This window comes from Schistocerca americana, chromosome 6 (assembly GCF_021461395.2).
Source record: "Schistocerca americana isolate TAMUIC-IGC-003095 chromosome 6, iqSchAmer2.1, whole genome shotgun sequence".
Taxonomy (NCBI): Eukaryota; Metazoa; Arthropoda; class Insecta; order Orthoptera; family Acrididae; genus Schistocerca; species Schistocerca americana.
Genome location: NC_060124.1, coordinates 8,592,394 through 8,664,482, shown reverse-complemented (window position 1 = coordinate 8,664,482; position 72,089 = coordinate 8,592,394).

Below are 72,089 nucleotides of genomic sequence, written 5' to 3'. Positions count from 1 at the left end.
TGCGAAAATCTTCCATTTTGCCTGCCATCATTGCCGACATCCACTCATTTGTTGTTTAATCCTCACCCCAGCGCTCTAACATTTGGTTGTGTCAAAATGGTTCAAATGGCTCTGAGCACTATGGGACTTAACTTCTGAGGTCATCAGTCCCCTAGAACTTAGAACTACTTAAACCTAACTAACCTAAGGACATCACACACATCGAGGCCCGAGGCAGGATTCGAACCTGCGACCGTAGCGGTTGCGAGGTTTCAGACTGTAGCGCCTAGAACCGCTCGGCCACTTCGGCCGGCGATTTGTCAATAAAGCAAGATCACAACATATGCCGCCTTCTTTAAATGTTGAGTTTTTAGGCAAGATTAATTTTAAGTCAGGTACTTTCTGCAGAATGAGATTTTCACTCGTCTCCTACCTTCCAAACTTCACAGAAGCTCTTCTGCGAACCTTGCAGAAGTAGCAGTCCTGGAAGAAAGGATATTGCGGAGACATGGCTTAGCCACAGCCTAGGGGATGTTTCCAGAATGAGATTTTCAGTCTGCAGCAGAGTGTGCGTCGATATGAAACTTCCTGACAGATTAAAACTGTGTGCCGGACCGAGACTCGGGACACAGTTTTAGTCTGTCAGGAAATTTCAGGTACTTTCTGGTCAACTATTTCAACGAGATAGCCTCCAACTCCAATCCAGCCAAACGGTCCAAAGATGCAAGCTGTTAAGAAGAGGCAATCAGCCGTTGCTAAAACAGAAATAATTAAGAAGTATACGTTCAAAAATTACCTTTTGTGACATAAATTCAAAACATATATCAATATACTATCTGAAGTGTAGTTTCTCCCAACAATAACGCGATACATTTATGAGTACCTGCATTAATTGTCGATCAATACAAAGCCGTAAGAATCAAAACAACTAAAGCAAAATAAGCTGGTGACGAAAAATGTTCAGATGTGTGTGAAATCTTATGGGACTTAACTGCTAAGGTAATCAGTCCCTAAGCTTACACACTACATAACCTAAATTATCCTAAGGACAAACACACACACCCATGCCCGAGGGAGGACTCGAACCTCCGCCGGGACCAGCCGCACAGTCCATGACTGCATCGCCTGAGACCGCTCGGCTAATCCCGCGTGGCGCTGGTGTCCAAAATTGAAACAACAAAGCGCTATTTCCCCGTTCTGTGTCAAATTCACGATACAATCATACAAACTGTCGTCAGGTGTCGTTAAGATCGTGTTCTGCACGGAACATGGCATACCGGTCAACGAACATCGACGCCAACGATGACGTCAGGGCACCTATCGAAAGGGGTAGTGTTTTCAGGCTAGTCCCACATCCACAATCGCTGTGTACACAGTCACATACGGTGCAGTATGACACAGGGAAGACAGTTAGCAGACACTCTGCGATGGAGGGCCATAGTGGAAGCAGGACAGTTGCAAACTGATGTGGCCCGATGGCTTAATGTGAATCGTTCTGTTGTTTCTCGGATGTGGCGGCACTTCATAGAGACAAACTGTATCACGAGGACCAGGCCAGAGTGACATTAGAAAGAGAGCACTTTTATTTGGCTGTAAGGGCACGGAGGTACCGCCTTAGTACTGCACGGCAACTGACATCTGTCCTCGCATCATCCATTGGACGTCTTGTTTCGAGGCAAACGGTTTGCAGAGGTTTTCAGCGGAGTGACCTTCATTGTCGCAGAGCTGCTGATGCAGCTTCACAGAAGGTGGCGTCTGGAGTGGGGTCGTTAACATGCCACCTGGACGGTCAAATTGTGGGCCAATATTCTTTTCATAGATGAGTCCCGATTTGGCCTGGAGAGTAATTCTCAACTTTATTTAGGGATCCTAAAATTGTGAAAATGGACCGATATCGAGGAGGATCGCTAATGTTGTGGGCAGGGACTTCGTTGACCACTCGAAAACCTCTTCATAGAATTATACGTGTGAATTGACAAGGTGTAACTACTGTCAGACGTCGTGAAGAGATCTTGGGACTCATACGCGAGGCTGTTTCGAGGTGCTGAGGGCCCAGACTTTGTATTGATGGACGATAATGCTCTACCTCATAGAGCACTAGTGGTTGATGTTTTCTTGGAAATGAAGATACTGCACGCAGGGCGTGGCTGGCCTGCTCGCTCTCTCAATTTGAATTCCATAGAACATGTCTGGGACGCACTAGGGAGACGGATTGCATCACGTCAGCATCCACCAACCACTCTCAAAGACTTCCGAGCAGCTCTGCGTGAAGAATGGACGTCTTTGCCTCAGCATGAAATTTATGGCATCATTCAGCACGCCCCCTCGTTGTCAGGCCTGTACTCATGCCAGGGGTGGTCACACCCCATACTGAGCACGTTAAACACTTGTTGAAGTGTGTGTTTGCAAATTCCTTATGCATGTTGCAGTTGTTTATGTTCTTTATTCTTTACATTGTTTCTACTTTCTGTCACCTGTTTATATTGTTTTGTGACAAAGTAAACGAAACCTTGCAAAATTTCCGTTTGTTGCTTTAATTTTGGACACCAGTGTATATTCTTGACAGTCCCGTCATATTGTCTTTCTTGGCATAACGAAAGTAACTGAAAACAAGAAGCAAGTGTCTCTACACCAGAGTGAAGTACAGGTTTTGGACAAAAATACGGGAACACCGTGAGAAATGCACGCTTGAGTATAAATACAGATGTTAGTCAAGTCTCTTGTGTTAGACCACGAACGGCACCTGTCATTGTCCTCAATACGTTTCAAGCGAAAGTCGATGTCAGAACAGTGTTCTGTGTAGTTGTGGGTGTATTATGTGGGAGCGAAGTGAATTACATCGTGAGCAAATCGTTGGTGTTCTTATGGTGGGTACATTACAAATCAAGATAACCGAAGTGTTTGGTATTTCAACTAACACTGGATCGCACATTTATACCACATACCGGGAAAGGGGAAAACGTCATCCGCTAAATCACAACGCGGACGAGAGCGTGTGTTGTGTGATGGTGACAGACGGTCATTGAAGAGGATTCTGACGAAAAATAACGAAACAACGACTGCGAAAGTCACTGCAGATATGAACGTCGCATTCGTGAATCCCGTCAGCACGAAAACAATACGAAGGAAGCGCCATAAGCAGGAAAATGCAGGGTGAACTGGAACCCAGATCCACTCGTCAGTGAAGCAAATGCCCGTAATGGGAAACGTGGTGCCGAAGAAGTAAAACCTCGACCTTGGAACAATGGAAGAACGTCATTTGGTCGGATGAGTCTTCTTTCACATTGTTTCCTACTGCTGGCCGAGCTCACATGGCAAGAGTGCATGGCTCAAATGGCTCTAAGCACTATGGGACTTGACATCTGTGGTCATCAGTCCCCAGGCAAGAGTGGAATGTGGCGGGCGTCCGGTGATGGTCTGGGCAGTCATATCGTGGTAGTCCACAGCCCCATAGTTACCATGCAAGGTCACACATTTGCCAAGGATTATGTGACCATTTAGTCCAACCAGGCCCGTCTCGTAGTATGATTTTTGTTCCTCTATGGTGACACTGTGTTCCAAGACGACAGGACTCCTGTTCACACAGCTCGCATTGTACAGGACTGGTTTTGTCAACACGGGGATGAATTATTGCATCTTTCCTGGTCAAGATTGACATCAATTTTCAATCTTATTGAGCCTTTGTGGTCTGCTTTGGAGGGAAGCGCATGTGATCGATATCAACCCCCACCGTGGTTCCTTGAACCCGCCTTACTTGTATTTATCCATTCCGAGAGGACAACTCTGCTTCCCCCCCCCCCCCCCCCTCCACCCTCCACCACCAAGTTTAACACCATCCTGTCCCTCTACTGCCCTCCTCCTGCTCCTTCTTATCCTTCCGTCTTTTCATCCGCTCTCTTTTTTTCATGCATTATGTAACTGCCCCCCCCCCCCCCCACACACACACAGAAACGATGCTCGGGGTACTCTGAGCAGCTGCCGTACAATAGTTACACTACTGCCGCTACCTTCCCAATTAAACGGAATGGAAATGGGAAAACTATAATGCCAACATAAACAACTTAATGATTCAAGTCGTTTGTGTTTTCCAATAGAAGGACCCAATGAGGATGGATACCCTATCCAAAGGTTAAATACAGAAAATTTCTAATATTAAAGGAGGAAGCTACAGTGAAGAAAGCTTTTCATGCTTTCATCTCCTCCGTTTCGCTTCAGCGTTAGTGAGGGATTGTCGAAGACCTTTGACGTGCAAACTGTGTAAACAGCAATACATAAACTGAAACATAATCCACAGAATGAAAGAAAATCCTTTTGATACTCTCACACCATAAAAACTGTGTACCAGGTGCACCTCAGCGTTAGCTGCACGCGACACGACTGTCTGAAACACTTTGACTAAACTGGCTGGCACTGTGCCGGACACAGAACGTGGGCGCAACAGCTCACTCACCTTTAGAATATCTTAGGGAGGTCCGATGGGCTGAGCTAGAAAGCTAGCCATCCGTATTTATTTTTCCGTGGTTTCCAAAAATCGCTTAAGCCGAATCTCCGGATCATTCAAAGAGCACGGCCGATTCTCTTCCCTATTCTTCTTCAAACCGAGCTTTTGTTCCGTCTCTGATAACTTCATTGTGAAAGGGACGTTAAACCCTGATGTTGCTTCTTCCAAATGGATGTGTACAATATAATATATGCTAGTAAGCGATGGAGAGCTGAAATGTCAGAAGATACTTGGAAACCGGGGGACAAACGAGAAACTGAATTAAAACAGGGGCACCACAAATACTACCAGACGGAGGTTGTGAGGCAGTAGCTTAAACTGCAAAGCTGGTAATCGATGGAGAAAAACATGAAGTAAAAGTAAAACTCTTAAATTACTCAGGGGGAATGCTTATTGGATGACACCCTCAAAAATGTCACTGCTGTCTCCTTCACCTGTCCTTGCAGGGAGCCTTCAATCCATTCTCAAGAACTATGCTGTAGCCTGAACTGTCATATATATAACCAAAACAAAGTAAAAAGACTATGTCTTACACTTGCGTTAACGCACGAGGGGACTTCGAAATGTGAGTTACATGTAATTACGGGAGGCCAGGTAAATTTTATTAAATGTTGCGCTACACTTCAAAACATACGAAAATATCTTTTCTTTGAAAAGTCCGCAGACAGAATCGCGGTATGGGTGGTCCTTGATGCTCGGTTCCTATATTTAGGAACAAGGAGTAAAATATTTTGGTTCAGCGCGAACCAGTGGCCAGCTGTATAGTCATTGGAACATCTGACCTGCTGTAGTTATGTTACCGTGTATCAAGCGAGGTCTGAAGGACGAACCGGAGCTGGCACCCAGACAATCTGTGCGAACCTGATTAATACATTTTGCAAAAGATTTTAACTGACCTAAAATTAATTCTAAGATAATGACACAATTTGTAGGTGCTCCGTTCGACTTTAAAGCGTAAAAACGTGCAAAAACAAAAAAGCGAATTTTTCAGGAAGGTTTTTAAAGCACACCACTTCTGTATTTCATACTTGTACGAATAGGTTCAAACTTTGCACTAAGGTAGATAAATGGATAAACTCAAAACGAAATTTTTCACGCAATAATATTTATCCGTTGCTGCGATACGTTTGTTTAAAGTCGAGCTAAATGTAGCACGTGGAATATTTTCTTACGTGAATCGAACGCCTGAAAACGGTTTAAAGTGATTCAAATGAGTAAAAAATGCAGTTGTCACGATAAAATTGAAAACTTGATTTCAGAAATGTTGCTTCATTCGGGTGTCGCATGCAAAAAACATGTTTTCTGTCAGTTTTCAAATGGTTCAAATGGCTCTGAGCACTATGGGACTTAACGTCTGAGGTCATTAGTCCTCTAGAACGCAGAATTACTTAAACCTAACTAACCTAAGGACGTCAGACATATCCATGCCCCAAGCAGGATTCGAACCTCCGACCGTAGCGGTCGCGCGATTCCAGACTGAAGCGCCTAGAAACGCTCGGCCACTTCGGCCGGCTTTGTGGGTTTTGTTTCAAACTTGTGCTAATTAGTTCAAATTTTGTAAGAAGGTAGACAAATACATGTAATTAATGGTCGTCCTGTTATTTTGCGAAAGCTTTACCCGTTGCCACGATGTAAGCAACATGGGTCGATAAGCAATACAAAAAATATTTACCACATCAGCTGTCACCCGAGTCGACAAAAATCTACATTGGCTGTCTAGCTATGGTGATTTAATGTCAAAATTATCGTAGAGAAAAAGTTGAGAATCAGGATGAAAAATGCACAAAAAAAACGCGAATATGTTGTGGACAGAGCTAGGGATGTAAAAGAAAGGGAACGAGCCTTTCCAAGTATGTGGCAGCTTCAAAGACATCTAAATCACACTGCTTCTGCTATTACACGAGCATTTTCCTTTCTGTTTCCAATATAGTCACAAAACCTCTTGTAAACAATTGTCGGAGGGTTCTAACAATCATTCTTTTCACCGACGATAGGAATAAGCTGATCGGCCACGGGAGCATCCGGGGACCGCTGTTGAAAGTCGTCATCGATGGAAAATCTCCTCCCCTCTGCTTGCTGAGAAGGTGGAAGTAGTCTGTACAAGACTTGCCCTCCCCGATCAGCGTGGCCCACGTTTGTGCGCCCTTGATGACGTCGTCGGTACCACATCACTACGGCTGGATGTGGCATTGCATTTGTTCACACACCGCCAGAATTTCACGGTGAAGTCGTGTGTAATTTACACGCTTCGCCCACCCCGCCGTACACAAACTTCGGAGTACGTTTCCAGATGTCGTGCCATTTCACTCCTACACTATGATGAACCTACAGGGCGTCCAGCAAATGAGTTCCCGATTTCAGAATTAAATATCTCGAAAACTAAGATCGATAGACGAGCGGCAACAAACGATATGTTTATTGCAGAAGCCGTAAGAACTTTATACGGAAGTTATCCGTAAGTTTAGAAGTATTTCGGAAAGCTGCTAAAAGATGGCACTGTAATCGCAGTTCGTAGCGTTTATAAATAGTGCGCCGCAACTCAGAGCGATCGAAATGTGAAAAGGGGTTAGCGAGACGAAGGAAGAGGTTGAAATCGCGCATTCAAGTGAACAACGTGTTCTCCTGGTGGTGGAATACCACAGGTTAGAACGCAGCCCTACGGCAACAGAGCGCAGTTTTCAAACACAATCTAGCCGCGCGGAGTGGCCCCGCGGTTTGAGGCGCCTCTGCCAGCGGAGGTTCGAGTCCTCCCTCGGGCATGGGTGTGTCCGTTATTCTTAAAAGGGAACCTTCCCATCGCACCTCCCTCAGATTTAGTTATAAGTTGGCACAGTGGATAGGCCTTGAAAAACTGAACACAGATCAATCGAGAAAACAGGAAGAACTTGTGTGGAACTATGAAAAAAATAAGCAAAATATACAAACTGAGTAGTCCATGTGCAAGATAGGCAATATCAAGGAGAACGCGAGCGTAGGAGCGTCGTGGTCCCGTGGTTAGCGTGAGCAGCTGCAGAACAACAGGTCCTTGGTTCAAGTCTTCCCTGGTGTGAAAATTTTTCTTCCTTTATTTTCGCAAAGTTATGATCTGTCCGTTCGTTCATTGACGTCTCTGTTCACTGTAATAAGTTTAGTGTCTATGTTTTGCGACCGCACCGCAAACTTACAGTTCGGAAAATATTCATTGACCTTGTTATTGAAGTCGCGAGCTATATTTGCTGGATTCATATTGCCCACGGAATACATCTCACGTATTTAATGCACTCCCGTCCAAAGTAGCGAACAGTCAACTGCCAGCCAGGGAGCCTCGTTAGCAGGAATACTCTCTCTTCCGTGCGCTGTGGTCGACTGACGTCGTGTGTTTGGATGTTTGTTTAGGTGTAGCGTCCCCATACTACGGCGCAGTTCAAAAAATGGTTCAAATGGCTCTGAGCACTATGGGACTTAACATCTATGGTCATCAGTCCCCTAGAACTTAGAACTACTTAAACCTAACTAACCTAAGGACATCACACAACACCCAGCCATCACGAGGCAGAGAAAATCCCTGACCCCGCCGGGAATCGAACCCGGGAACCCGGGCGTGGGAAGCGAGAACGCTACCGCACGACCACGAGATGCGGGCACGGCGCAGTTACCTCGCATCGGACGGACAGATAATAATTGTCTGAAAGTAAAAAAAAATAAGCTCTTCACTCGAGGGAAGACTTGAACCAATGAACTCTTGTTTCGGAGCTGCTCACGCTAACCACGGGACCACGACGCTCCTGAGCTCACGTTATCCTTGATGTTGCCTATCTTGCACATGGACTGTTCACTTTGTATATTTTGCTATTTTTTTCATAGTGCCACACAACTTCTTCCTGTTTTTTCGAATGATCTGTGTTCAGTTTTTCAAGGCCTATCCACTGTGCCAACTTATAACTAGATCTGAGGGGGGTGCGATGGGGAGGTTCCCTTGTTAGCATTAGTCGGTTTAAGTTAGTTTAAGTAGTGTGTAGGCTTAGGGACCGATGACCTCAGCAGTTTGGTCCCTTAGGAATTCACACACATTTGAACCTTTTTTTTTTCCTTTTCAAACACAATGTAATGTTCCAAAAGGACCCGATGCAAGAACCATTCGCACGCTCTTCGCCAAATTCCAACGGACAGGCAGCGTAGCTGATGATCTGGCGGGGAATGTTGGCACCAGGCAAACTGTAATTACTCCTGAATATGCCGCCACATTTTCTGGAATTATTTAGCAAAATCCAAGAAAATCAGTCCGAAGAACTACAGCACAGACTGGTTTGAAGCGTACCAGCACTCATAAAATATTGAGACGGAACCTACACATGTTTACCATTCAAAATCCAAAGGCCCAGCCCATACCTGTACAAGCTGTGCGACAGAGGGCTGACTTTGCGAATCAGATTCTCACAACGATTGATAATAAAAGATTTCACGTTTGCTGCATCTGGTTCTCAGACGAAGCACCTTGCAACCTGAATAGAGTCATCAATAAACAAAACGCGATTTTTATGCTCCGAAGTTCCCCATTTGTGTGAAGTGAAACCAATATATTTTCCCAAAGTTACTGTTTTGGCTGTGATATACAGCAGAATCATTACTGGTTGCAATTTTTTAACAATTTCTCTCCACACAGCTAGCGGTGGAGGATCGACCAGGTACCGAGTGGTTCATGCAAGATGGGATTGAAATCCCTAAACAAAGCATGGGGTAGGACAAAGAAAGCATGGATGGCTCAACATCACATTATAGCAGGAATAAACTGATACAATAAACACCAATAATTATGAGTGACAGGTTGAAGCTAATCAGATGCTTACAACAATAATCTGCTTTAACAAATGATTTTACTTTAACAAGCCAGAATAAATATAAAACAGTAAAAAAAACTTAAAAAACTTCTTTCCTTATAAAACAGAAAATGCTCAAAGTGCAACAGCAACACTCTCTTAAGATAATTTAAGAAAAGGTGACAAAGCCTTCAAAGGATTTTCGGAAAATCGACAATTTTTTAAATCAAAAATGCCCTTAACAAACAGGAGCGCAAATACGCTGCCAAAAATCAGCATGAAATCTACTAAAAAAACAGCAAAATGGATTGACTTTATCCACACGTGAGACAAGTACACTGTCAAGTTAGGCTCAAACAGTAACTACGGTTAAACGATTTGGAAACATTCCCGTAACATATTAAAGACAGAGCTTTGTTTAAGAAAAACTTAGCTAACCGGAATGCACAAAATGTGCAATGCAAGCATATTCCAAAGCAAATGTAAAACTTTTATGCAAGTTTCCATAAATCAGAACAGTAAGTAATATGGCCACTACCTAAGATCGCGGACCAGCGGGCTAACGCGATCGCGGACACGCCCCAGAATTGTAAATGCCTTGTGACTGGGGCCTCCCGCCGGGCAGACCGCTCGCCGGGTGCTGGCTGGTATTTCGATGTGACGCCACTTCGGCGACTTGCGCGTCGATGGGGATGAAATGGTGATGATTGAAACAACAGTCCGTGAGCCGGAAATCGAACCCGGGCCCTGAGGATTGACAGTCTGTCGCGCTGACCACTCATCTACCGGGGGCAGACACGCCTCAAAGGCAACCGATAAACACAACAGCGGTGCGTGCGGCAAAGAGCCCACGCGGCCACCAGCCGCTGAAGACCCGGCCGCGGGGCTCAGAAAACTACGTGGGGCTGTTAACAGGCTCCACTTAGGAGAAACATAGGCCAATCAGGCAGATCAGGCAAATATTAATGGCTACCATCTCCAGAAATGATCAGCATAAGGACTCTTAATCCGCCACGAAATTTTAAAAATTTATCCTTGACTAAATTTTCATAATATCAGAAAGCGTAGTAGTGGCGACGGTATTGTCTCTTAGACCACTTACGAGGTGCATTCAAGTTCTAAGGCCTCCGATTATTTTTCTTCGGACTGGAAAGAGATAGAAACATGCGCATTGTTTTAAAATAAGGTCGCGTTCATTGTCAATACGTCCCAGAGATGGCAGCACCGTACGGCAGATGGAATTTTATCGCCAGCGGCGAGAATGAGAACTGTTTTCAATACTTAAAATGGCGACGTTTTCCTTACTTGAACAGCGTGCAATCATTCGTTTTCTGAACTTGCGTGGTGTGAAACCAATTGAAATTCGTCGACAGTTGAAGGAGACATGTGGTGATGGAGTTATGGATGTGTCAAAAGTGCGTTCATGGGTGCGACAGTTTAATGAAGGTAGAACATCGTGTGACAACAAACCGAAACAACCTCGGGCTTGCATAAGCCGGTCTGACGACATGATCGAGAAGGTGGAGAGAATTGTTTTGGGGGATCGCCGAATGACTGTTGAACAGATCGCCTCCAGAGTTGGCATTTCTGTGGGTTCTGTGCACACAATCCTGCATGACGACCTGAAAATGCGAAAAGTGTCATCCAGGTGGGTGCCACGAATGCTGACGGACGACCACACGGCTGCCCGTGTGGCATGTTGCCAAGCAATGTTGACACACAATGACAGCATGAATGGGACTTTCTTTTCGTCGGTTGTGACAATGGATGAGACGTGGATGCCATTTTTCAATCCAGAAACAAAGCGACAGTCAGGTTAATGGAAGCACACAGATTCACTGCCACCAAAAAAATTTCGGGTAACTCTCCAGTGCTGAGAAAATGATGGTGTCGATGTTCTGGGACAGCGAGGGCGTAATCCTTACCCATTGTGTTCCAAAGGGCACTACGGTAACAGGTGCATCCTACGAAAATGTTTTGAAGCACAAATTCCTTCCTGCACTGCAACAAAAACGTCCGGGAAGGGCTGCGCGTGTGCTGTTTCATCAAGACAATGCAACCGCACATCGAGCTAACGTTACGCAACAGTTTCTTCGTGATAACAACTTTGAAGTGATTCCTCATGCTCCCTACTCACCTGACCTGGCTCCTAGTGACTTTTGGCTTTTTCCAACAATGAGAGACACTCTCTGTGGTCGCACATTCACCAGCCGTGCTGCTATTGCCTCAGCGATTTTCCAGTGGTCAAAACAGACTCCTAAAGAAGCCTTCGCCGCTGCCATGGAATCATGGCGTCAGCGTTGTGAAAAATGTGTACGTCTGCAGGGCGATTACGTCGAGAAGTAACAGTAGTTTCGTCGATTTCGGGTGAGTAGTCAAGTAGAAAAAAAATCGGAGGCCTTAGAACTTGAATGCACCTCGTAGCAGAATAAAAATTTGATCCAGGAAAACTTAACAAACTCTTAGAATAAAATACGAGAGTAATTTAGCCAAACCACACGGCAGGGAACAATGGCGTGAAGCAAACAGTTATGCAAGAAAAATGACAAGCTTACTCCTGCTAGGCGGTGCCTTTAGATCTTACAAGCAACGCCTCCTTCCGTGATATTTAGTCATGTAAATCTACAACAATTTTAATACATTTATTAAATAGAGGCAAATTTATGTTAATGCAAACAAAAATAAACAAAAGATTAAATGTAAAGTTAAAAACACTGGAAATACAGTTATATACAGGCTGGTCCATTGATAGTGGCCGGGCCAAGTATCTCACGAAACTCGTCTAGCTTGAAGAGGGAAACCAGATGGCGCTGCCATAGGTCAAACGGATATCAACTGCGTTTTTTTAAATAGGAACCACCATTTTTATTACATATTCGTGTAGTACGTAAAGAAATATGAACGTTTTAGTTGGACCACTTCTTTCGCTTTGTGATAGATGGCGCTGTAATAGTCACAAACATATGGCTCACAATTTTAGACGAACAGTTGGTAACAGGTAGGATTTTTAAACTAAAATACAGAACGTAGGTACGTTTGAACATTTTATTTCTGTTGTTCCAATGTGATACATGTACCTTTGTTAACTTATCATTTCTGAGAACGCATGCTGTTACAGCGTGATCACCTGTAAATACCACATTAATGCAATAAATGCTCAAAATGATGTCCGTCAGCCTCAATGCATTTGGCAATACGTGTAACGACATTCCTCTCAACAGCGAGTAGTTCGCCTTCCGTAATGTTCGCACATGCATTGACAATGCGCTGACGCATGTTGTCAGGCGTTGTTGGTGGATCACGATATAAAATATCCTTCAACTTTTCCCACAGAAAGAAATCCTGGGACGTCAGAAACGGTGAACGTGCGGGCCATGGTATGGTGCTTCGACGACCAATCCACCTGTCAAGAAATATGCTATTCTATACCGGTTCAACCGCACGCGAGCTATGTGCCGGACATCCATCATGTTGGAAGGATATTACCATTCTGTCATGCAGTGAAACTTCTTGTAGTAACATCGGTAGAACATTACGAAGGAAATCAGCATACATGCACCATTTAGATTGCCATCGATAATATGGGGGCCAATTATCCTTCCTCCCATAACGCCGCACCGTACATTAACCCACCAAGGTCGCTGATGTTCCACTTGCCGCAGCCATCGTGGATTTTCCGTTGTCCAGTAGTGCATATTATGCCGGTTTACGTTACCGCTGTTGGTGAATGGCGCTTCGTCGCTAAATAGAACGCGTGCAAAAAATCTGTCATCGTCCCGTAATTTCTCTTGTGCCCAGTGGCAGAACTGTAAACGACGTTCAAAGTCGTTGCCATGCAATTCCTGGTGCATAGAAATATGGTACGAGTGCAATCGATGTTGATGTAGCATTCTCAACACCGACGGTTTTGAAATTCCCGATTCTCGCCCAGTTTGTCTGCTACTGACGTGCGGATTAGCCGCGACAGCAGCTGAAACACCTACTTGGGCATCATCATTTGTTGCAGGTCGTGGTTGACGTTTCACATGTGGCTGAACACTTCCTGTTTCCTTAAATAACGTAACTATCTGGCGAACGGTCCGGACACTTGGATGATGTCGTCCAGGATTCCGAGCAGCATGCATAGCACACGCCCGTTGGGCATTTTGGTCGCAATAGCCATGTGGAATACTCTCTTTCGAATTCTGAACGTGGCAGTGGTAAACTACAGGGAGCGAAAAGCTGTTTACAATTTGTACAGAAATCAGATGGCAGTTATAAGAGTCAAGGGGCACGAAAGGGTTGGTTCAAATGGTTCAAACGGCTCTGTGCACTATGGGACTTAACATCTATGGTCATCAGTCCCCTAGAACTTAGAACTACTTAAACCTAACTAACCTAAGGACAGCACACAACACCCAGTCATCACGAGGCAGAGAAAATCCCAGACCCCGCCGGGAATCGAACCCGGGAACCCGGGCGTGGGAAGCGAGAACGCTACTGCACGACCACGAGCTGCGGACGCACGAAATGGAAGCAGAGATAGAGAAGGGAGTGAGAGAGGGTTGTAGCCTACTCCGATGTTATTCAATCTCTATGTTGAGCAAGCAGTAAAGGAAAAACAAAAGAAAAATTTGGAGTATGAAGTAAAACCCATGGAGAAGAAATAAAAACTTTGAGGTTTGCCGACGATTTGTAATTCTGTCAGAGACAGCAAAGGACGTGGAAGAGCACCTGAATGGAACAGACAGTGTCTTGAGGATATAAGATGAAAATGAACAAAGGCAAAAGGAGGATAATGGAATGTAATCGAATTAAATCATGTGAGGCGGAAGGAATTAGATTAGGAAATGAGAAACTTAAAGCAGTAGAAGAGTTTCGCTGTTTGGGAAGCAAAATAACTGATGATGGTCGATATAGAGAGGATACAAAGTGTAGACTGGCTATGGCAAGGAAAGCGTTTCTGAACACGAGAAGTTTGTAAACATCGAGTATAGATTTAACTGTCAGGAACTCCTTTCTGAAAGTATTTGTGTGTTCAAAGTTTAAACTGTGTGAATTCCTAAGGGTCCAAACTGCTGAGGTCATCGATCCCTAAACTTACTACTTAAGCTAACTTAACTTGTTGTGAATTGGCAAGACAGCCAACCCACTATGAGAGGAAGCCGAAAGGCACGCGTTTTAGCTCACGCAGGCTGGCGTGAGGTCTGGAACAGGTCAAGGAAATTAGACTAATAAAAAACGTACGTAGCTGCTGGAATACTTAACTTTAATCCATAATTGGTGAACATCGCTCTTGACGGTACATGTTTTACAGCATCAATAGTAACTGGTAATGGCGCCTTGGTAGGTCGTAGCAAATGACGTAGCTGAAGGCTATGCTAAGTATGGTCTCGGCAAATGAGAGCGTATTTTGTCAGTGAACCATCGCTAGCAAAGTCGGCTGTACAACTGGGGCGAGTGCTAGGTCTCTAGACCTGCCGTGTGGCGGCGCTCGGTCTGCAATCACTGAAAAATAAATGGAAATGTCGTGTGGCTAGGGCCTCCCGTCGGGTAGTGGCGACACGCGGGTCCGACGTATACTAACGGACCGCGGCCGATTTAAAGGCTACCACCTAGCAAGTGTGGTGTCTGGCGGTGACACCACATAACTTATACTAAGAACAACATGCAGAGGCATGCACGAGGGAGGATTCGAACCTCCGGCGGGAGGGTATTTGTGTGAAGTGTAGCCCTGTATGGAAGTGAAACATGGACGATAAGTAGTTTGGACTAGAAGAGAATAGAAGATTTCGAAATGTGGTGCTACAGAAGAATGCTGAAGATTAGATGGGTTGATCACGTACTTAAGGAGGTGGTACTGTATAGAATTGGGGAGAAGAGAAGTTTGTGGCACAACTTGACTAGAAGAAGGGACCGGTTGGTAGGACATGTTCTGAGGCAGCAGGGGATCACCAATTTAGTATTGGAGGGCAGCGTGGAGGGTAAAAATCGTTGAGGGAGACCAAGAGATGAACACACTAAGAAGATTCAGAAGGATGTAGGGTGCAATAGGAGACGAAGCTCGCACAGGATGGAGTAGCATGGAGAGCTGCATCAAACCAGTCTCTGGACGAAAAACCACAACAACAACAAACTCAGATATTTATATTTGTGGCAGGTATTTGAAAATCCTGGAAATATCCAGTGCGGCTCCCAGCACCCAGTCCCGCACAGCATGGAATATCAAAGCAGGACAAATCCGCGGCCGCGTACCGAAGGACGCCGTACTCAGCTCGTTGTCGTAACGCCGACACCAGTTAATACACTGCTGGCCACCGTAAATGCAACACCCTGAAGGAAGCATCCGAATCAAGTGAAATTTACACCATGGGTTTGCAGCGATGAGATATGCAACTGATTAGAATTTCAGCGCAGACGCACATCACGCGCGCCTGTGGCGCCACCTCATAGCGTCATTTAAGGCTTGGCGATTTCGACGAGTGTACGTTCGGCACGTGTGTTTACCTTGTGGTTGTTTCACAAGACGATCAGTTATGCCTCGTAGACAACAGCGAACATCTTTTGATCAAGTATCCGAGTTCGACAGAGGAAGGATAGTGGCTTACCGAGATTGTGGATTATCATACAGAGAAATCGCTAGTCGTGTTGGACGAAACCAAACAACTGTAATGCGGATATGTGACCGTTGGATGCGGGAGGGTACGACGGACCGACGTGGTCGATCGCATTCACCTCGGTGCACCACTGCACGTGCTGATAGGCAAATTGTGCGCATGGCAGTGACGAATCGCTCAGTGACATCCCGAACCAAAGCACAGCACATTGCGTCTGTAACGCATCATCCAGTGTCTGCGCGTACCATTCGACGCCGTTTACAGCAGAGTGGTCTGTCCGCAAGACGTCCATTGCTTCGTCTACCATTGACGCAGAACCACAGACGTCTCCGTCGCCAATGGTGTGATGACAGACGGATGTGGACGGCAGAATGGAATGACGTTGTCTTTACTGACGAGGCACGCTTCTGTCTGCAGCACCACGATGGTCGGATTCGAGTGTGGAGACACCGGGGAGAGAGGATGCTGGACAGCTGCATTATGCACCGCCACACTGGTCTTGCACCGGGTATTATGGTATGGGGCGGTATTGGATGTTACTCTCGCACGCCTCTAGTACGCATTGCCGGTACTTTAAATAGCCGGCGCTACATAACCGAGGTGCTGGAGCCAGTTGTCCTTCCTTACCTTCAGGGCTCGGCCACAGCCATATTTCAACAGGATAATGCGCGACCACACGTGGCACGCATTGTCTAAAGGTTCTTCGTCAATAACCAGATTGAGTTGCTTCCCTGGCCGGCTCGCTCTCCGGATCTTTCGCCGATAGAAAACATGTGGTCCATGGTTGCTCAACGAGTGACCCAGATTACATCCCCAGCTGCCACACCAGATGATCTTTGGCAACGTGTGGAAGCTGCTTGGGCTGCTGTACCCCAGGGACACATCCAACGTCTCTTTGACTCAATGCCGAGACGTGTGGCAGCGGCGATCTCCAACAATGGCGGCTACTCTGGCTACTGATTCTGGCAGGAACCACATGTCACAGACGTCTGTAAACGTAATCATTTGATACTTGGTCAACATGTCATCTACAAAATAAATCTTGTTGTGCTACCTCTTGTCTTTCTTGGTGTTGCATTTACGGTGGCCAGCAGTGTACAATGTTTGAACATGAACAGAGTAACGACTGACTGACCCACTGTGCCCGGAACTCGGCCAGTAATGCCCTCTAGTCCGCTGTGACTGGCTGCCTCCACAAGACTGCGTACTTTAGGACTCGTTCTGACAGAAATAATCAGCGAAAAGCGACAATCGATTCGCGGTGCCAGTAGTGGCGCCAGTGAATAATGCTCGATATCCAGCCACACGAAATCGACTGGAAGCCCGCAACAGCCCGGGAACCTGAGCACACCGCACCGAACAGGTGTTTCGCTTTGTTGGTGAGTACTTCGAGAATGGAGTCATTGCCTTGCATTATTGCATATTTACTGTTCCACGGATGGATTGGATTGGCCTCCACATTCTCCCGATCTAACTCCTTGCGTCTACTTTTTCAGGGCACATCGAAGAACAGTGTCTACCGGAACCATCCCAGCACACTGGGAGATGTGGTGGCATATTTCACTGTTTGTTTGCGCCACCTCCGAGTGGTGGCCATATTGAAAAGATTGCGATGTGGTTATAAAGACTGCTTGCAGTGAACGCATTTAATTACAGACGCTGATACTGCACGAGCGACACAGCGTACAGCACCATCTGTTAGTGGCTTTTCGAACTATTTCGGAACTTCTGTATAATTTCTGTATAAAATCCTCACAGCTTTTATAATAAACATACTGTTTGTTGCACATGTCTATTGGTCTTAGTTTTCGAGATATTTAATTCTGGAATCATGGACTCCTTCGCTCGACATCCCGTACTGTTATCCGTAGCGCGGCAGAACTGTCTCTGCAGGATACCCGGAACATGTACTCTCCTCTGAGAACGTGCCACTCTTGTTGCACAACGGTCTTAGCGGGGGACAACACGTTTAACCACTTTGCGAAGTCCCTACGTAGAGTACTGGGAATCAGATGAGCATTCTCAACACCGGGCACAAGAACTAAATTACACGACCTGGCCATTACCATGAAATGCTCTATATCTCTCGCACCGTCTCCTTTCCTCGAAGTCACAGTGCGAGGACCATCGCAACTTCTTTACTTACATAGCACGTGAAAAGCAGCTGTTTCATTTGGCCACAGGCAATGAGGCAAAAATATTTCTTATTTGTTTTTATTCTTCTCTTTCATTGATTACTGCCTTGACATCTCTTGCAGATTTCTCTTAATGACTAACATCATTCTATTATCAAACATGTCAAAGTAATAAACAGATTGCGAGTAAAATTAATGCAGTACGAACTGAAAAAAATCACTATCTCTAAACGATTTCCCCAATTTCAAGTTAGAAAGCACACTTTTTTCCTTCGATTGTTGTGTATTTACCCGGCACTGTAAACAGCTGAGCGAGGACTAAAATTATCTTCGTCTTCAGTATGTTCCCTTGTGCAAAATAATAGAGGTATATTTCGGTTTTCGTTTACGTGTCTTGATTATTTCTCGTATGTTGGCAACAGTCACAATCTCTAATTCGTGTCATGTTAGGTGTCATGGTTTGCGTGCAGAAGACAGGAAAGGAACGAAACTCGGAAGAAGGCAGTTCTCTGGCTGACAAACATCTTCAGTGCCGCAGCAGCCTCTGAATGTGACGTCCTGCATGATATAGACCATTTTTAAAGGCAAAGGAAAGTCAGAAAACTGCACCAACAGACATAGGCTCAATCTCAAACGTGTATCGGAGGAGTTGGTATTAAACATTAACGATATTTTCGATAATAATAGTAAACATAACTTTTGGACAGTAATCTCTAACGAAATGGTATGGAGAGGCTGGTTCATTGAAAAAGCTGGTTCACTGAATTAATACCACTGATGTGGCAGTAACAAGTTTAATGATGGTCAAACATACAACAACTAACTAACGCTCAGCGCGAGATATGTATATGTGTAATAGACAGTAGTTCATCAATAAATATATTCAGCACAAAAATTGATAGTTTGCTGTTTATCCAAACAACAATAACTATACATTCACAGTTTTCCTAGATATGTAGAAGGGAAAAATTGAAATGAGCGTTTGGCGTCATTGGCCGGGAGGCCCCTTACGGGGCAGGTCCGGCCGCCTTGGTGCAGGTCTTACTACAATCGACGCCACATTGGGCGACCTGCGTGCCGGATGGGGATGAAATGATGATGAAGACAACACAACAACCGTCCCTGAGCGGAGAAAATGTCCGATCAAGCCGGAAATCGAACCGGGGCCCGTAGGACGGCAATCCGTCACGCTGACCACTCAGCTATCGGGCCAGGGAAAAAGAGTAGTTAATATACATCCAACAAGTATTTCTCCTTTTATCACAAAATGTATGATCAATGTGTTGTGTCTAGACAAGACAGCCTAGACACAATGAGAGGAAGCCGAAAGGCACGCGCTAAGTTAAAGCAGGAGGGCGTGAGATCTGAAACAGGATACGTAATGAAAGCTATAAGGAAAAGTACGTAGCTTCTGGAATACTTAACTTTAATCCATCCTTTTGGTACATCTGGAGATTGTGGCGATACAAGTGAGACTCTTTAGATACATGCAATGTTACTAATGGCGCCTTGCTAGGTCGTAGCCATTGACTTAGCTGAAGGCTATTCTAACTATCTGCTCGGCAAAGGAGCGAGGCTTCGTCAGTGTAGTCGCTAGCAAAGTCGTCCGTACAACTGGGGCGAGTGCTAGTAAGTCTCTCGAGACCTGCCGTGTGGTGGCGCTCGGTCTGCGATCACACAGTGGCGACACGCGGGTCCGACGTGTACTAATGGACCGCGGCCGATTTAAAACTACCACCTAGCAAGTGTGGTGTCTGGCGGTGACACCACATTCCTCCCCCGCAAATCGGCGAACGGTCGTGTTATAAGGCTTCCGCCCGCCGTGGGGAGGACCCCATGTTGACGTATGCGATGAGGTGGGGAGCCTCACAACAGGCGAGGCTGTGCCACCCGCACCCGGCCATTCGGTCCGAGGGGAGCTAGGAAACGCCTGAAAACCTAGTCCAGGGTGCACGTCAACATGCGGTGTATGCGCCCGTAAAGAGACAGGAGGGGCCGAAGGGTTGACCTCCATTGCGTCGGGGTACCCGACGCGCGAAGACGCCAAGACGCCATGTGGTCCGGAGCGGGCAAGAGTTCCATGGCGGAGGACAGCTGGTCACGGGAAGCGATCGGCGGCGCGTGACCCAGGGAGGCGCTTGGCGGCTGCAGCGAAGCGTCGAATGCGGGCGGCGCCGGCGGGAGAACAGGCGGCGGCGGCGGCGGCGGCTGCAGCGACGCGTCGCCATGGGGCAAAATGGAAGGCATCGTCGGTAACACCTGGGGATGAGGCGAGCCAGTAGATGGGTCCCCAGGGCGCTGACCGGTCGGCACCGTCGCTGAAAGCAGACGGGGAGCGGCAGAACCCGTGCGACGACAGAGGCGCAGCTGATTGAGATGCCGACGCACCTCACCAGAGGCCCCCAAAACCAAATACATCGCGCGGCCGAGGCAGCGAAGAACGCGCCCTGCGAGCCAACGCCGTGAACCGCGATAGTTGCGATAGAATACAACGTCGCCTGGAGCAAAAGCAGAGAGTCTGCCGCTGCACAGGAACCTGATGCGGCGGGTGCAGCAAAGACATCAAGGTTCGATGAGGACGACCGTGGAGCAACTCAGCCGGCGAGCGACCATCTCGGGGCTGAGAGTGATACGATGACAAAAAGAGCAACAACGCGTCCTCCCGAGAATGCGACGCTTTCAACTTCAACATCTGTGATTTGAAAGGCCGGACCAATCGTTTAGTGGCACCGGTTGACTGAGGCGAAAACGGCGCGGATGTCAGATGTTGAATACCATTGGCCTTGCAGAATGACTGAAATTCTGCGGACATGAATTGTGGGCCATTGTCGGAAACAATAGTCTGCGGAAGACCTTCAATGCACAAGATAGCAGACAACGCTTGGATGGTGGCACATGATGTCGTGGAAGACGTCCGGACAACAAAAGGAAAATTACTGAAGGCATCTACCAGAACCAACCATCGAGCATTCCAGAATGGACCAGCAAAATCGATGTGCAAGCGTTGCCAAGGGGAAGTGGATTTCGGCCATGCAAAGACTTCCCGCGGCGGTGCGGATTGTTGTTCGGCACACGCCATGCAAGAAGAACACATATTCGTAATCGCAGCATCGATTCCGAACCAAGTACAGTGCTGACGAGCAAGTTGTTTCGTTCGCGCTATACCCCAATGTCCTTGGTGAAGAAGCCGTAAAACCGAGGACTGTAACGAACGTGGGACCACGACTCTGGACTGATCATTATCAGAACGCAACAACAAAACACCACGTCGAACAAAAAGTCTCTCCTTGTGAGCAAAAAATCGGCGAACGAACGGATCCTCGATCCGAGACTTTGACAAAGGCCATTGCGTAGCAACAAAACGCAAAACGGTAGCAAGGACCGGGTCAGCAGCTGTGGCTGTAGCTACACGACGAAAATCAATCGGAAACGATTCGACCACTTCATCGGTTTCCGAATCAATGAACATGCAAGCAAGTTCGGAAGAATAGAATGCTCTATCCTCAGCAACAGGCAAACGGGACAACGCATCGGCGTTTCCGTGCTTAACAGTGGACCAATACACGATATCGTAGCGGTACTGCGAGAGGAAAATAGACCAGCGAATGAATTTCTGCGCTGTACGCGGAGGTGCAGGCTTGTTCGGATGAAAAAGCGACGTCAAAGGTTTGTGATCTGTGATGATGGTAAAGTGACGACCATACAAGAAATCATGGAACTTAGTAACACCGAACACGAGAGCCAAAGCTTCTTTCTCTATCTGGGAATAATTTCTTTGCGCAGACGAGAGCAATTTGGACGCAAAGGCAATAGGGCGATCATGCGACCCATCTTTGTGCGCAAGCACAGCACCGATCCCGAAATCCGATGCATCTACCATCAACAAAAGGGGTTTCTGGGGATCGAATGGCGTAAGGCAAGTATTAGAAAGCAACGCCGATTTCAACTGGCGAAAGGCGCGTTCGCATTCCGTCGTCCAGACGAACGGAACACTCTTACGGCGTAAGCTATGAAGCGGAGCTGAAATTGAAGAGGCATTGCGCAGAAAGCGATGATAATAGTTAATTTTACCCAACACACTCTGTAGCTGCTTCAAATTCTGTGGCGAAGGCAAGTCTTGTATGGCACGGAGGTGCTCTGGACTCGGATGTATGCCTTGGGCATTGATTACATGTCCCAGGTATGGTAAGTCACGAGCAAAAAACACACATTTGTCCTTCCGCAAGCGAAGACCATTTTGTCGCAATACTTGAAATAATGTTCGTAGGTGTGCTAAATGCTCGTCTGCTGTCTTTCCGGAGATCACAATATCGTCCAGATAGTTCGCAGCAGTAGGGACCGACGCACAAACAGTTTGTAAATATTGCTGAAACAATGCAGGGGCGGATGCACACCCGAATGGCAGTCTTTTGAATCGGTACAAACCAAGATGCGTGTTAACCACCAAGACGCGCTGGGATTCGGCGTCCACTGGGATTTGCAAGTACGCATCTGCTAGGTCCAACTTCGAAAAGTATTTACCCGGGCACAGTTTATCAAAAAGATCTTCCGGGCGGGGTAAGGGAAAAGTTGCAATCACGAGTTGTGGATTCACTGTTGCCTTGAAGTCCACACAAAGTCTCAGTGTTCCGGAAGGTTTTGGCAAAATTACTAAGGGTGAGGCCCAGAGAGAAGCTTGCACACGTTCAATTACACCTTGTGATTCTAAATCGTGTAATGTTCTTGCGCCCTCATCACGCAATGCATGAGGAACATTGTGCGCTCGGAAAAATGTTGGTTGCGCGTTTACTTTCAGTTCCAAATGTGCTTCATAGTTCTTAGCGGAACCAAGGCCCGGTGCAAAAATGTCGGCAAATTCTTCACATAGCCGAGAAACACTGGCGGAAGGCACAGTCTGATTCACTGATAGGACCTGATTTACAATAGACAAGTTAAACAATTGAAATAAATCGAAACCAAACAAGTTCACTGCAGTAGAAGAACGAAGAACGTAAAATGACACAAGTTTTGTTTGTCCCTTGTATGTTGCAAGAAGGCTGCACTGTCCTAACACAGGGATATTCTGACCTGAATAACTATTTAACTTAACATTTGCGGCACGCAACAGAGGTTTGCCCAGTTGTTTGTACGTGTCATGATTGAGCAATGAAACTGCAGCTCCGGTATCGAGCTGGAATGGTATGATCTTGCCATTAAAGTCCAAATCTACAAAAAGTTTATTGTCCTGCTGACGACAAGAGCGACTGTCTCGTTCAATTTGAACTGATACAGGTACAGCATCACTTGCTAATTGACGTGATTTCCGGCGACGTCGACGCACAGTTTTTGTGGGACAAACACAGTCACTGTTAGAGACAGTGGCACTGGACGAAGTGAAAGTAACTACATGAATGTCCATGGGCGAAGGTCCACGAGCCTGAGTGTCCTTGGTTCGATTCCGGTGCGAAGCAAAGGGCCTGGAATGATTAAGAGTGTCTGATCTGAGCTTTTTCTGGCAAACACTTTGAACATGTCCTTTTTTATGACAGTAAAAACAAATAGCTTGGCGGGACGGGCAAGTGTCACGCGAATGTCTAGTTGCACACCGCGGGCATGATTTCACTGCATTTGTATGCTGGCGCGGCACACCTGGTTTAGAGCGTGGCGGCAGCTGCGTGGACGTGCGCGAGGGCAGTTTACCGGTCCACGCAGCGCGCCCGGCTGGCCGGTTAATGTTACACACGGCTGGCGAAGTTGCAAATGATTCCTGAGCAAAGTCAAGTGTGTCTTGTCTATCCAATATGTCTATCACTTGTTGAAGGGAGGGATTGACGAGTTTCAAAATCTGTTCCCGTATGCGAACATCACAAACGTTCTGTGCTATTGCATCACGTGCCATAGTATCTGAATAAGGGAGTCCACATTCACACTCAAAAGCACAATCCCTTGTAAGGCCTTGCAATGTTGCAACCCACTCCCTATTAGTTTGACCGGCCGTACGTTTTGTACGAAAGAAAGTATACCTTTTTGCAACTACATTAACTGTTTCTTTGAAATAGGCGTCCAATGCTGACAAAATTTCTTCGTAGGACAGAGTTGCTACGTCGCGTCGGGGAAATAATTTCACTATCACACGGTACGTTTGCACCCCTACACACGCCAATAAATGAGGCTGCCGCTCGTTACCTTGAATTCTGTAGGCGGCGAGATGAAATCCAAACTGGCGCGACCATTCCGTCCAGGATTCCACGTCTGCTTGAAAATTACGGAATGGTGGTGCAACTGCATGTTGTGGCTGCGGTAGCGATGAAGCGGCGGCGGCCGCATCGTTTTGCAGTGCACGTTGACCCTGGATGAGCTGTCCAAGGGCATCCAATAACGCCTGCGTCTGCTGATTCTGCAAGCGATAAAATTCGGACAGTACATCTGGCGAAGCCATGACACAAGTAAATGGAAGCAAGTAGAAAGAACAAGACCCTTTTTGGACTCGTCGCCAAAAATTGTTGTGTCTAGACAAGACAGCCTAGACACAATGAGAGGAAGCTGAAAGGCATGCGCTAAGTTAAAGCAGGAGGGCGTGAGATCTGAAACAGGATACGTAATGAAAGCTATAAGGAAAAGTACGTAGCTTCTGGAATACTTAACTTTAATCCATCCTTTTGGTACATCTGGAGATTGTGGCGATACAAGTGAGACTCTTTAGATACATGCAATGTTACTAATGGCGCCTTGCTAGGTCGTAGCCATTGACTTAGCTGAAGGCTATTCTAACTATCTGCTCGGCAAAGGAGCGAGGCTTCGTCAGCGTAGTCGCTAGCAAAGTCGTCCGTACAACTGGGCGAGTGCTAGTCCGTATCTCGAGACCTGCTTTGTGGTGGCGCTCGGTCTGCGATCACACAGTGGCGACGCGCGGGTCCGACATGTACTAATGGACCGTGGCCGATTTAAAGCTACCACCTAGCAAGTGTGGTGTCTGGCGGTGACACCACACGATGTTAACACAATACAAAATAGATGGCACAGGAGAGGTTAACAGAGAGGTTGACAGTAAAATACCTCTCCAATAAGAATTTTGTGCAAAATTAGTATCTGTTTGCGAACGTAAAGGTCTTGTGGGTGTAGAGCCACGCCGTGTTGTTAAATATAATTATAGCCGACGTTTCATCGACGGTTGCAGTAACCTTCCTCTCGGAATGCTAATCACCAGTTGAGCTGGGTGAAGGCCGTTACAAACTTGGCCGAATCATTAGTGACATTTATTATCTACATGACGCGGCTCTACATCCAGAAAACGTTCACTTTAACTAACTCTGGCCTAGGAAGATTACAAAATTTTAAGACTGAAACTTCCTGGCAGAGTAAAACTGTATGCTAGACCGAGATTCTAACTCGGGAGCTTTGCCTTTCGCGAGCAAATGCTCTACCTGCTGAGCTACCCAAGCACGACGCGCGATCTGTACTCACGGCTTTACTTCCGTCAGTACCACGTCTCCCACTTTCCAAACTTCACAGAAGTTCCTCTACGTACCTTGCAAGACTAGCACTCTTGGAAGAGAGGATATTGCGGAGCCATGGATTAACCGCAGCCTGGGGAATGTTTTCAGAATAAAATTTTCACTCCGCAGCGGAGTGTACGCTGATATGAAATTTCCAAGCAGATTAAAACTGTGTACAGAACCAAGACTCGAACTCGGGACCTTTGCCTTTCGCTGGCAAGTGCAAGTCTCGGTCCGGCATACGCTTTTAATCTGCCAGGAAGTTTCATATCAGCGCACACTCCGCTACTGGGTGAAACTTTTATTCTGGAAGTTTAGAATTGCTTGCTATGTATGTCGACATGAACGGTAGCAGGAAGAGAGGAGGAGACCTTGGAAAGCTGCCACCAGGAAAGCTGCAGACGAATTAAAAACAAATTGTTTGTGTGGAAATACCTGTGTGTTTCTGTTGGCGTCTTTTCTTCAAGCTGTATGCTTCTAGCTAAGTTTTGGAGACAGACGACCCATAAAAGTAACTCGAAAATATGCCTTGTGTTGAAAATATCCCCTCATACGCAATGTTTAATTTGACGAACATAATTAGTAACGCAACTTGACTCCAAAATTTATGGAATATACCGAGACAGGAAAGGCTTACTTGCGCAATGCCTTATAATAGGCATTGCAAAAGAAAATTTGTTTACAAGAACCTGTTTAGTCGTAACGAACATCTGATTTTGCCTGAGAAACGTGTAATCCATGGCACCTGTACCTCTACGGCGTGCAGTGAGCACGGATCCACAGTGTTCTACAACTTACAAACACAATATATGAAAGCATCACACTTTATAACAAGCATGCATGCCTGTGACTTCGCCACTTACCTTCTGTACTGAAAAATTATGCCAAAAGCAAAGTATAATGTTGAGTGGCAAAATTCCAGTTAGATTACATTATGGTCAGCCAGGGATTCCGAAATCAGATCTGGATTGTAAGGCATACCCAGGAGCAGATATAAATTCAGATCTCAATTTACTAATGATAAAGAATGGGCTGAGGTTTAAGAGACTAGTCGGAAAGAATCAGTACGAGAAGAAGTGAGATACTGAAGTACTAAGGTATAAATAGAAACGCTTGAAGTACTCTGACACTATAGACACCGCAATAACGAATAGCTCAATAGGCACTTCAGTTCAAGTGCAATAGACATCTCTATAAAGGGCAATCACGGAAGTTGGAAGAAACATAGGCACACGGAAGGGGTAATTGTGAAGCAAGCATATATATCACAAGAAATACTTCACTTGATCGACGGAAGAAGGAAGCACAAAAATGTTCAGGGGAATTCAGGAATACAGAAATACAAATCACGTAGGGATTAAATAAAAAGGAAGAGCAGGGAGGCTAAGGGGAAACGGCTGCATGAAAAGTGTGAAGAAGTCGAAAAAAATCGATTATAAGTGTGCTCAGCGTACAGATAAGTCAAAGAAACCTTCGGAGAAATTACAAGCAAGGGCGGTAACATTAAGAATGCAATGTGAATTTCATTGTTAAATGCAGAGAAGAGAGCGGATTGTCTGATGACGTGATATAAGAAGAAACAGGAGACGATATAGAAGAGATTAGAGACAGAACTTAAAAGAGCTATGGACCATTTAAGATCAAAAAAGCAGAAGCGATAAATAATATTCCATTAGAATTTCTAAAATCATTGGGGCAAGTGGCAACAAAACGACTATCACACTGGTATGTAGAATATACGAGACTGGCGATATACCATCAGATTTTTAGTTCTAAGTTATAGGGGACTGATGACCTCAGATGTTAAGTCCCATAGTGCTCAGAGCCATTTTTGAGAAACATCATCCACGCAATTCCGAAGATAGCAAGAATCGACAAGTGCGTGAATGATCGCACAGTCAGCTTAACAGCTCATGCATCCAAGCTGCTGACAAGAATAATACACAAAAGCACGGAAAAGAAAATTGTTGATGTCTTAGATAACGATCAGTTTGGCTTTATGAATGGTAAAGGTACCACAGAGGCAGTTCTGAGGTTGCGGTTGATAATGGAAGCATGACTGAAGAAAAATCGAGACAAGCTCACAGGATCTGTCGACTTAGAATAATCGTTCGACAATGTAAAATGGTGCAAGGTGTTCGAAATTCTGATACAAATGAGGGTAAGTTACGTAGAAAGACGGGTAACATATAATATGTACAAGAACCAAGAGAGAATAATAAGAGATGTAGTCTTTCGCGAGATGTATTCACCCCTACTGTTCAATCTACGTCGAAGAAGCAATGACGGAAATAAGTTCAAGACTGGGATTAAACTTGAAGATCAAAGAATTTCAATGATAAGATTCGCTGATGACATTGCTATACGCAGTAAAAAGTGAAGAAGAACTGCAGGATGTGCTGAATGGAACAAACAGTCTAATGAGTTCAGAATATGGATTGAGAATAAATCGAAGAAAAACGAAAGTAATGAGGAGCAGCGGAAATGAGAACAGCGAAGAACTAAACAGCAGAATTTGAGATCACGAAGTAGTTGAAGTTAAAGCGTTCTGTTAAATAGGCAGCAAAATAACTCGTGACGACGGAGAAAGGGCAGAAAAGGAATTTGTGGCGGGCTGCCTCAGACCAGTCAGAGGACTGGCGACAGAAAGGAATGCATGTTAAACATGACTGCTTCTAGACTGATCGTAATATCAATTCAAAAAAATTAGTCATTGGTGATGGTTGGTTGGTTGGTTTGGGAAAGGAGACCAGACAGCGTGGTCATCGGTCTCATCGGATTAGGGAAGGATTGGGAAGGAAGTCGGCCGCGCCCTTTCAGAGGAATAATCCCGGCATTTGCCTGAAGTGATTTAGTGAAATCACGGAAAACCTAAATCAGGATGGCCGGACGCGGGATTGAACCGTCGTCCTCCCGAATGCGAGTCCAGTGTGCTAACCACTGCGCCACCTCGCTCGGTCTCATTGGTGATGGCAGCTCGTCAGAATAAGGGATTTGTAATATAAGTAACTACTCGATAATTTTGTTTCGATACTGTGTATTTTTAGAATCGAATTATTCTTTCGATGCTTACTCGGCGTCGAAAGAAAAGTACTTGCAGCGAATCGATTTTACATACGTTACAGTGTCCAAAAATACACCAATGATTAACTGTTTGTCAACAGAACTTGGTGATATCAACCACTCTCCCCAGCTGTCAAAGAATGCAAGGGCGTTTTGTTGAGAAAGCAGAAGGACAGGTATACGTTAATTGAATAAAATGACCATGGAGCCATTGCTGTTCTACTGGACCCAAGGTTTAAAACCCGCCTTTTTAAGAGCCATCAGCATGCGGGCGAGACATACAATAACTCGAGGGTATGCTTTATGAACAACAAAGTAGCCCAAGTGAATCGGAGGCAGATGCTGTTTTGTCTACTGTTAACGCACCAATGCAGCTTTTGGAAACAACATCATATACAGCTAGCATGCCGCCAAAAAAAAGATTCGCCCTCGCCCCATGTAAATACTCCCGCGGCCGCGACGAAATGCTCTCTGCAGAGCTGCTCGTATCTGCCTATCTGAGACAGTCAACGCCTCTGTAGCGGCACTACCGTTATGATGATGATGGAATGATGAGGACAACACAAACGCCCAGTCCTCGCACAGAGAATATATTTAGGTCCCATCTCCTTAATTTCCTATCTTTTTTTGCAATTTCTTCAGTTTTAATCTGCAGATAATCATAAATATATTAGGGTCAGAGACCACACCTGCTCCAGAAAATGATTTGCAGTTTAAAAACTGACTCTGAAATCTGCCTTATCATAATGCAATCTACCTGGAACCTCACAGGGTATTCAGATCATCTCTCCTCTTACACAATCTGCTTTCATGATTCCGAAACTATATGTCAGCAATGAATAAATTGTGCTTTGTACAAAGTTCCACCAAGTATCTTCCCTTTTATTCCTCTTACCATTTCTCCTCTACTGTTTCCTACTATCGAATTCCATTCCCTCATCACATTTAAACTCTAGTCCCTTAACTATTTGAATTATTTCTTTTATCTCATTATCCATTCCTTCCGTCTCCTGGTTATCAGTGGAGCTAGTAGGCAAATAAACTTGCACTACCTTGATGAGTGTTGTCTGGGTTTCTGCCTTGGATACTATGATGCGTTCACTTTGCTGTTCAAAGCAGCTAATCTGGATTCCCATTTTCCTATACATGTTTACATCTACTCCTGATTACCTTATTTGACTTATAACCTGGAAGAATCTTAACGAGATGAAATTCTGTCTCGAAAGTAAAACACTCGTACGACTGATCTTGAGTATTTCTCGTCATCGTCGGACCCTACTGGGTTGGGTTAGTATAAGTGAAAGAGAAAATCCAGCGAAGAACGGCGCGTTTCTCCTCGTGATCGTTTACTCAACGTGAGAGCGTTACGGAGATGCTCAACAAAGTTCAGGGGCAGGAGACACAAGACAGGCTTTGAGTGTGACGAAGAGGTTTACAGCTGAAATTCCGAATGCTCTTCCCTACATGGGTAGTGAGCTGGCGACTGTGCGCTATGGGCAGAGACTAGATTCGTTATTTCTCGCCAGAAAGGTCGCAGTTCATAACAATTGACGTGACGGCATCTATTGAAACTGAAGAAAGTGTAAGAGTAGACAATTTGAGCAGCCTTCTTGATTCTTTGCTTTTGATGCTGTCATTTACCATCTGGCAAAGTCATCGGTAAATCAAAACTAATTATAAAATGATGTAGGTACCATACCTGCATGGTGTGAAAACAGACAAACTACGGTTCTCGTAGCATGTTGTTCTGCAAAGGCAACAGGAAATCATTTTTCTAAACGAGGAAAAAAAAATCCAGTTTAGCTGCATTAGGACGTGCCTAGGAGCTACCCATTTCACGCCAACAAATACCTTGTTAGTGGAAGCTGCAGAAATGCCCAAAGCTTTACGATGAAAAGTAGGGACTTTCTGCCACTGACTCCTTATTGATACAGAAACTCGACAGATGGTCTAAAAGACAAATAAACAGACAAAGAATAAGCACTGCCCAAACACCAGAATTATGCACAAGCTTCATAAGTTTAATGGAAATGTCACCTGAGCCCCAAAAGAATGCCGACTTATTCTACTTCCCATTACAAGTATAATGAAATGTCAAAAGCAGCCAACGCTTTCTACATTGCAACAAAAAAGTTTGCCGGATCAGAGAAAAAACTTGCATTACTGAAAATGTATTCCCAAGAGAATTGCGAAGTATATACTGACGACTCCAAAGCTACTGGTAACGGCATAGTGTATCAAGGACAGGTTACAAGGAACTGATTTTGCTTCCTAGTTTTCCAGCAGAAGTGCTAGCTTTACTTGCAGTTTATATTTCTTGCAGAGAGTCTCCGAACAAAAATTTTGATTTTAGCGGATTGCAGAAGTTTACTCTAAGATATGCAGTCCCTAGTTCTTCTCACTGTTAATGAAAACAGTAGAAACACGACAAATAGAGGCGATAATGAATGAAACATTGTGATCTAATGTTTGATTTAATTGTGAATATTCCCTCATAAAAGATGTTGAAAATGTCCACGGTCAAGTGCAATGCATTTTGCAGCTGTTGTAGACAACCCTAGGTACGCTTCAGTGAGGTATTGTCTCACTGGCCGTACGGAATGTGCAGGAGCTCCGTCATGCTGAAAGTACTTAAGGCGTCGTGTTGGCAAAGAAATGTCCAGCAAGTTTTCTGGTAACAAATTTTGGAGGAAATCAGTTTAACGTACGCCGTTAAGATGGTTGTTTAAAACAACTGGATCGATCAGATGGTCATCAATAATGAGTGAAGTGCGCACTAAATGGTCAGTAAATACGACACTCTATAGCCTAATGTCGCTTTGGTTGTATTCGCGTGTGAGTGCTGGTGAATAAGGACATGCGACAACTGTGTGTCGGTTATTGTTAGGAAAAGGGCATATGGTCATTCGAAGTTTCTTGCTCAGAATCACCAATACTGTCAATCCCCAAAGCATGTACCTTCCCTTCTGACCCACCCAGTATATTAATTTTAAAACTATTTGCGATATTCTTAAATACGAGGTTGGAACTTTAATAGTGGCAACTATTTATTTACAGCTCGTACAAAATAGATACGTGTTTCAAAGTTTTACTGACCTTCAAAGTAGTCACCAGCATAGTGTATAATCCGTTGTCAGCGATGTGGAAGTCGTAGGATACTGTCAGCAGTGCCAGTTGTGTTGACAGTTCGAGCGGCGCGGTCTATTGCCCGACGAATTTCTAGCAGGTCTGAAGCGAATGCCGTGAAGTGTTTCCTTCAGTTTCGGAATCGAGCTGAACTCACGAGGGCTTACGTCATGGGAGTGCAGTAGGTGGCATAGCACTTAGCAGCCCCATCAGTCAAACAAATCAGTAACAGCTTGCACTGTACGTGCTTGAGCATTGTCCTGCAAAATGATGGCCAGGTGCTGCAGAAAGTGTGGTCACTTGTGTCTCTATGCTGTTCATTTTTGAAACACAACCTACAACCAGCTTAGATACAGAAGTGATGACACTTTCTGCAGGACCTGACTATCATTTTGTAGGACAATGCTCAAGCATATACAGTGCAACCTGTTACTGATTTGTTTGACTGATGGGGCTGCTATACACTCCCCTGACTTAAGCCCTCGTGAGTTCAACTGGATTTCTAAACTGAAGGAAACACTTCACGGCATTCGCTTCAGAACTGCTACAAATTCGTCTGGCAATAGACCGCGCCGCTCGAACTGTCAACACAATTGGCACTGCTAAGAGTATCCTACGACTTCCACATCGCTGGCAACGGGTTATACATAATGCTGGCGACTACTATAAAGGTCAGTAAAACTTTGATACACGTATCTATTTTGTACGAGTTGTAAATAAATAGTTGCCACTATTAAAGTTCCAACCCTCGTAAATGTGAACTCACCCTGTAACATTTTAGAAAATTCCCCAAACAGAGAAATGACTGCACGACCTTCAGCCCAATCGCTAAAAAAGAGGGGAAAAAATATGCTAATGGTACCACATGCACCTTACGCCACAAGCCATAAGGTGTACTGCAGAGTATAGAAGTAGATAGGGCTAGAGACGTGTTCTTACATGTAAACCGGAGAGTGCAGCACCGATTTCTTCACCAGTAAATTCCGACTGGAAAAGTTTGACTTGTATTAGTCTACAGTTGCACTTTTACTCTTTTCAAACGACCACCTGTCTCGGTACCTAGCGCTATCATCAGATGATCCCCGGTGCGCGGTGGTCAAATCCGCTTACACATGTAGAGTGTCACATACTCAGACCACATGGCGTACGTACTCAGAGTATAAACGAAGGTGACAGTCATGCAATAGCGATATGCACACATACAGATGGCGGTAGTATCGTGTACACAAGGTGTAAAAATGTTCAAATTCCTGTGAAATCTTATGGGACTTAACTGCTAAGGTCATCAGTCCCTAAGCTTACACACTGTTGTTGTAGTTGTGGTCTTCAGTCCTGAGACTGGTTTGATGCAGCTCTCCATGCTACTCTATCCTGTGCAAGGCTCTTCATCTCCCAGTACCTACTGCAACCTACATCCTTTTGAATCTGCTTAGTGTATTCATCTCTTGGTCTCCCTCTACGATTTTTACCCTCCACGCTGCCCTCCAATACTAAATTGGTGATCCCTTGATGCCTCAGAACATGTCCTACCAACCGATCCCTTCTTCTGGTCAAGTTGTGCCACAAACTTCTCTTCTCCCCAATCCTATTCAATACTTCCTCATTAGTTATGTGATCTACCCATCTAATCTTCAGCATTCTTCTGTAGCACCACATTTCGAAAGTTTCTATTCTCTTCTTGTCCAAACTATTTATCGTCCATGTTTCACTTCCATACATGGCTACACTCCATACGAATACTTTCAGAAATGACTTCCTGACACTTAAATCAATACTGGATGTTAACAAATTTCTCTTCTTCAGAAAAAACTAAATTAATCTAAGGACAAACACACACACACACACACAGACACCCATGCCCGAAGGAGGACTCGAACCTTCGCCGGGACCAGCCGCACAGAAGGTGTAAAAGGAGAGTCACTGGCTGAGGTGTCATTTGTATTAAGGTGATTCATATGAGAACGTTTCCGAGGTGATTATGGCCGCACGACTTGAATCAGCAGACTTTGAATGCGGAATGGTAGCTGGAGCTAGACGCATGAGACATTAGGGAACTTAATATCCGAGGTCTGCAGTGTCCGGAGTGTGCCGAGAATGCCAAATTTCAGGCGTTGCCTCTCAGCTCGGACAACGCAGTGGCCGATGGCATTCACTAACGACCGAGAGCAGCGGCGTTTCCGTAGAGTTGACAGACACGAAACACTGTGTGAAATAACGGCAGAAATCAATGTGGGACGTATGACGAGCATATCCGTTGGGACAGTGCGGCGAAATTTGGCGTTAATGGACTATGGCAGCAGCCGACCGACGCGAGTGACTTTGCGTAACACAGAATCAGCTGCAGCGCCTAACCCTGTCGGTTGGATCCTAGACGACTGCAAAACCGTGGCCTGGTCGGATGACTCCCTATTTCAGTTGGTAAGAGCTGTTGATAGAGTTCGATTGTGGTGCAGACCCCAAGAAGCGACGGACACAAGTTGTCAACGAGGCTGTGTCAAGCTGGTGGTGGATCCATGATGGTGTGAGCTTTGTTTACATGGAATAGACTGGGTCGTCTGGTCTAATTGAACCGATTATTGACTGGAAACGGTTACGTGCGGCTACCTGGAGATCATTTGCTGCCTTTCATGAACTTCATGTTCGCAAACCACAATGCAGTTTTTATGGATGGCAATGCGCCATGCCAGCGGACCAAAATTGTACGCGAATGTTTTAAGGAACATTCTGTACAATTGGAGAGAATAATTTCGCACCCATGCTGCCGACATGAATCCCAGCGCGCCCGGCTAGCCGTGCAGTCTGACGCGCTGCTTCCTGAGAGCGGGAAAGCGTGCCGGTCCCCGGCACGAATCCGCCCGGTGGATTAGTGTCGAGGTCCGGTGCGCCGGCCAGCCTGCGGATGGTTGGCCGCGAGGGGTGGCCGAGCGGTCTGAGGCGTCTTGTCACTGTCCGCGCGGCTTCCCCCGTCGGAGGATCGAGTCTCCTCTCGGGCATGGGTGTCTGTGCCATCCTTAGCGTAAGTAGTGTGTAAGCTTAGGGACTGATGTCCTCAGCAGTTTGGTCCCATAAGACCTTACTACAAATTTCCAAATTTCCATGAATCCCATCGAACATTTGTGGGATATAGTCGAGAGGTCAGTTCATGCGCAAAATCAGCCTCGTAGTTCTGGGCCTATAGAGGCAGCGTGGCTCAATCTTCCTGCAGGGAGCTTCCAGAGACTTCTTGAGTCCATGTGGCGTCGAATTGCTGCACTACGCGGGCCAAAAGGATGTTCGACACGATATTAGTAAGTGTGCTATGACTTTTGTCACCTCAGTGTATAACAGCCCTACGTGAATAAGTGATACAAAATTGTTGAGGCTTTCGTGGCCACTTGTTGACAAACTGCCTATTGGCTTCTGTCTCGGGTTCTTCGGCCGACGTTCATCTAATGATTTTTCTGACGTTTCGCCAGCACGAGTGGCTGGCATTGTCAAAGCTTCACCCTCCATTGCCGGTGGTGAACTGGAGCCGAGCAGCAGCAGCTCACTCTAAATTCTTCCTCTGTCTTTAGAGGTTGTTTTCTGCGAAGGTTTTTGTCCCATTCGGACATTTCCTTCAATTTTTGGTGGAGTTATTTGGATGTTCTTGTCTTTTGTTTGTTCTTTTCTTTAGAGTATTTTGGTTTCTTTTCTGTCACTTTATTAGTAACGGGTTTGTTTTTATTTTTTTTACTATGCGAGGAGTATTGCTTTTGGCCTTTTGTACCGGTCTGGTACGTTGTTGTACCGACCAAGTGAGTTTATCAGTTCGTTTGGCGATCTTTCCGCGTTGGCGTAGAACTGCTCCGCCAGGGTACGGAATCCCGTGTTCAATTTTTCGATGTCTGTCGCTATGTGGAGGTCTTCCGTCGGGAAGCGCGGCGGTGTGTGTAGCGCTCTTCTGAGCGCTCTGTTCTGAATCTTTTGTAGTCGTTCTACCGTCGATCTAGCAGCGTAACCCCATACGGGGCACGCATACTCCAGTATCGGTCTAATTAGACTTCGATATACGGCTACTCCTGTGCTCGGGTCAAGGGAACTTTCACTGTTCAGTATTGGATAGAAGATCTGCATCCTGCCTAGGGCCTTTTAGCGAACTTCCTCGATGTGGCACTTCCAAGTCAGGCGCTTGTCTAGTGTCACACCGAGGTACCTCGCAGTGTTTCTCCAGGGGAGGTTTTGGCCCTGCAGGTGCAGCATTTGGTAGGGTCTTCTGGGGGGGCGGCGTTTACCGAGACGTCTAGTCATTAGCATGGCTTGGGTCTTCTCAGAGTTTAGTGAGATTCGCCATTGTTTGGCCCATTCGTCTGTCTTATTTAGGGCGGTTTGAAGACGTCTCGTGACCAGGTTCCTGTTTGTTGAGCAGGAGAAGAATGCGGTGTCATCAGCGTACTGTGCTGTCTGTACGTGTTGGGTGGTTGGTATATCTGCGGTGTAGAGACTGTACAGGGTTGGACCAAGAACCGAACCCTGTGGTGCCTCTGCGTGTATTCTTCTCCTGCTTGACAGTGATGTTTCTACTTTTACGGAGAATGTCCTACCGGAGAGATAGCTTTTTATAAGTTTCACAATCTTTCCGGGGAAGCCCTGGGTGTACAATTTATGGAGTAGCCCAGTGTGCCAAACTGAATCAAAGGCTTTTGCCACGTCTAGTAAGACGATCCCGCAGTAGCCTTTGCGGTTGAAGCTTTCTGTGGCTGCTTCTACTACCCTCATTATTTGTTGGGGGGCCGAATGTTGTGGGCGGAACCCAAACTGGAATTTGGGCAGGATTTGCTCTCTTCTGATGTGATCCTGTATCGGTACTAAGAGGAGACGCTCGTATAGTTTACTGAGGGTAGGCAGTAGACTAATTGGTCTGTAGTGTTGCGGGAACACCGGGTCTTTTCCAGGTTTTGCGATCGAGACTACTTCAGCGTGTTTCCACTGTGTCGGGAATTTTAGCGATCGCGTAATTTCGTTTAGGATATCTGCTAAGTGTGTTATTGCCATGGGTGGGATATGTTTTAATAGTTCGTTGGTGAGCTGGTCGTGGCCTGGTGCCTTTCTTGTTGGCAGCGATTTGATGACACTCGCCACGTCTTCAGAACTGAAGAGCGGCGTGCATTCATCGTCGTCGTCTGCGATCCAGGATCCTGGCTTCCCGTACTGCAGCGAACGACCGTCGCAGGTAGAAAGAGGAGAACCGCACCGGAGGATCCAGGATCCTGGCTTCCCGTACTGCAGCGAACGACCGTCGCAGGTAGCAAGAGGAGAACCGGACCGGAAATGACTGCGGAGAAGCCCTCGGACGTTGGCGCGCCAGGTACATATAGTCTGCACCCGCGAGCTCGCCTCCAGTTCACCACCGACAATGGAGGGTGAAGCTTTGACAATGCAGCCACTCGTGCTGGCGAAACGTCGGAAAAATCATTAGATGAACGTCGGCCGAAGAACCCGAGACAGAAGCCAATGGGCAGTTTGTCATGAATAAGTGAGCTTGCGACTGTGCGCGAGGGTATGCGTTTCGCTTTGTGATTTCCTGTCAGAAAATTCACACCTTATAATAACTGTAGTGAAATCAACCAATGAAACCGAAGTGATATCCGGAGTTCCCGAAGGTAGTGTTACAGGGGACAATCTGAGCAGTCCTGCTAGAATGTTTGTATATGATTCTGTCGTTTACCGACTAGGAAATTCACGAGAAGGTCAAAACGAATTGCAAAATGATTTAGACAAGATATCTGCATTGTGGGAAAACTGGCTGTTGACCTTGAACAATAAATAGTGTGCGGTCCTCCGCATGAGTACTGAATAATTCCATTAAATTTCGGTTACACGATAAATCACAAAAATTTAAAGGTTGTCGATTTAAATAAATACTCAGTTCCGAGCAATTACGAACAACTTAAACTAGAGCCGTCAAACAGAAAATGTTGAGTGGTGGCGAAGTGAAAATTGTTTTTTAATAGCCGAACATTAAAAGTTGCAAAAAATATACTAAAGGCACTGCCTACATTTAGTCCAGTCAACGAAGGAAAATTAGGGGACAAAATTCGTGAAATGACAAATTTTTGTGCTGTAGTAAGGGGGAATGTTGTGAATAATATATCAACAATCCCGACCGGCAGGGTGAGAGTGGACGGAGGACGGGCGGGGGTGGGGGATGGAAGGGAGCTTAAATGTCGTTGTGTAAGGCTCCTCTTGACTAATTCGAAAACCGTGGCTTCTAGAGCGAATGTTCGCCTGAAAAAATTATACGACAAGAAACTTCCTGCAAAAACCCGACTTTTTATTTTTTATCTCTAGGACTAACAGTTACCGCGTTGCATGGACAGGAAAAATGGCAGATTTTAAAAATAGTTTTTCAGTGGTATAAAATCAATGTATATTGTTAAATAAAAAGACTTAAGAACAAACATTAAATGTTTGTACCACATACAAGTGAAGCAGATCCGTATTAAGGGATAAATTATGTAGGCTACTGCAGGTGTAACAGGGTGGAAAGGTGGGGATGGGGGGGCGGGGGTGGAGATTAGAAGTGTGAAGGAAGGTAGGTCGGCGGATTGTGGTCATGCACATCCCTGCTTCACAGCTCTGCAAACTGAAGAGGGAGCAGTGATTCCCCACTACACCTACCCCATTACGTGACTTGAGTCACAAAGCTATACCGACCCTCCGCTGCACGCCTTATGAATCACTTGCGACGCAGGGCGCAAAGTGCTTCAATACTAGATGCAGTGCAGATATGAATTACTAAAGATACTAAAGCAAAAACGCATATGAACAGAATCTACATAACCCTCTCCAGTCTGTTCTGTATTGTTAGAGGGGCAATTGATTCTCAGTCGTACTGTGCGGCAGCTGTAGCGTTCTTCCGGGAAAGGCAACCGCTACTTGCTTTTCTGTTTATACCTCCACAGCATATCCTGCCAGTTCTCTTATGTAAGTAGACGAAATAACTTCACTGAATTTGTATTTATATAGCGGAGCTTTTTCAGTTTATTGAATCAATACTTACTGGCAGCTGTTACGTAAAAAAGCTCAATAGCTGGAGCTGCCAACTGTCTACCAGAATTGAGAACCTGCCCCAACAGTAACAAGCTGTCAGTATGTACTCAGCAATGTCAATTTCCCCTATACTAGTGTACAACAGTGTGTAGAGATTCACGTAGAATCTGTCCATATATTTCCCTTGCGTTTGTATTATTTTTGAACTAATATCTGTACTCGATGTAGTGTTAACACACCTTGTGGGAAACAGACACTCCTCTCTTTCCGCGGTAGCATCAGTTCATGGGTCGCCAATGATTCATAAGGCGAGCAACGTAAGGGTCCGTATAACTTTGTGAAATACCTCGCAGTTGCTTTTTGCGACGTAATGGGGAACTGCTTGCTCACACCTAATTTGACTATGAAGGAGGGAAGTTTGACCACAATCCAGCGCCCTACCTTCCCTTACGGTCGAACTCCACCTCCGAGTGCCGGCCGCGGTGGTCTCGCGGTTAAGGCGCTCAGTCCGGAACCGCGCGACTGCTACGGTCGCAGGTTCGAATCCTGCCTCGGGCATGGATGTGTGTGATGTCCTTAGGTTAGTTAGGTTTAAGTAGTTCTAAGTTCTAGGGGACTGATGACCACAGAAGTTAAGTTCCATAGTGCTCAGAGCCATTTGAACCACCCCCGACTTTCCACATTGTTACACTTCAGAACACACTTTATCCCTTAATAAGGTTCAGTTGCACTTCGGTGTCGCACACACATTTAACATTTGTTCTTAACCCACTCCATTTGACAAGAATTTTGTACCATTAAAACACTATTTTTAATAATGTGCGATTCTTCCATCTCCTGCAACGCGGAAATTATTAATCCTACAAAGACAATGAATAGCATCATTTTTGTAGAAAGATTAATGCAGTGTAATTTTGTACTGGGAAAGATTTTCGCTAGATGCTGCCATTTTCAAGATATTCAAGAAAATCCTACAACAGCGCTCGTCAGGATTTTTAATATGTTATTCATGACAATCCCCCTCCCTCCCCCCCCCCCCCCCGCCCCCCACGACTGCACGAAAATTATTTGCGACTACACGAAATTTTTTCCCTCAGTCGACATGTTTTGGTCTTCGTTGATTGGACTAATTGCGTTAGTCCGTACTTTCTAATGGAGTATTGCTGCTCGGCATAGGATCCTTACCAGACAGGATTAACGAAGGACATAGAAAAAAAACCAAAGAAGGGCAGCTCGTTTTTTATTATCGCGAAATAGAGGAGAGTTCACGGATATGCCAAGCAAGTTGGAGTGGCAATCATTAAAACGAAGGTGTTTGTCGTTTCACGAATTTTGCCCCATTCGCATAACACAGGCGCTATTAGCGCCTTTGTGAGGAAGCAAATCGCGTTTAAGTAGACTCTCTAACGGCCCTTACCATTAGTTACCTTAGAGACTGGACGTGATGGGTTGATAAAGTCAAGAATGCTTTTAAGGTCACAAAGGCACCATTATCAACACCTCACTGAGTTTGAACGAGGTTGTGTAATAAGGTTACGAGAAACTGGATGTTACTTCTGCGATACCGCAGAAAGACTTGGCATGAATGTAATCACCGGACACGATTGCTGGCCGCAGTGATCATGGGACTGTATGGTGTCAAGAAGACCGGGCACCGGACGGCCGCGTGTCACTGCCGAGAGGGACCACCATCGTGTTCTGCGTCTGGCTCTCGCGCATCCAACTGCATCTGCTGCAGCAGTCTGAGCAGCAGCACAGCGAACTGTTACAGACCGGTTATTTCAAGGACAGCTCCGCAGGTGCCCTGTAACGTGCATTTCACTAACCCCAAACCACCGTTATTTGAGATTTCAGTGATGTCAAGCGAGAGCTCGTTGGAGGGCGAGATGGAGATCTGTTGTGTTTTCTGATCAAAGCCGGATCTGCCTCGGTACCAGTGATGTCCATGTGTTGGTTAGAATTAGAAGGAGACCAGTTGAGGACTGCAGCCAACCTGACTGTGGACATTTGGAGTTATGGTCTGGGTTGCGATTTCGTATGACAGCAGAAGCACTCCGTGGTTATCCCATGCACCTTGACAGCAAATTTGTACGTCAGTCCGATGATTCGACCTGGTGGGCTGCCATTCATGAACAGCATTCTAGGGGGGTTCTCCAAAAGGAAAACGCTCGCCCACACACCGCTTTTGTAACTCAACACGCTCTACGGAGTGTCGACATGCTGCCTTGGCATGTTGGATCACCAGACCTGTGTCCAGTCGAGCACACATGGGACATACTGGACGACAACTCCAGCGTCACCCACAATCAGCATTAACGTCCCTGTACTGAGCGAAAAAGTGCAACAGCCCTGGTACTCCCCCCCCCCCCCCTTCAAATTGACATGCGGCACCTGTACAACACAAAGCAAGCACGGTTACACGCTTGCATTCAACATTTTCGTGGTAACTCCCGTTATTAATGTATCAGGATTTCACGTTTGCAGTGGCTTATCTCGCGCGTACATTAACCTATCATTTTACAATGTAAATCACTTAAATATGTTGCCTAGAGAAATGTATAACAGTAATTTCATTACTCTACATTATTTATTTTTACTGTTGCTAGTTTCTTGCTTCAGGGCACGTTACTGACTCCCAGTTACGTAGGGATAAATGGCTATTGTAATAAAATAAGAGAAATCTGAGCTCGCTGCGAATGATTTCGGTGTTCATTTTCTCCATGTGCTATTCGAGAATGGAATGGTCGAGAAAGAGTCTGAAAGTGATTCTGTGAACAATTTGCGAAAAATTAAGTGTGAATTTCAGAGTAATCATGCAAATTTAGATGTAGATATAGTCCGATGATGGTAGTTCATACCGAAACCGACAGTCATCTGATAAAATAAATGTGTGTCTGTACATTCCACATCTACATCCATACTCCGAAAGCCACCTGACGGTGTGTGGCGGAGGGTACCTAGTATACCTCTATCGATCTCCCTTCTATTCCAGTCTCGTATTGTTCATGCCTCTGTGTGGGCTCTAATCTCTCTTATTTTTATCCTCAGGGTCTCTTCGCAAGATATACGTAGGAGGGAGCAATATACTGCTTGACTCCTCGGTGAAGATATGTTCTCGAAACTTCAACAAAAGCCCGTACCGAGCTACTGAGCGTCTCTCTTGCAGAGTCTTCCACTGGAGTTTATCTATCATCTCCGTAACGCTTTCGCGATTACTAAGTGATCCTGTAACGAAGCGATCTGCTCTCCGTTGGATCTTCTCTATCTCTTCTGTCAACCCTATCTGGTACGGATCCCACACCGGTGAGCAGTATTCAAGCAGTGGGCGAACAAGCGTACTGTAACCTACTTCCTTTGTTTTCGGACTGCTTTTCCTTAGGATTCTTCCAATGAATCTCAGTCTGGCATCCGCTTTACCGACGATTAATTTTATATGGTCATTCCATTTTAAATCACTCCTAATGCCTACTCCCAGATAATTTATGGAATTAACTGCTTCCAGTTGCTGACCTGCTATATTGTAGCTAAACGATAAAGGATGTTTCTTCCTATGTATTCGAAGCACATTACACTTGTCTACATTGAGATTCAATTGCCATTCCCTGCACCATGCGTCAATTCGTTGCAGATCCTTCTGCATATCTGTACAATTTTCCATTGTTACAACCTCTCGATATAGTACAGCATCAGTGAACTTCCGATGTTATCCACAAGGTCATTCACATATATTGTGAATAGCAACGGTCGTACGACACTCTCCTGCGCCGGCAGTTGTAGCCGAGCGGTTCTAGGCGTTACAGTCTGGAACCGCGCTACCGCTACGGTCGCAGGTTCAAATCCTGCTTCGGCCATGGATGTGTGTGATGTCCTTAGGTTAGTTAGGTTTAAGTAGTTCTAAGTTCGAGGGGACTGATGACCTCAGCTGTTAAGTCCCATAGTGCTCAGAGCCATTTGAACCACTCTCCTGCGGCACACCTAAAATCACTCTTACTTCGGAAGACTTGTCTCCATTGAGAATGACATACTGCGTTCTGTTATCTAGCAAGAAAATTATGTTTTTTTTCTGGTTTTCTTGGTCGCTGTTCCGGCAGTATGTCGGGAATATGTAATTTTCTTTACCTGCTCATGGATTTTCCCGCTGGGGCAGTGACACACTTCGTACACGTCCGCTTTCGGCTTGTTGATAGGGCTCGTGGAAGAGCGCGACTTAAATGTGCTCGGCGAGATGCTGGGCACGTAATTCTACGCGGTTCTGACAGTCACGGGGAAGGAAATGCGTCAGGCATGAAGGAAAAAAGCTTTCTGCTTTCGGTATGAGTCCAACTGCAGAAGACGCGAGCAGTAGCTGTTGGTGATCACCGTACTGTACGACAACGCCCTGCATTATATTCCGAGCGTTGCTTCGGTTCCACGAGGGCGTGAGTGAGCTGTAGATAGCGATGCGGCCTTCGGATGGTGACGTTAAGCCCGGAGACGCCCGTGACGCTCTTCCGAGAGTTGTAAGCCGTGTGCTGGCAACGCCTATTGTCCTTACCCTACCTCTCATTTCCAAGTTAATCTGTAGCAACACATACACTATGTCTGACATTTATTCACCCACAGTACGTAAATAAATGCTTAACACGTCATACGCGTGACACATCGTGCACTGTGAATGCAGTAATTCGATCTGGGGAATATGAATCCCATCTTGAGTTACAAACAGCATAATTTTCAATTTAGCTCAAGGACGTTCCGCACCTTGCTGAGCCAACAAAAGGTGTAAAATACCAAAGGTACGTGTTCAAGCGACAATACTAGGTAACGAATTAAATGTATTCGCAATTGCCAATATGGACAAACATCAGCACTATAACAGAATGACGGCAGTCAAAATTTGTGCCGGACCGAGACACGAACCCGGATTTCCAGCTTATCGAGAGCGATAGCCTTACCATTTTTTTTTTTTTTTTGTTTATCTCATTTTGTTCGTTATTGTTCGTTGTATTTGTTGGGGGCGGGCGTCCCATGACGCTTGCTCAAGTTCATCGTTGATCCATTAACTCAGCTTTTTTATTACAGAGGGCAGCTAAGCCTCTGACTGAAAAATAACTTACGCTACGGACAACACATACACCCATGCCCGAGGGAGGTCTCGAAGCTCCAACGGGAACCATTTGGCTATCCGTGCACGATTCACGGTCAGACACAAACTCACATATGTCGTTAACAATGCATGAATGTCCGAAGGAGCTTTGCATCGTAATTCGGAATAACACAGGCACTGCAATATCCTATTTATCCGTCGACACTGGGGAAGTGACTTTCACGTAAACGTCTGAGGTGTACTGGCCATTAAAATTGTTACACCAAGAAGAAATGCAGATGATAAACGGGTATTCATTGGACAAATATATTATACTAGAACTGACACGCGATTACATTTTCACGGAATTTGGGTGCATAGATCCTGAGAAATCAGTACCCAGAACAACCACCTCTGGCCGTAATAATGGCCTTGATACGCCTCGGCATTGAGTCAAGAGCTTGGGTGGCGTGTACAGGTACAGCTGCCCATGCAGCTTCAACACGATACCACAGTTCATCAAGAGTAGTGACTGGCGTATTGTGGCGACCCAGTAGCTCGGCCACCATTGACTTGACGTTTTCAATTGGTGAGAAGCCTGGAGAATGTGCTGGCCAGGGCAGCAGACGACCATTTCCCGATTCCAGAAAAGCCCGTTCAGGACCTGCAACATGTGGTCGTGCATTATCCTGCTGAAATGTAGGGTTTCGTAGGTATCGAATGAATAGTAGAGCCACTGGTCCTAACGTCCACTGTTCAAAGTGCCGTCATTCCGAACAAGAGGTGACCGAGACGTGTAACCAATGGCACCCCATACCATCACGCCGGGTGATACGCCAGTATGGCGATGACGAATACACGCTTCCAATGTGCGTTCCCCGCGATGTCGCCAAACACGTATGCGACCACCATGATGCTGTAAACAGAACCTGGATACATCCGAAAAAAATGACGTTTTGCCATTCGTGCACCCAGGTTCGTCGTTGAGTACACCATCGCAGGCGCTCCTGTCTGTGATCCAGCGTCAAGGGTAACTGTAGCCATGGTCTCCGATCTGATAGTCCATGCTGCTGCAAACGTCGTCGAACTGTCCGTGCAGATGGTTGTTGTCTTGCAAACGTCCCCATCTGTTGACTCAGGGATCGATACGTGGCTGCACGATCCGTTACAGCCATGCGGATAAGATGCCTGTTATCTCCACTGCTAGTGATACGAGGCCGTTTGCATCCAGCACGGCGTTCCGTATTACCCTCCTGAACCCACCAATTCCATATTCTGCTAACAGTTATTGGATCTCGACCAACGCGAGCAGCAATGTCCGGATACGATAAACCGCAATCGCGATAGGCTACAATCCGACCTTTATCAAAGTCGAAAACGCGATGGTACGCATTTCTCCTTACACGAGGCATCACAACAACGTTTCACCAGGCAACGCCGGTCAACTGCTGTTTGTGTATGAGAAATCGGTTAGAAACTTTCCTCATGTCACTACGTTGCAGGTGTCGCCGCCGGCACCAACATTGTGTGAATGCTCTGAAAAACTAATCATTTGCATATTACAGCATCTTCTTCCTGTCGGTTAAATTTCGCGTCTGTAGCACGGCATCTTCGTGGTGTAGCAGTTTTAATGGCCAGTAGTGTGTATAATGGATGTACGACTACAGGTTGTGGACGCGTGGTTGACGATATATAGAAGTTTGGGTTTGGCCGAAGGTCGTGAACTGATAGCCATATGATAAACATTTTCATTGTCATCAGCATTCACAATTCTGAATACATCTCTTGTATTTCATAACGGCTGTAGTCGCCACAGCGCATGCATTAATCTCCGAAGGAACTTTGCTTCGTAATTCCGAATAACTCAGCACCGCAATATCCTATCTTAAAATTAGGCGACGAAGCTACACGTTACTGCGTGTAGTTCAAAATAAAGCTTCTTGTGACTAAAGGCAGAAATTTTCTTTCCAACGCGGCAGTTGCTTTACGTCCGACCACGTCATCAATAGACGAGTATGGTTCATCAGGGATACGGATAATGTATACCATTCAGCAACTTCTGGGGTGTAATCACAAACAAATACATCAGTGCACGCGGTACACAGAGGATTTTCGTCACAGACGATCGTTTATTGTAGTTTATGAAAGTGAAATCGGAAAAGTTGAACATATCGCTCTGTTACCTTGGCACAATACTGTGCCACTGTGACCGACCATTCTACTAAGGGGGCATTGTATTAATCCTGAAGTATGTATGATATTGAGTTAACAGTATAGAGAACTTTGAGAAAGGAATCAAACTGCAAGGAGAGGAAATATAATCTTACGGGTTTGCCGATGTGATTGAAGTTACAGGAGGTGGACAAAACTATGGAAACATGGGAAACGCAACACATTACCATGCCTAATACGGCGTAGGAGAAACATTGGCATTCAAAACAGGTTCTAGCCTTATCGGAATGGATAATTACAGATTCTCTATGGCTTTCAAGGGAATCTGCGAAAGAGGGGCTGCGCGGGGTAGCCGTGCGGTCTCAGGCGTCTTGTCACGGTTCGCGCTGCTCTCCCCGTCGGAGGTTCGAGTCCTCCCTCGGCCATGGGTGTGTTGTCCTTAGCGTAAGTTAGTTTAAATTAGATTACGTAGTGTGTAGGCTTAGGGACCAATTACCTCAGCAGTTTCGTCCCATAAGACCTTACCACAAATTTCCTATTTTCCAAATCAGCGACAAATTCAGAAAACGCTTATGGAGGTGAATATCGATCACGCCAGCTTCTCTCCAAATTAGGTCACAAAGGTTCAACAAATATTGGATGTAAGGTGCAGCTGTTATGCAAAACATTTTTTTCGTGTGACACAAACATGTTTCAGCACCTCTGTGCCATCATCAATCGGTTTTCTTTACTCAAATCTGTGAAATGTGAACATATTTTACCAGAACACTGACCTGCGAAAGTTAGGTCTAAAGAAAAGTTTTTGTTTGCTTCTGCCATTACCTTAATTTTACATTTACTCTTAAGCAGGATTATTTGAACATTATCATGGACCGCAACCAAACGATGGTAATGTGAATTTCGTTACCAAGTTAATACACGTCTTTACGTTTAAACGCAATTTTGATGTGTGGAGATGTTATGAGCAGATATTTGCTACTACTTACGTTTTGTTTTGGCAGCTCCTTTTTTTGCGTTCTCATGAGTTATTCAGAAATACACAATTACCACACATGTTTTGTAGAATTTTGTAACGTACACTTCGCCAAACCCCGTGTAGACGTTGTTTTTGTCTGTCCTATCCCTGTCGGTCAGGAACCGCGCGATCGCTATGGTCGCAGGGTGAATCCTGCCCCGGGCATGAATGTGTGTGATGTCCTTAGAACTACTTTAACCTAATTAACCTAAGTTCTAGAGGACTGATGACCTCAGATGTTAAGTCCCTTAGTGCACAGAGCCATTTTAACCTATCCCTGTCGGGGTTCAGATGCTCTCAAATGGGTCACATGAAAAACAGTGTTTTGCATAACAGGCGGACCTTATGTGCAATAATTTTAACTGCAGACACAGCAAATGTTCAAATGGCACTATGGGACTTAACATCTGAGGTCATCAGTCCCCTAGACTTACAACTACTTAAACCTAACTAACCTAAGGACATCACACACATCCATGCTCGAGGCAGGATTCGAACCTGCGACCGTAACAGCAGCGCGGTTCCGGACAAGCGCCTAGAAGCGCTCGGCCACAGTGGCCGGTCACAGTAAATGCATGAGCAACAAGTCCAAATGATGAAGGGCTTAATAATAATATTGAGATTTGGTGGCTGTGGCGGTCAGGAGAAATGTGACAATATTTATCCCCGCACTCACAAAACCCGTCCTGGCCGAAGCGAGCTGTGTTAACAGGGGCCCAGACGTCCAGGAAAACACCATCATCATCAGGGAACAAATATTGTATCATGGGCTAGCCCTGATCAGCCAAACTGATAACATAATCCTTGGGAAGAATGTGACCCTGCAGAATAGCAATGGGCCCGTGGAATACCACGACACGGCTGTCCAAATCAACACCGAACGCCCATCATGTTCCACTCTTGGCAGTAAGAACTCTGCATCGTAGACTTGGAACGACTTACGCCAGTCGTAAACCTGCCGGATGTGGGCTTTGCACCGCAGTCCACTTTTTGTGACTTCGGCATCGCGTTTTCCTGTTACGGACACTTGAATTAGTGATGAGTGGTTTTGGGATTCCAGCTCACCCTGGAATTCCCTGCTTATGGAGCTACCTTCGTGTTGCTTTGGTGCAAGACAGTTCGCGACTGCGACATTCAGCTCCGCAGTGACTTCTGCAGCGGTTGACCTCTTATTTTTCGCCACAGCTCTCTTCAGTGATCGTCCGTCACGATCATTCAACAAACGCCTTCGTACGCGTTTTGACTTATTGGGTGGTGTTTTTCCGCTTTCTCTGTATGAAAATCTTCGATACGGTGCCTCTTGAAACACCAAGCAGTTCGGCTCCCTTGGTTACGGAGGCACCCACTATACAAGAACAACAATTTGTCCAGGATCGAATTCACTTAGCTCCGACATACGAGTAATGCACTCACATCTACACAAAACACTGTTCTGATCTGACTGACACGTGTAACGTTTTGAGGACATTCCACATGCGGCTGGTTGGTTGGTTGGTTGATTGATTCGGGGGAGGGGACGAAACAGCGAGGTCATCATTCCCCTCGGATTAGGGAAGGATAGGGAAGAGAGTCGGCGTGTCCTTTCAAAGGAACCATCCCGGCATTTGTCTGAAGCTCTTTAGGGAAATCACGGAAAATCTAAATCAAGATGACTGTTCTCGTGTTTGAATCACCGTCCTCCCGAAAGCGAGTCCAGTGTGCTAACCACTCCGGCTCCTATCTCCGTCCACATGCGTGGTCTAATGCAACAGCGCAACCTGTAGGCTTGACTGGCATCTGCATTTACGTTCAAGCATGCGTTTCTTGCGATGTTTCCATATTTTGTCAAACCCATGTAGTGTCTCGCAAAGAATATCAACGAAAAAAAAAAACGAGGTTAATGGGCTGTAATCGAATTCATATACGTAAGTAAGGGGGAATAGCCGTAACTAATTTGCAAGTTTTGCTATTTGATCACCTAATTAACTGGTGATACTCGAATATAATACGTAGGCTGTCAACAGCAGGAAGAGAGATATGTTAACATCTGATTTAAATGAAGTTTTATGAAGTAATTTCTCAAAATATCTGTTGGAATGCATCCTTGTATCGAAGCGACGGGTGGATGATAAATGAGAAAAGAATGTAAGATTTTGAAATGTGATGTTAGAGATGTATGCTGAAAGTCAAGTAGATAGATCGGGTAACTAATGTAGAGGGTCTGAATCGAATCGGGGAGAAATGAGTTCTGTGACAACTTGATTAAAGAAAGGAACAAGTTGATAGAACACATCCTGGGGTAACAAGATATACAAGGTTCTTCTGAAAATTTTTCGTGATGAAAAAATCCGCGTCAGTTGTACTGACTAATCCTTTATTTGTATGAAATTGTACAAAAAAAAATGGTTCAAATGGCTCTGAGCACTATGGGACTTAACATCTACGGTCAGCAGTCCCCTAGAACTTAGAACTACTTAAACCTAACTAACCTAAGGACAGCACACAACACCCAGCCATCACGAGGCAGAGAAAATCCCTGACCCCGCCGGGAATCGAACCCGGGAACCCGGGCGTGGGAAGCGAGAACGCTACCGCACGACCACGAGATGCGGGCTGAAATTGTACACGCGACCCTGGTTTCAAGATGTAAATCCCCGCTGCAGTAAACAAGGAAAACTAAGATGGGTTCTTCATGAACTTAATTAACATTAAAAGGGCCTATAAAGGTGTCAACGTCAGCCTATACCTTGACTGCGTACGAGGAAGTCGTACAACAAGCAAGCACACATTGCCAGCTTAATGAAACCTGTCAACCAACTGCAAACGACTAGAGATGTGGCATGGGCCTAAGAAATCCGTAGGATGCCAATTTGTGAACCTCAAAGGTAGCTCACCATAAAAGAGGCCAGCCCGCCGCACATCGCGGTCAACAGATTGCCGCGCGAACCACAGTGAAACTCCTGTGGACACATATTCGTCAGCCTTGCGTTCTTAAAATGACGTATTCTGTGTATCTCCCACTATGTTTTATTTCTGGTACGTCGGTTTGGCAACTTTTATATTTTAGATTATGATTTTCTTAATTTTATAATTTGTACTCCGGATTTATTAATTTTATTTCTTGACTTTCATTTTGCCTTTTAATTATTTTTATTTGTTGACATTGGAAGGATTAGTTTCATTGTTTGCTCTGTGGTAGGCCTATCTTAGCTACTGCCATGCATAAGTAAGACGTTATTAGTACTACTGATAGCGGACGGCGTTTGATAGGAAACTTGGGGATGCCACCGTGTTGTTAGCTACGATTTCTTCGGTGATCCGTCCTGCCCTCGGTGTCAGTTCCGGTGGCGGCCATTCTCTGACGTATGTGTGTACGCAGGAGCCTCGCTGTGGTTCGCACAACTGTTTGTTGATCGGTCTTGCTGGGCTTCCACGATCTGCGGTTGGCTGGGCACTGAATGTGGTAAGCTGCTTTTGAGGTTCACAAATTGGCATTCTAAGGCTTATATCCCTTCATTTTAACCTCTTAAGCTCACGCCACATCTTTAGTCTTTCGCTGTTGGTTCATACGCTGGAAATGTGTGTCTATTTGTTGTTACATTGATGTTTTTTCGGTTAGGCCTCGTTTAGTCGGTGTGTAGTGGTTGGCCCAGAGGACCTTCTCATACCTCATCTGCAAGGGATCTCGCATGCTGCTTGATAAATTTGCTGTGTTTCTTGCATTAATGTGGCAAGAATTTTTCGTACGCGATCAAGGTATAACCTGATATTCACATTTTATAGGTCCTTTTAACGTTAATTTATGAAGAATCCCTCTTAGTTCTCGTTGATTATTGTAGCGCCTGAAAATAGGATTTAGTCCTGAAACCTGGGTCGTGTGTACTGTTTTATCCAAATTAAGGATTAGTCAGGTACAACTGGTGCGGGCTTATTCATCACGAAACATTTTAGCAACAGTTGTGAATGTCCTGCAAAGAGTATATTACGTCTGAAAGATTCAGTGATGTTAGAAACGGCCCCGATTTGAGAGACACATCAACAGATGCCCCATGTCGTAGAAATCATCGAAGTGAAGCAGTGGTCCACGCTGTGACCAATCTAACGGAGGCGGTGTGAGAATTCGTGTCATTGGCAAATGGAGCGCAAAACGGAGCAACACGTTAACATGAAGCTCTACTTCAAGTTAGGGAAAACGGAGAATCAGGGAATTTTAGTGTAAGTGTACCGCATCGAAGCAATGAGTAAAAAGTGTGTGCTTTGAGTGGTTTAAATGCCTTAGATAAGAATGGAAGCTGTCGAGGATGAGCCGCTTTCGAATTGTCCGCCAAGACGCGCAATTCCAGGCAATAACGGACGAGGGCGACGGATGTTTGCAGGTGACCGTCTTATGTCTTTGATAATGATAGTAGAATAGTTTAAGACAAGCACGGACAGTGTGATCACATTTTTCAAGAAAATTTGAGGAAGCGGAATATTTGTGTCCGATTTGTACTCCTCACGCTGACAGACGAGCAGAAGCAAACTCTGGAGGCTTCGTTTGATCGACATGTCTGACCGGAACCCGCAGTTTTTGGAAACCACAATTACAGGGCAGGAAATCTGGCACGATCTGGAGATGGCATGGTGTTCATCGTCTTCTTCGCATCCCAAAAGAAAGTCCTGCAGACAAAATCCAGGACTAAGACGACGAAGGGCTTGATCAATCGTTAATTTCTACACCAATGTCGAAGTGTCAACGCAGAAACTAACGATGGAGCTTGAAACGGCTGCTGCAACACACCCGGCGTGTTCGGCCAGAACTGTAACCGAGCGGACAGCGGAATTTACTCCGCGACAACACCCATCCGCACACTGTGCTCAACTTGAATGAGAATTTCACTCTGCAGCGGAGTGTGCGCTGATATGAAACTTCCTGGCAGATTAAAACTGTGTGCCCGACCGAGACTCGAACTCCCCCAGGCTGTGGCTAAGCCATGTCTACGCAGTAGCCTTTCTTTCAGGAGTGCTAGCTCTGCAAGTTTCGCAGGAGAGCTACTGTAAAGTTTGGAAGGTAGGAGACGAGATACTGGCAGAAGTAAAGCTGTGAGGACCAGGCGTGAGTCGTGCTTCTGTAGCTCAGATGGTAGAACACTTGCCCGCGAAAGGCAAAGATCCCGAGTTAGAGTTTCGGTCGGGCACACAGTTTTAATCTGCCAGGAAGTTTCATATGCGCTCAACTTACTCGCTCAACGCAAGGTAACTGTTCTTCAACACCCTCTTTGGCTCAAATGGCTCTTAGCACTATGGGACTTAACTTCTGAGGTCATCAGTCCCCTAGAACTAAGAATTACTTAAACCTAACTAACCTAAGGACATCACACAGATCCATGCCCGAGGCATGATTCGAACCTGCGACCGTAGTGGGCGCGCGATTCCAGACTGTAGCGCCTAGAACCGCTCGGCCACCCCGGCCGGCAAACACCCTCTTTATTCTCTGGATTTGGCGCCGGCAGATTTGTTTTCGTTTCCCCCGCCTTCAAGTAGCCCTGAAGGGATTACACGTCGGAGGAGTTGCAAATATTCAACAACACGTAACCATGGAGCTTCGTGAAATTCCACAAAAAGCGTTAGCTGACAGTCGCCAATAGTTTTACAACTGATGTCAGAAGTGTGTTGCAGCTTATGGTAATTGCTTCAAAAGCAGTAAGAGTATTTTGTTTGTAGTTCTTGTTTATTTTCTGAGACCATTCACCGAATTTTGCGAGCGGATCTTGCACTGAATTGGGTGTTAGAAGGAGGTGTGGAAGCTAATAATTGTAGAGAGACTCACAGCTTCCTACAGAATTGAACAGCGTGTACAGTTCAGCGAGGCCGCAGTTGTCACATTCCCGCGTATTTTCTTTATACCGTTGGCATCCAGAATCACTCTTCATACGGAACCAAAATTCACTGAATCCGATGCTCCACATATCACGTCAGTCTGTTGGAGAGGTTGGTGGGTGTCACGGGAACGCGACACACGGGCTTCCAGGGTTGAGCAGGGTCTGAGGGGAGAAAATGGATGCTAGAAGACCGGTACGAAGACATGAGCACTGGAAGAGCGAATTCGTTGCACTTCCCCTTTTGTACAGCTTCTACGACACGGAAACGTCCGTACGTTATGTAGCAAGATGCCAGATCACGCAGCATCCGCGGATATTAAAAGTGTGTGACTAATTAATATGCCACGCGGGATTAGCCGAGCGGTCTATGGCGCTGCAGTCATGGACTGTGCGGCTGGTCCCGACGGAGGTTCGAGTCCTCCCCTCGGGCATGGGCGTGTGTGTGTCCTTAGGATAATTTAGGTTAAGTAGTGTGTAAGCTTAGGGACTGATGACCTTAGCAGTTAAGTCCCATAAGATTTCACACACATTTGAACATTTTTTGAACTAATATGTTTGAAGGTGCGTGCGAATACTTCTGCATCGCAGAGGTTGTACTAAAGGGGAAAAGCAATCAATTCGCTCCTCGAGTGCTAATTTTTTCGTACCTGTCTTCTGCTTCAAGCATCCATTTTCTCCCCTCAGACCCTGCTCAACCCCGGAAGCCTTCCCGCGACACCCACCAATCTCTGCGCCAGACTCCAGTGACATGTGGAGCGTCGGATTCAGTGAATTTTGGTTCGGTGTAAAGGGTGAATCTGGATGCCAACGGTAGAAAGAAAATATGCGGGAAAGTGGCAAATGCGGTGGTTCCTAAAACATGATACGAGCTCACGCTGATGTAATTCGAAGTCTTGATGAAACTGGGAAGTGATTATAAAGCGAGTAGGAGTGAGGGATTCGTGCCTGGATAGACTAGTCCGTATTAGTGTTGCGAAACGCAAGGGTCGAGTTCGAGGACCAATACGGTAGACTCTTTCAGTCTGCCAGGAAGTTGTAAGCCATTTATTGGGTGAAGAAAGAGTGAATCTCGTGACCGTCTTTCATGACATGAACGCTGAGACTGCGTTGTGTGACCTTCCCTTCAGGACTAGAGTTAATGAAACTGCCACTCCAAACACGTAAGCAGTGCGTCGTGCCTCAGGTAACAGCAGACGCGGATCCTGGATTCGAAGGGAGGGGGGCGGGAGGAACGGGGTGGGGGGGGGGGGGAGGGCGTACGGGTCGCCACTTCGTTGTTACTGTCTCACCCCCCTCGTCTTACATAACTAACCGTCATCTGCACTTTTAACATGCCACAGATACCAGTGTGTCTAATAATAATAATTACCTTAACAGGATGTGTCAGTCTATGGATCCAGAGGTCTCCTGTTCTATATCCAGTCAGTATTAAGACTTTCGTCTGTAACGTTTCACAACTGTCAGTATTGGCAATGTTTGTTAATGTTAACAAGGCCTAGTTGTACCGTGGTTCGGAATCCACATTAAATTTTAGGTTACCCGTAAATAATTGGCTGGGTGACCAGTTTAAAGGTCGAAGGAAGACAACCGATAGCATCTCGAACAGGACCATGTCTATTGAAGCACTGTTGTGTTCCAACCAATCTTCGGATAGATGGCAGCTTTGCTTGCTTAAGAAAAATATATATAAATGTTGTAACATAACGATATACATCATGTTTTCATGTAATTATAGTAATAATAATAATAATAATAATAATAATAATTTGTGTACATCAATACATAGGACGGCGCTTCAGCTTGAAGTCCAAAAAATTGCAGTTCAAGGAAATACAACATTTGAAAACTATTCGTCCGAAAATTTGAGAAGTATCAGGGGACTTCGGGAAGTAAGTTACACGTTATTATGGCAGACCAGGTAGCTGTTATTGAGTGCTATGTTACACTTCAAAGTGACACAGATTCATAACGTTATCTTTCAAATTAGTCAACAAGTATCTCTAACAACGGTCGAAACGTTCGACCAATCTTTCACTTCCTCAGCAACAGAAATCCGCGCCTAGTCACGAAGCCATTCGACAATTACTATGTGAACGTCCCCATGGTTGGAAAATCTCTTTCCTTTCTCGGCTGCCTGGGCACTGTCGTCTGTTAGACGAAATTTATTCGCCGTTTCGAATATGGTCAACCATCAGCTGTATAAGGGAATGCTGACAATGAAAATTTGTGTCGGACCGGAACCCGAGCCCGGATTTTCCGCTTAACGCGAGCAGTCGCCTTAAGCGCTTTGGCTACCAGTGCACGAATCACTGCCACACCTAAACCTTCATACATTGTGGTTACTGCGTCACAGCCTGTACTCGTACACACGTTATGTAATTCCGGTGCAGGGGAGGACGTTTCAGTTGAAAGTCGCCGCCTGGTATCGGCGGATAAATACGATACTACAGTGGTTCTGCTGTTAAGAAGAACGATGGGTTGTTCCTTCTTAACAACAAAGGCGTGGCAATATGGCATTGTCGTCTGCCGTCGATGTCCATCGCCTAACTTCCTGACTTGCGTAAGCGACGTCTGTGCGACCTTGGTCATATCCTTGGCACCACCCAACTACGGCTGGACGCGACATTACAACTGCAATTTCGCCCACAAGAACCGTACTGTCCCTCGTACTTTAATTTTGGAGTGACGTTTCTAGTTGCCGTGCCATTCGAATCCCACACTGTGAAGCAGCTGTCATCCGTGCCGCAGCAGAAATCTCTCTGCAGGAAATTAGGGACTGTGCTCTCTTCTGACAATGCGCCACTCTTGTTGGCGATGGACCTAGCGTGTGGCGACATGCATCACTTATCTTTTTGTAGTCCCTACGTACATGCGTCATGCAACTGATTTAGGAACCGTGGTAGCACCAAACTCTCACAAATTTGACGCAAAATAAAATTGAATTCTCCACTCGTCATTATCAGTACTTATCATGACGATTGTAAAGACTGCTCTGCAAACTATGGGCATGTGAAAGAGCAAATTAGGAGGATGCTGATTTTTTTTTTCTGTCGTTCCCGTCTACCTGGGGGAAACCAGCTATACTTTTTTTTAAGGTTACGTACCTCAATCCGTAAAAACAAAACCCTTATAGGACCGTTGTCCGCCTGTCTGTCTTTTAAGATCCTAATTTTCACAGGAACAGTTGGAAGTATCAAGCTGTCAAATACTGAGGTTTAACATCGCTTCACTGTGTAAAAATAATTAAGCTTCTAAGTTAATACAATCAAAAGATAAAGCCAGTTTGTCACTTATTATGATACCCGCAAACTCACTCATCAAAACTTTTAGGGTACTTACCGTTGACTTAGAATCATGAAATTTGGCAAGAACCAAGGTTTCACAGTACAACTAAATGGGAAAACCCCAAAAATTGTTAATTTGTTATTATATCACACAAAAATTATATGTTCTTCCGTTTCTTGTGCGTCTGTCTGTTTTCATGATGCCTACCAGTCATGAAAACCATGAAAAAGTTATGAAAATTAACAGGTGGTCATGAAAGTAATGAAAAAAATCATGAAACTGAGTGGGGGGGGCTCATGAATTTAGTTTTGTGAGTCAGTGCGGTTCTAGAATAGAGTAGCAGGTTAACGCTACCTACAAAAATGTTGTATCCAGTAGTTCATTTAACATCTTAAAATGTAACAAACGGCATTGATTAAGTATTTCTTTATATTTTCAGTTGTCCTAAAAATAAGAACAGGTTTCCATTAAAAAAAAAACATAAATATGTGTTGAAAATCAGACTTCCGTGCATTTCTCAGTGGTTTGTATTAACCAGCCCCTCTCCTCACTTTCGGTCTACGGAATTTTATATTACGTGTTTGTTGTGGTTTGTGAGGTGTTTTCAGTGGTAACGCTAGGTGACTCGCCCCCAATGGGACACAGCATCACCGAGGTACTGATGAAGTGGGGATTTTCCCGTACGACCATTTCACGAGTGTACCGTGAATATCAGAAATCCCAGTAAAACATCAAATCTCCGACATCGCTGCGGCAGGAAAAAGATCCTGCAAGAACGGGCCAACGATGACTGAAGAGGATCAAAATGTTCAAATGTGTGTGAAATCTGATGGGACTTAACTGCTAAGGTCATCAGTCCCTAAGCTTACACACTACTTAACCTAAATTATCCTAAGGACAAACACACACACACCCATGCCCAAGGGAGGTTCAAATGGTTCAAATGGCTCTGAGCACTATGGGACTTAACAGCTAAGGTCATCAGTCCCCTAGAACTTAGAACTACTTAAATCTAACTAACCTAAGGACATCACACAACACCCAGTCATCACGAGGCAGAGAAAATCCCTGACCCCGCCGGGAATCGAACCCGGGAACCCGGGCGTGGGAAGCGAGAACGCTACCGCACGACCAAAGCTATAGGGAATGTGCAATTGGAGTTATATGGGACCCATGATCCGTCTAGATACGAATCTGACAGGTGATACGAATGTAAGCATCTTGTCTGATCACCTGCATCCATTCACGTCCATTGTGCATTCCGACGGACTTGAGCAATTCCAGCAGGACAATGCGAAAACCCTCTCAAGTCCAGAATTGCTACAGAGTGGCTCCAGGAACTTCTGCTGGCCACCAAACTCCACAGACATGAACATTATTGAGCCTGCCTTGCAACGTGCCGTTCAGAAGAGAACTCGACCCCCTCGTACCCTTACGGATTTTGGACAGCCTTACAGGATTCATGGTGTCGGTTCCCTCCAGCACTACTTCAGACATTAGTCGAGTCCACATCACGCCGTGTTGCGGCACTTCTGCGTGCTCGCGGGGGCCCTACACGATATTAGGCTGGTATACTAGTTTCTTTGGCTCTTCAGTGTACATATGGCTAAGTTTGTACGGAACCTCAGAGAGCGAGTCCTACGTGTGCTTGTCTGTTTATTTTCTTAAGTGGTGAGTCTTTCGCTTTCTGTCTTGCCTTACCCAGCTTCCTGCTCTGTGCCGATTTCACCTGTGGACTCACGAACCACGTTGGATTTGTCGTTGAAAGCAGGCACTGTCAGCCTCTGACTGTGGGTCTTTACCTGTCTGGAACGTTACCTGTCAGAACGCAAGCAACGGTAAAGAATCCCTTGTTAAACGTAGCTCGTAATTTCTAGAATTCCTTGCGATTTTCGAGATTCTTAATTTTCATTGTACTCCGAAAGTTAGCTCTGAATTTTGGAAATCCATGTAGGGTGCCCCAAGAGGAATGCTCAGTATTTTGGAAAAAGAATCATTCGAAGTAAATAAAGTCTAGTAAATTTGGGCTCTAAAATCCATAGCTTAAGATATTTGAGCACATCTTCGATAGTGTGAAACAAATTTCTTCTACTGCATGGTCTTTGTTTTCCATATTTTTAGAGGTGGTGGTATGGACCAGAACAAGGAAAAATGTCCAATAAATATATTCTGTATACGAGTAAGTGCACACCTTTGTAGCTAGGATCACCTGTTCATCCTCGCTTTTGTGAAGCACACTCTTCTCCTGAAGAAGTGCTCATACCTCTACAAAATGGGCATTTTGGAGCTCAAGTTTACTAGGCAATTTTTCCTTGTTTTGGTTCATAGCATCTCCTCTCACAATATGGAAAGCCAAGAGTTGGCAGTAGAAGAGATTTGTTTCACAGTATCGAAAAATTGCTCACAGCTCTTAAGGTATGCATTTTAGAGGCCACCTTTAATATGCTGTCTATTATCTATATAAACGATTTAGGAGACAATCTGAGCAACCTTCTTAGGTTATTTGCAGATGATGCTGTCGTTAATCGTCTAGTCAAGTCATCAGGAGACGAAAAGAAATTGCAAAACGATTTAGAAGAGATACCTGTATGGTGCGAAAATTGGCAATTGGCACTAAATAATGAAAAGTATGAGTTCATCCAAATGAGTGCTAAAAGGAATACGTTGAACTTAGGTTACACGATAAATCAATCACATCTAAAGGCCTTAAATTCAACTAAATACCTAGGAATTGCAGTTACGAAAATTTAAATTGGAAAGACCACATAGAAAATGTGGGGAAAGCAAACCAAAGATTGCATTTTATTGGCCGAACGCTTAGAAGATGGAACAGATCTACTAAAGAGACTGCCTACACTACGCTTGTCCGACCTCTTTTGGAGTACTGCTGCACGGTCTGGGATTACATCGAGGAAGTTCAAAGAGGAGCAGCCCGTTTTGCCTTATCGCAAAATCATTTCACTTAAATGATACTGGATTTTGTAGTGGGGGGGGGGGGAGGGAGGACATCGTTAAAAAAACAAAGGCGTCTTTCGTTGCGGCTGAATCTTCTCACAAAATTTCACTCTGCATCTCTCTATCCCGATTGAGAAAATATTTTGTTGGCGCCAACCTACACAGGAAGGCACGGAAAGATGTAGGTGTTCGTTTTCTCCGCCTACTGTTCGAGCCTGAAATAAAAGAACTATTGAGAATGTGGTTCGATTGGAGACTCTACCAGGTACTTAAGTATGATTTGCGGAGTATCCATGAAGTATCCTTTTTGCTTAGAAAAATCGTTTGTGAAACCCCTGTTGATCACTCCTTCCGGGGTACCCTGTGTTCATAAAAATATAAACGCTTCTACTATGTCCAGTTTGTTTCCAGGATTTTAGGGAAATGATCTTAATTAACTGGTTGACTGGCTCACCCACTTTTTGTAAGTTACGGCTAGTCACATTTCCGTATCCTATTATTTTAGCTCTTCTGTCGTTTTAACCCTTTGTGTAGCACCTTTCATTCTCTCTCTGTCCTCTTACTGGTTGTCAGATAGGGTGACTGTGTGAGGCAGCGTGAGTGAGTTGGGAATTAGTGTCGTTGCGTAGGTTTAAGCCGCAATGTGTGATACGTTTTTAACTATTTTCTCCACATTCGTTTATTCTAATGTATAGTGGCACTGATCACCTCGTTGTTTACCCCTCCCCCCCCCCCCTGTAAAACACACACACACACAAGCTTTTACCAAAATGCTTTTAGTGGACTCATGATCACCAGCCTGTGGGTCTGCACATGAGTTAGCAAAGCGTCGCACTCCAGAACTGCATTGCTAGGCCGTATACGCTAGCGACTACGCGTCAAACAGTTCTCTTCCGAGGCCGAACCACCGATATCCAGCCAAGCTCGTTCCCACAGGAGAAATCGGAAGTGTGTCCTCCTGCGCGTAGCGTGTGACGTCAGCTGTAGCGGTACCACCAAAACCCCTGCGCGCTGGTCTACTCTCACCTGTTGGTATGGGACCACTCTTCTCCCGGCAAGGACACACGCTGCGGTATAGAGGGGCGTCAACGACTCGCTGGAAGCGGGAGCGGTTTCCCTTCCGCTTACCGGCCGACACGACCCTGTTTCTCGGTAGGCGCTGTGATTCCCCACGAGCTCCTCCCACGATTGCACCGTACGAGGAAAGACTGAGCAGGCGTCCCGTTGCGTGTTCCACATTCCCCACGCCTTCGAGGAAACACTGATTTTGCTGTGCATCTTCATGTTTTCCCGGCGCATTGACTGATCTGAATAATTCATAGTACAAGCAGATGGAAGCTTTGTGTTCGTGAAAGGTTCCAGATGGCTCGGTCAGTAAGAACGTCGTGCTTCAAAGTCAAATATTTGAGTTCATGTCTCCGACTGTATTCAGTTGAGTAGATAAGAAAGTTCCTTTAATTTCGTTGCAGTGTTTTTGTGCGTCTTCTACACATACGAGGGGGGACTCAAAAGAAACCGGCGGATTGTTGTCATAAAAAATTTATTGATGAACCTTTTTACAAAATTACTTCAGTCACCTTCAAAATACTCTCCATTGCATGCGATGCACTTGTCAAGTCTCTTTTCCCACTGTTGGAAGCATGTTTGGAACTCTTTAAGTTTGATATTGTCCAGTGCCCTTTGCGAAGCTTTTTTTACCGCCTCCACATCGTCACAACGCTCTCCTTTCAGCGTTTTTTTCATTCGTGAAAATAGGAAAAGGCCGCACGGAGCTAGGTCCGGCGAACACGGAGCGTGGGGAGCGACAGACCACCTCTGAGATGCCAAATAGTGGGTCACTCGTAAGGCCGTGTGTGCTGGAGCGTTGTCGTGGTGCAGAAACCAGTCACCCGATCGCCAAAGTTCCCGGCGTGTCCTCCTCACATCCTCTCGCAGACGCCTTAAAACATCCAAGTAAAAGTGGTGGTTAACAGTCTGGCCAGGGGGTACGAATACCCGATGCACAATTCCACGAACATCAAAAAAAGACAATGTTATCGTGACTTCTGAAATTTTCCCGGCGTATTTCTTCTTCTAATAATTTCCGGGTATGCAGCCGGATCCCGTCGACATTCTGCCACGATATTTCGGCCCAGAGACGTCCGGCCATCATCAGGTGAGTACACAACTACTGAAGAATGTGTCGTCGAAAATAGGCCGATTACTGAAGAAAAATAAAATCAAGGTTATCTTCCGTCGACCAGCAAAGAACCGGGCCATGGTTGGATCCGTTAAAGACGACTTACAACTGAAGAAGGCAGGCGTCTACAAAATTCCCTGTGAATGTGGCGCTGCATATATTGGCCAGACGACAAGAACTGTCCATGAACGATGTATAGAACATGAAAGATACACCCGTCTGCGGCAACCGTCAAAATCGGCAGTAGCAGAGCACTGTATTTCTTTGGGACATTCAATGGAATACAATGCAACAAAAATTTTAGCCCCGGTTTCCGGTTTTTGGGATTCCGTAATCAAGGAATCAGTGGAAATACGTCTTGCCAATAATCTTATAAATCGTGACAACGGCTTTCAGCTGGATAAAAATTGGAATCCTGTTATGAAAATTATACAATCACAGCGGAATCGACAGTGTCATTCGATACCCAATGACTAGATGAACCTTTATTTTCACCACCGAGGGCAGCACGTACAACTCGGCTATGCCGCGCATGTCAACACCTGACGCATGCGCTGTAGGATGCCAGTACATTTCGCATGCGCGAGATTCGGCATAAATACCGCGACTGCACCTGGGCTCTTCAGTAGTTGTGTACTCACCTGATGATGGCCGGACGTCTCTGGGCCGAAATATCGTGGCAGAATGTCGACGGGATCCGGCTGCATACCCGGAAATTATTAGAAGAATGATTATCGTCTTCACATTTGACCTCACTTGATGTTTTTGGTCTGGGAGAGTTGTGAGTCCTCCACTGGCTTGACGCTTGCTTGCTTTCTGGGTCATACCCCTAACACCAACTCTCAACCCCTGTAATGACTTTGTTCAAGAAGTTTGGATCACGTGCAATCTCTGTTTTCAAGTCCTGACACACATTCATGCGGATGGTTTTTTGCTCCTGTGTGAGAAGGCGCGGAACAAATTTAGCAGCCACACGTCTCATGTGCAAATCCTCACTCAAAATTCGCTGGCACGGGCTCCAACTGATTCCTGTCTCTGCTGAAATTTGGTAGATCTTTTGGCGGACCTTTTCAATGTTGTCATTTCAAATGGCTCTGAGCACTATGCGACTTAACTTCTGAGGTCATCAGTCGCCTAGAACTTAGAACTAAGTAAACCTAACTAACCTAAGGACATCACACACATCCATGCCCGAGGCAGGATTCGAACCTGCGACCGTAGTGGTCGCTCGGCTCCAGACTGTAGCGCCTAGAACCGCACGGCCACTCCGACCGGCTGTGTTCTCATTTCGTGATGCTGAAGGGCGTCCAGAATGAGCTTGGTCTTCAACACATATCTCACCACGTTTAAAGTGCCCAAACCACTCGAAAACCTGTGTGCGGCTCATAGCGTCCTCCTGGAAAGCTTTCTGAAACATTTGGTGTGTCTCCGTTGCAGTTTTTTTCAAGCAGGAAACAAAATTTCACACACACTCTTTGTTCTTTTAAAGTTGCCATAACGACTTCGCAGAGGTAACCCGCCAGCAGTCAGAGAAACACAATACCACACTTCCACGTTCAGCTCTACACTGACGCCGTCTGCACAGCTGTTTCATGAAGGTTTCTACTAACACCATCTAGCGTGAGAACCCTGCACTACGTCTATGAGTGGCAGCGTCCTCCGAGTCCAGTTTCTTTTGGGTCCCTCCCCCCCCCCTCCCCCCCCCCCTCCCCCCCCCCTGCCTCGTACTCTGTTGAGCCCTCCGCCCGGCTGGTCCCGGCGGAGGTTCAAGTCCTTCCTCGGGCATGGGTGTGTGTGTGTTTGTCTTTAGGATACTTTAGGTTAAGTAGTGTGTAAGCTTAGGGACTGATGACCTTAGCAGTTAAGTCCCGTAAGATTTCACACACATTTGAACATTTTTTTGAGCCCCCTGCCCACATTTTATTTACTGGATTGGACCCTCCTTTGTCAATTCTAGAGTTTACCGAAATGAAGTTGTCATCAATCCTAATGTTCCAGCCAGTTATAGTGTAACTCGGCTTTTTTCACGTCAACAAACATTGGCAGAGGTGAAAGAAGCGATAAGTGACATATGCTAGGGCTACAGGAGGATCTAACCTGACGCTTTTGGATCCCCTGCGTGGCACTTTACCACCTTTACCACGCCTTTTTACAATATTAATATAACAAATATGTGAGATAAATGCACTGACTCGTAGAAATTTTGCAATATTTCAACCACCATTCCATGATCTTAATACAGCATGAAGTGAAATGTGCGTATGGCATATCTGGCGGGAAGTTCCCTTTCGGAGAGTTCGGCCGCCTGATGCAAGTATTTTTATTTGAAGCTACTTCTGTGACTTGCGTGTCGATCATGATAAAATGCTGATGACAACAAAACGTCCAATCTCCGATCGGAAAAAAAATTCCGATCCGGCCAGTAATCGCAGCCGGGTCTCCCGCCTGACGTTCAGCCGCGCTGACCATGTTTCTTTTTTTTTTCGTTATTCTTCCTTGCAGTTTTCGGGGCGGGCGTCCCGTGACACTCGTTCAAGTTCATCGTTGATCTGTTTACTCAGTTTTTTATTGCAGAGGGCGCAGCTAACCCTCTGATCGAATACGCTGTGCTATCGTGGCGGCAGCACGCAGCTGCGGAGCTACTGCATAAATGTCTGAACGTTTTCCTGAATGCTAATAAGCTGATCAGTCAATAACTTTCTCAATTTGTAGTTTCGTATGTCAAATTCGAAAAAAAAGAAGTTAGCTTGTATACTGGGTGATTCACCAAGATATGTAAATATGTTAATATGTTACTCTCCAAGTGAAACTAAAGAAAAAAGTTCATATAAACATAGGCCCGCAAGTGTTTAGTTACGAAGTTACGGCTAGTAAAAGATTTTGCCAGAAATTCAGCAAGTTCGTTAGTATGAAGACGTCACAATACTGTACGAGGTTAAAGTAAACCACGATTTCCGTTTATTTTGTTGTTATTGGTCTGGTGAATCTAATAAAACATGTCCCAGACGTTTATCTGCAGTAGTTTTCCAGAACATCCAAAGAAGCAAAGAAGTAATTTCATAAAATTTTTAATTTGTTATCTACTTGGCCCAATTTCTTTTTTAAATTCCAGACAATTGCACAAAGTTTTCAACAGAAGGTGTAGAGAATTTAATTTTGGAAAAAATGATGGTAATAAAGTTAACTGAAACTCGTGAATTTATGTTAAACCGGAAAGACAAAGCTCAGTGTTACGGAAGTTGCACAGTGTACATACAATTTCACAACAGATTCACAGTACTGTTCAAAAATGGCTTCACCGACTTGAATACATTTAGTTGCACGTGTAAGAACAGATTTTGTTGCTCGTTTCAGTTTCACGGGGTTGTTCTTAATTTCGTGTGTTGCATTCATAATGTGAGCAGGTAATGCTCCACGTGTATTGACTCCATCACCATACACAAAAATCCATTGGTGTTAAATCGGGCGACCTGGGTGGCGACAGACGTGGAGCACCACGACCAGTCCATTTCTGGGGAAAATGTCCATTTAAATGTGTAGTAATGGCATTTATGAAATGTGGAGGCACGCTGTCATCTTGAAAACACATTTGCAATCGCGTAGCGGCAAGTGGAACATCTTCGAGCAAGGGGGCATTTCTTCTTGAAGGAATTGTTAATACGTTTCGCTAGTTACACGTTCTGGGTAAATGAATGGTTCAATAAAGTATGTGCTGATTATACGACACCACACATTTATTCTAAATTGCTGCTGGAAATTGCGTTGCGCTGTTGCATGTGGGTTTACTTCAGACCATACGTGCTAGTAATGTAAATTGTCCACAACATCTCGAGTAAGCTGTGCCTCATCAGTAAATAAAATGTATTTGTGTAACTGCCGATTAGTAGTTGCACAACTCCAAGCGAAGGGCAGGATCTCCCGGGTGTAAATGATGCACTTTTTGTTTGTGGTGAGGATACAGATTATTGTACTCCAGAGACCGCCATACCTTAGAGTGTGAAATGCCCAATCGTTGAGAGATACGTCGTGTACTGGTAACCGGGCTGCGTTGAACAGGATCCATAATATCCGCATCATCGTCTTCACGTATCGAACGCTCATACTGGTTATGAACGCTAGGTAGTGTACCTGTCTCCCGTAACATTCAAAATACTCCACGAATGGTTCGTGCATTCGAAATACTCCGAGTTGGATGTTGTTGTTGTTGTTGTGGTCTTCAGTCCTGAGACTGGTTTGATGCAGCTCTCCATGCTACTCTATCCTGTGCAAGCTTCTTCATCTCCCAGTACCTACTGCAACGTACATCCTTCTGAATCTGCTTAGTGTATTGATCTCCTGGTCCCCCTCTACGATTTTTACCCTCCACGCTGCCCTCCAATGCTAAATTTGTGATCCCTTGATGCCTCAAAACATGTCCTACCAACCGATCCCTTCTTCTAGTCAAGTTGTGCCACAAACTTCTCTTCTCCCCAATCCTATTCAATACCTCCTCATTAGTTACGTGATCTACCCACCTTATCTTCAGCATTCTTCTGTAGCACCACATTTCGAAAGCTTCTATTCTCTTCTTGTCCAAACTGGTTATCGTCCATGTTTCACTTCCATACATGGCTACACTCCATACAAATACTTTCAGAAACGACTTCCTGACACTTAAATCTATACTCGGTGTTAACAAATTTCTCTTCTTCAGAAACGATTTCCTTGCCATTGCCAGTCTACATTTTATATCCTCTCTACTTCGACCATCTTCAGTTAGTTTACTCCCTAAATAGCAAAACTCCTTTACTACTTTAAGTGTCTCATTTCCTAATCTAATCCCCTCAGCATCACCAGATTTAATTTGACTACATTCCATTATCCTCCTTTTGCTTTTGTTGATGTTCATCTTCTATCCTCCTTTCAAGACACTGTCCATTCCGTTCAACTGCTCTTCCAAGTCCTTTGCTGTCTCTGACAGAATTACGGAGTTGGATAGCGTACGCGATATTCGTTAACTGCAGCCGTAGCATTACCATCACACTTGCCATAAATAAACACCATATCGGCGTATTCCTTTGTCGTAAATTTGAAAGGCATTAATATTTCATAAATAATCTACAAACTACAACATTTACTATGTGGTTTCACTTAAATACATTGTTGTTATTATGATATTTGACTAAACGAAATGATCGTATGGCATTGTTGGCTGGGAGATGCTATTCGGGTTCGGTCGGCAAGTGCACGTCTTACTTCAGTCTGCGCCACATTGGGCGACTTGCGGCCGCAATGAGGATACCACAACACCCAGTCCCCGAGCGGAGAAAATCTCCGACCCAGCCGGGAATCGAACACGGACCCAGCGCTTGGGAGGCAAGCACGTTACCACCCAGCTAAGCAGGCGAATATGTTCTGCTACTGAACAATACAGAAAACTGTGTCGTTTCAGGATTAGGAATTGGCTGAAACAACTCACTAACGGTTGCCAACAATGACTTAAACGTTTCTGCATTCTTAATGGAAAGTAAACAAATTTACTTGTGTAATAATCTTTGCTTCTCTGGATGTTCTGGAAATTTACTACAGCTACACGTCTGGCACATGTTTTATTACATTCACCAGACCAATAAGAACAAAATAAAAGGAAATTGTGGTTTACTTTAACCTCATACTGTTTTGCTATGACTTCATATTAGCGAAGTTGCTTCAGGCAAAATCTTTTACTAGCCGAAACTCCGTAGCTAAACATTTGCGGCCCTATGTTTATATGAACTTTTTTTTTAGTTTTACTTGTAGAATAACATTTTAAAATATTTGCATATCTTCTTGAATCACCTTGTATATATCTGTGGTTATCTGCTAGAATCAATAAGGAAGTGCCTTGCTCGATGAGAAACTAATGAAATGGCTGGATATAAACGGCCAACGAATTGTTGAAATTAGCAGATCACAAGAAGGTTTATGAAAGCAAGAGAACTCTCTATTAATTTATTCACATATAAATGCAGAGACCGTTGTTAATATCGGTAATGTACCGATAGTGTGAAAATATTGAAAATGTTGCTTTGCACTTTTCACACAGGAAAGCGCTCTCGCAAGCTGAGAGTTGCGGCGGCAGCCACGGATCTACGATATTTCCGAACCGGGGCAGAAACTTGATAGTGGCGCCCGCCCGCACCCCCCTCCCCCACCCCTCCCATCGCACGAGCGTTTGTGATAGGACGTCAAAAATTTTTAAAAAATCGGTTTTTCAAAAATATGTTCATTTTGTAGGGCACATCTTTCTGAAGAATTTGATATATAAAACATATATGTTCGAGGACATGTTATTTGGTCTTAAGCGTGCCAAAGCGCAGTGCCACGCCTCTTCCTTAAAACATTTTTCTATTGCACGTCATTGTTTTTTGCTCTGTGGAGTTCAAACGTGCATATTTCTTTCGTAATGCCCTCAAACCTATACTCAGGACAGTGAAAATTAAAATGTCCTATGATGCCTCGCCTGCTCCCAGGCGGCCGGTTTGACGTCCTACCCCCTCCCCTTAAAAAAAAAAAAGAAAAAAACCTCACAATTAATACTGTGGGAGTGGGTTATTTGTGACCGGCAGAATAAGAACTCTCCAGAAAATTTGCACTCTTTATTACCTGTTAGTTAATAACGTTCTCTTTTAAGTGACATAAAAATAAGTACAGGAAACATAAAACCAGCTGGCGCCAGTGCCATAGAGACTCCCCACTGGCGCAAGTTCCACCAGCGCCGCGGGCGGCGCTTTGATCAAGATATCGACTTCGCCTCGGCCAATGGCCGGCCGAGTACAATCCGCCAATTACCGGACGACAACTGACAGAGGCCAACTCGGAAGACAGGTGAGCAGATCTCGCCCACTTGGCTATAGATCATCGTCCAGGGCTTACTTAGACAGCGAAAGTCGTTTAGTGAACTCTTGAAAGTGAACAGACATTTGTTGTAGATTGTATTTGCTGTGTACTGTGAAGTTTACCTACGGTTATTTGCACTTAGCCAATGAGGGCCTTTTTTATGTTATATTACATGCAGTGTCACAGATTTCATTATTCAACAAGTCACAAAGACAAGTAAACCTTTTTAACTCATTTGTGTGACTGTTACTAATTTGTTAGTGTTGTAGAACATTCGTTCTCGGATGCTGTTACCTGATCCTGTGGGATAGCTGTGTAGTAGTGGCAGGGAGGAATTGTCTTGGCGGTGTACTGAACCGGAAGTCGTTCCGCGAACTCACAAACTCGGCCTACCTAACAACAGCGGAAACTCTGCCTCCACAACAGTGGCGACGAGGGTTTTACAAAACTAGCGACACACTTCTTCAATCCTTAGGTCCCAGCATTTTCTCTTTCTAATCTTGTTACAGCTTTGCACCCTCGTGCTTTCCTTTCTGCTAAGGAACCGATTACCTCATCAAAGTTCGTCAAACGACAAACAAAATGTGGTTGTCTAATACAGAAAACGCTATTAATACGAAAAGTACCCAAGAGTGGTGTGGTTTCTCGATTTGATTACGTCTATTTTTTCGCTGTCTGCTAGATAAGACGAAATAAGCCTTTCCTATGTTGCAGAAATTGTAACACGCGCCAAAAAGTGAGACTGTTTTGGCACAAATGATCATTTTTATCTACATCACTTACGTAAATAACACGACGGAATATAATTGACGATGTACCAATATAAAATGTCTATTACTCTTGTTGTGGGTTGCCAGGAGAGCCAACACCGGGATACAAGAGGAAGCCGAAAGGCACGCGTTTTAGCTCACGCAGGCTGGCGTGAGGTCTGGAACAGGACAAGGAAATTAGAATTTAGAAAAGAACGGACGTAGCTGGTGGAATACTTAACTTTAATCCATAAATGGTGAACGTCGCTCTTGACGATACATTAATCACAAGATCAATAGCAACTGATAATGGCGCCTTGCTAGGTCGTAGCAAATGACGTCGCTGAAGGCTATGCTAACTATCGTCTCGGCAAATGAGAGCGTATTTTGTCAGTGAACCATCGCTAGCAAAGTCGGCTGTACAACTGGGGCGAGTGCTAGGAAGTGTCTCTAGACCTGCCGTGTGGCGGCGCTCGGTCTGCAATCACTGATAGTGGCGACACGCGGGTCCGACGTATACTAACAGACCGCGGCCGATTTAAAGGCTACCACCTAGCAAGTGTGGTGTCTGGCGGTGACACCACAACTCTCACTACAAGCAAAAAGTTTTATGTTAGGAAATAGTTTCACATTTAGTTCATATGCTCCAGTTTCCCAAGCATGAGTTCGAAAAGTAGTGGCAGTAGTACGAAATTTTTGAATAAATTTGGAATCGTCATATTATTCCATACAATTTGTGTGATGTCCCCGTTCCTTCTTCTTTCTCGTTCCAACGGACAATCTTGCCATCACTAATTTTGTAACTATTCCTGCCACCGTCAAAACCTATTCTCCAGTTAACTTCGCTAACACTCCCGCAATCACCGCTTCAGTTATCCCGCGTTAATTCTCCGTTCAAGCGTTATTATGTCTTCGCTCAACGCGTTTTCCACGCTACGAGGAAGAACTTAAGCGGCTGCTAACGGGGACTTCTGTCAAAATTTCATTTTCTTGGGTACAATGAGAAGATCATAAGTAATCTTCCTTACCTGTTAGTCTTTTATCTCCACTCTGGTAGTCTGAATCTGTGGATTTCGATAATACATATAATAACGCTGATTATTCGCTCACCCAGTCAACCACATAAACAGCGATTGGCATTTACCAGTTCGGCTTTATTCGGCTCAGCTCGCACAGCCCCGTCCCCTTTTATTTCTTGATGCGACGGGGATTTCCCTGGCAGAGACATCGCATACGCTATGTACGCATTCAAAAATCAACTTATGCTTCGTTCAGAAATCAACGTAGAATGTGTTCAAAAATGTTCAGAATCCAACAGGAATGAGTTTCAAAATCATATGAATAATCGATAAACCAGCGTGCTCTGGATGCTAGGCACTTTATGAAACAAGGCCGTTTTTCTTCAACAAAATGAATCTGGCATCCCCTGAAATTGCCGCCTGGGGCAGATACAGCAATTTGCTGAAATTTTAGAACGCTAAGTTGTCTAAGAAGGTTGACAATATAAGGATAGAAATGGAGAGGGCACACAAAAATATTGTAGGATTTAGTAAGATGCGACGGCCAGAAGAGAGCAAGTTTTGAAGTAGGGATCCTGGGACGACTCTTACCGGTTCAGGTTAAGGGAGCGCACGAATAACAATGAATGAAGTAAATGCAGTAGAGTTATCAACAACAAACACACAGAAAATTCCTGGTGAAACTGACTGTAACCATACAAGTAGCAGAAGCATCAGAATGTAAATTAAATTACATACCATGAGCCGTTGATGGGGAGGCTCGCGTGCCTCAGCTATAGAGACAGATGTACCGTAGGTGCAACCACAACGGAGGGGTATCTGTTGAAAGGCCAGACAAACGTGTGGTTCCTGAAGAGGGGCAGCAGCCTTTTCAGTAGTTGCAAGGGCAACAGTCTAGATGATTGACTGATCTGGCCTTGTGACACTAACCAAAACGGCCTTGCTGTGCTGGCACTGCAGACGGCTGAAAGCAGGGGGAAACTACAGCTGTAATTTTTCCCCGAGGGCATGCAGCTTTACTGTACGGTTACATGATGATGGCGTCATCTTGGGTAAAATATTCAGGAGGTAAAATAGTCCCCCATTCGGATCTCCGGGCGGGGACTACTCAAGAGGATGTCGTTATCAGGAGAAAGAAAACTGGCGTTCTACGGATCGGAGCGTGGAATGTCAGATCCCTTAATCGGGCAGGCAGGTTAGAAAATTTAAAAAGGGAAATGGACAGGTTTAAGTTAGATATAGTGGGAATTTGTGAAGTTCAGTGGCAGGAGGAACAAGACTTCTGGTCAGGTGACTACAGGGTTATAAACACAAAAGTCAAATAGGGGTAATGCAGGAGTAGGTTTAATAATGAATAGGAAAATAGGAACGCGGGTAAGCTATTACGAACACCATAGTGAACGCATTATTGTGGCCAAGATTGACACAAAAGCCCACATCCACCGCAGTAGTACAAGTCCATATGCCAACTAGATCTGCAGATGAAGAGATTGAAGAAATGTTTGATGAGATAAAAGAAATTATTCTGACAGTGAAGGGAGACGAAAACTGAATAGTCATCGGGGACAGGAATTCGATACTAGGAAAAGAGAAGTAAAAGTAGTTGGTGCATATAGGATGGGGGTAAGGAATGAAAGAGGAAGCCGCCTGGTAGAATTTTGCACAGAGCATAACTTAATCATAGCTAACACTTGGTTCAAGAATCATGAAAGAAGGTTATATACATGGAAGAACCCTGGAGATACTAGAAGGTATCATATAGATTATATAATGGTAAGACAGAGATTTAGGAATCAGGTTTTAAATTGTAAGACATTTCCAGGGGCAGATGTGGACTCTGACCACAATCTATTAGCTATGAACTGCGGATTAAAACTGAAACAACAACAAAAAAAAAAATGGTAATTTTAAGAGAACGGACCTGGATAAACTGAAAGAACGAGAGGCTGTAAGTGTGTCAGACAGAGCATTAGGGAAGAACTGACAAGAACAGGGGAAGAAGAATGGGTAACTTTGAGAGATGACATAGTGAAGGCAGCAGAGGAACAAGTAGGTTAAAAGACGAGAGCTAGTAGAAATCCTTGGGTAACAATATATATTGAACTTCTGTGATGAAAGGAGAAAATATAAAAATGCCATAAACGAAGCAAGCAAAAAGGAATACAAACGTCTAAAAAAAGAGACTGGAAGTGGAAAGTCGCTAAGCAGGGATGGCTAGAGGACAAATGTAAAGATGTCGAGGCATGTATCACTAGGGGTAAGATAGATAC